Genomic DNA, 72,089 nt, shown 5'->3' on the forward strand with positions numbered 1-72,089 from the left:
GAAGTGCAATCGATACTCCTTTAGATCTGGCCTCTGGGTTAACGCTGTGAAACCATACTGGATAAAATCTATCTCGTAGTATGGGTACATGATCCTTCTTGAAATGCGTCTCCTGTAATAGAAGAATCTGAACCTTTTTTTTGTGCATAGAATACAGGACCTGTGAACGCTTTTGAGGGGTATTAAACCCCCTTATGTTAATAGAGCTAAAGTTGAGGGTGGTCATGTTGGTCCAGGGGCTTTAGAGAGCGTGAAGGGATCCGGGAAAGATAGGTGAAGGGAGACAAAGAGAAGTGGACAAAGATAAAAAAGGGGAAGGAGAGAACGGGGAGAGAGAAGAAGGAGAGGAAAAGAAAAAGAAAAAGAAGAGAGAAAGAAGAGAGAGAAAAAAGAAAAAAAAAAAAGGGGGGAGAAAAAAAAAAAAAAAAAAAAAAAAAAAAAAAAGGGGGGGGTGAGAGAGGGGGAAGGGTTACTTCAGGAATACAAGAGAAAAAGGGAAGATGTAGAAGATTCGAGGAATCACAATACCAAACAAAGGACTAGTTATACAAATAACCTGTCTATGAAATTTTACTCTTAGAGTGAGCAAAGGTTAACCGTGAACAATTGGGGGCCAATGTGTTCTACACCTGCCTGCAGCGTGTAGAGCCCCAAGGGAACGTGAACTTTCAAGGGAGGCATGCTCCCCGCCGGACCGGCCCCCGGCCCAACTCAATTATATATGTGAACTTTAATGTACCCAACCCATCAATCCTAAAACACCATAAACTCTATATAGATATGGAGTCAAAATTATCAATCCCATCATTAGAAATAATGGTGACAACGCCTGCACAGACCAAAGTGCCCTAAATGGCAAAACCATCATTCTCTCCCCACATTTCAGTGGATCCCATTTGAGGCAGTCCAGGGACTCTCAGTCTCCACTTGGTGATGGTGCTCCAGTCTTTACTCCACTCCGCCGCCGCGGGCCCCGATCTCTCTTACGGACCCGCTGCGACCGAGGAGCCTGTGCCTCCACTCCTGGAACTCCGTGGACGTATGGCCATTCTGAAGCATTGATATGCACCACGGGTATCCCAAGGGCCACACAGAAATCCGGGATATCCCTTGGAGACTGTATCGCATGTGAGGAACCGCCATGTCGGACTTGCAATTTAAAGGGGAAACCCCATGAGTAGAGGATGTTTCTCTGTCTCAGGGCATCTAATAAAGGCCTTAGAACCCTGCGCTTTTGTAATGTGTGCCGAGATAGGTCCTGTAGCAAATGAATCGGCGTGTTCTTGAATAAAATGGGATCTTTCTGCCGTGCCTTTCTCAGGATTTCATCTTTTATCTTGTATTTATGGACTTTGCATATTATGTCTCGTGGACTAGAACCTTCAACTGGTTTAGGGCCCAGAGATCTGTGTGCCCTGTCTAATTCCAAACGGGAGTCCCGTGGAAGGCCCAATATAGAATTAAAAAGATGCCGCAGTGACTCATCTATATCTTGGGGGGCGAGGGTTTCTGGGATGCCCCTTACCCTAATGTTATTTCGCCTTCCTCTGTTTTCCAACTCATCAAGCAGATCTGTTAAATGTTCTATCTGTTGGGCTTGTGTAGATAATGCTGTTGCCTGTGCCTTCAGTTGCATTGAGATAGATGTAGTGCAGGATTCAGACGCCGTCACCCGTTCTGACAGTTGTTGCACCTCCCCCCTGATTGAGGCCGATTCTGCTCTGTAAGAGGCTTCTAGTCTGGAGATGTAGTTTTCCATTTCCTCTCTAGTGGGGATGGTCCTTATTCTGGCTTTAAGGTCATCCCACACACAGTCCTCTTGCGTTCCCTCCTGTATATCCCCATCTCCTGAGACAGATGGTGAAGATCTAAATACAGCAGGGGTCAAGCCTTTTTCTGGGGAGGAGGGAGTCTCCACTGTCAGTGCACTGCTTTTTGATGTTGACACTGACATATGTACTGAGGGGGATCTTATCTCTGACTGCCCGAGGAGCTGATTATTCAGGGACAATGAGGAGTTATCAGGAGCAGGCATAAGAGTCACAGTGTCTGCAGCCTCATGTTGACCAGCAGCGTTCAGGTTGTTAGGGAGCGCACACACAGCAGCATATGAGAGTGTGTTATCAGTGGGGCTGAGGTGTTGAAATTCCCGCCTATTTTCTGAGAGGGCTACAGGCGCTGCTGTTACCGATAATCTCTGCTGCGGCTGTGGGGATGTCTGACACTTCTTACCCTCTGCCTGCATTCCTGGTTCAGTAGCTGCCGCGTCTGCGATGTCCTCCGTCTCTCTGCTGCTGTGGGGAGCATGCTTTCCACGAGCGACCGCCGCCATGTCAGGTAAGGAGGGGGCACCCTGATGCAGCAGTCCCCCGTCTGCTCCTTCCTCTGCTCGCTGTGTTCCGTTCGGCTTGTGGGGGCTCCCATCTCTCCAGGAGGATCCCTGGGCACGTTCCATCTGGCAGTGATGGGGCATGGAAGAACCCCCAGACACTTCAGCGGCCGCCATGAAGGGGTCAGTCTGCGTCAGGCCCTGTCCCGCTGAGCTCCTTAGGAACCTTGCAATGCTTTCTGAGGGAGGCACAGGAGAGTCTGTCAGCGTCCCCCCGCCGGTCCCCTTCTTTTTAGCCGGCATTTACGTCTATAATGCTGGGTGGGTATGATTAATAGGGCTCAGGGGCAGTTCAGGCGCGGGAGCAAGGTTTTTTAGCGTCCTCACTCCTCCATTGCCAGGCCACGCCCCCCTTTTTTTTTTTTTTAACTATATTTCTATTCAATATTTTCAATAACATAACACTGGCATAATCGAATTCAGCATTGTAAATTCAACTCAAAAACATTACATTGTCATGTTTGATCATCCCAAATTCCATACCAATTTTTAAAATCAATAACCGTAACATGGCAAGATAAAGCAAGGGAAAGCAGCGACCCGTTAACCCATCATTCTTATCATTCCCCCCATTGAACCCTTGTGAACATGGTAATGACATACAATAAAGAAGTCCCACTCAAATCGGTTATTTCCCCCTCTCCTTTTAGTCACCATTCGGCCTTTCCTCCCCCACCTCCAAGCCATCCAATGTATCCTTCAATTTTTCAGTATGATACCAGACTGTGTCTTTGAAAGGTGACATAATCCTGACTATCTCCTCCCGAGTACAATAGGCCAGTATGAATTTCTTCCATTTGTTAAAGTGCTGTCGTATTCTATCCGCCCTTCTCTCTGCATCCAATCCTTCTATTTCAAGAAGATGCATGAGCTGACCCAAGATCTCTTCAATCGTGGGGACCCTAGACTCCACCCAATTTTTTAGTATCGCTCTCTTGGCTGCCAGAAGTATCACATGTATAAGTCTGGGTGGGTTAGTCATCTTCCCTTTGGTATCTTTCCCCTCCTCCCAATGGTGAAAAATAGCGAACCCAGGCGAGAGCCGAACTTCAAGACCCCACACCTTTTGTATACAACTTTTGATATGTGACCATAATGGACTCAAATGGGGGCAGGACCACAACCCGTGAAGGAGATCAGTTCCACTACTCTTACACTTAGGGCAAAATGTAAGCCTGTCTGGCTTTGTTGCTGATGGACGGAGATTAAAACCCTAAATTGCCTTGTGCATAATTCTAAATTGGGTTTCTCGCCAATTCTCATTTAAAATTGATTTACGAAGAGCATTCCACCCTCCCCTAATTTTTACCCCCATAGACGGGTCCTCAAATTGTTTTTGCCAAGATTTAAATAAACCTTCCGGGTGCTGTCCTATTAATAGATCACGCATGGCTCCATAAAGAAAAGAGATAGATGATGAAGTTATTGAGTTCTTTACCAGACAATCAAAAGAGTTAAATACTACCTCCTGGGTCACATCATGCAACTGAGTCATAATACTATATCTCACTTGGTCATATTGGATTAGTTGGTTAGGCCCCAGGCCATACTGCGCTATAATTTCCTCTCTACTCAACCATCTAGGCTCTGAGGTGTGCAAGAGATGAGCAACAGTCCTTATACCCCTCACCTTCCACTCTTCAAACAGCTTATTTCTTGTCCCCTGCACAAACTCTGGATTTCCCCATATAGGCAAGTATTTGGATATTTTATGGGGAAGTTTGTAGTTTTTCCTCAACGCCTTCCACGCTGCAATCGTGTCTTTAAATAAGGAAGAGTGCTTGATTTTCACTGGGAGATTAGCCTGCTTAGTATGAAGCAATGCCACCAGATCCCAAGGTTGTGCATAGTCTCGCTCAAGCTCCAACGCTGAATAATGCCTAGAGCCTTTAATCCAATCCAATATATATCTAGTCAAACAGGCTATATTGTAACCCCGAATGTTCGGCAAACTCAGACCTCCATGAACCTTAGATGCCATCAACTTCTTAAGCCCTATACGAGGGCGTTTCCCCCTCCAAATGAAGTGTGAAAAAGCTTTATTTAGCTGGACAATATCTTTATGCTTGAGAAGCAGGGGAAGTGTTTGAAGATGATACATTAATTTTGATATCGACATCATCTTAATTAGGTGGACTCTGCCAATTAGGTTCAATGGAAGGTCGTGCCATCTTTTAAGATCTTGCTCTATTTGGCTCAGAAAGGGTGGATAGTTTAGACTATAGAGGGTTGCCGGAACCTTACCTATTTTAACTCCCAAGTATGTGATATATGACTTAGCCACTGTAATTCCTTCAAAAGGGTTCTGCTCCCGTGTTTGAACATTTGTCCCTCCCAGGTATAGGAGCTCGCACTTTGATGCATTAATCTTGAAGCCTGAGTACGCTCCAAACTCTCGCAAAATTTGTAAAATCTCGGGGACCTGCTGAGCTGGATTCGAAAGGAAAAGCAAAATGTCATCCGCAAAAAAAGCTGACTGAATTTGTCTATTATTTACAGAAATACCCTGGAAGGTGCTATGTGTAGATAACAATCGTACCAATGGTTCCAGAGCCAGATTAAAAAGTAATGGGGAAAGGGGGCAACCCTGTCTGGTTCCTTTCAGTAACGGAAAAGGGGCTGACAGATATCCTGGAATGTAAACTTGAGCCTTCGGATTTGTGTAAATTTCTCTAATGTAGGTATAAAATGACCCCGAAAAACGCATTTCATCTAGAACTCTATAAAGCCATGACCACTCAATATTGTCAAAGGCTTTCTCGGCATCTATTGTAAGCAAAGCGGGAGATTCTCCTTTCAGAGGCCGAAGGTTAACCCTATCCAGGACAAGAAGAACTTTTCTAATATTTAGTGTCCCTGATCTTTTCTGAATGAAGCCGGCCTGTGCTGGGGAAATCATTTGGGGAAGAATTATAGCTAGACAATTTGCCATAATCTTTGACATTATCTTCATATCTAGGATGCTAAGTGATATGGGCCTGTACGAACCAGGATCCTTCGGGTCCTTCCCCTGTTTAGGGATCAATTTTATATATGCTCGGTTATTATTTTGGAAAGACGCATTACCGTCTAGTATGCTATTATACAGCTCTAGTAATGTAGGTAAGATCTCTTCCTTTACTGTTTTATAGAATTCTCCCGTAAATCCGTCAGGGCCAGGGGCTTTATAATTATGCATGGAGTTGATTGTCCCCAATACTTCTTCCCCGGAATTTTGGCATTGAGAAAAGTGCGATGCTCTTCTGTGAGTCGAGGTAGTGTCACTTTAGATAAAAGATTATTATCGGGAAATTTGTCTCGCTTTTCCGACGAATAAAGGTTTCTATAATACGTGCCTAAAGTCTCAATTATTGTCTTAGGGCTTTTGTGTATCTCCCCCTTTTGATTTTTTTATTTGCATGGGTCCCTGAGTTATAATCCTATTTTTCGCTAAGTTGGCCAGTATTTTCCCTGCTTTATTTCCAAAGCGATGTAATGTAGCTTCTTGCATTGACCTAGCCATTTGTTCCCGTTTTTCCACCCACCCATTAAAAGCCCTTTGGGCTATTACCCATCTATCTCTATGGTCCCTATCAGGATGCTTTTGAAAAGAAATATATGCTTCCCTCAATTTATGGGGGGTTTCAGTAAATTTAAGATGAGCCTTTTTCTTCAAATAGGAAACATGTGCTATCGTTCTGCCCCGTAATACTGCCTTCGCCGTGTCCCATAATAACATAGGTGTGTCTTTATGTTGATCATTATGTACCATAAATTCCGTCCACCATTCCTTTAATTTCAAGGAAAAATCTTTGTTATCTTTAAGGAAGGAAGGATATCTCCACAGATAGTCCGTTCCTATGGGATAGATGTTTGCTAGCTCTAGCACCACCGGGGCATGGTCAGAAATCACCAAATCCTGGATAGTAGCTGAGTGGAGCGCACGTACCAGGTTCCCTGAAATAAGAAAGTAGTCAATGCGAGACCAGGAGCGATTAGCATGTGAATAGTGCGTAAATTCCCTATCCTGAGGGTGCAATAGTCTCCACGCATCCGATAAGGCCGTGGCATTTAACAGAGGACGCATAACTTTATCATTGCTGCGCGGTACATTTGGGGGGCCTTTAGCATTTTTCCTGTCCTCTAGCACAGATACCACCGAGTTGAAATCCCCCCCAATTATTAGATTAAAATGGGCATGTTCTAAAATTTTGGCCTCAAGTCGTTGAAAGAATGATTTGTTGTTTTCGTTCGGGGCATAAATATTAAAGATTTTATAAATTCCTCCAGGTATCTCCACTGAGACCATCTGAACCCTACCTTCCGTGTCCGCATATGTTTCCAGGACTTGATGTTGTAATCTCCTACTGACTAATGTAATAACCCCTGCTTTCCTTTTAACTGAAGATGACCCGTAGACTCCTCCAACCCACAATTTCCCCATCCTCTGCATGTCTGAACCTTCCAGATGAGTTTCCTTAAGGAGCGCAATGTCCGGTTTGAGGCGATTAAGGTGGCTTAATATCTTAATTCTTTTTTGGGGGGAACGTAACCCCTTAACATTCCAGGTGACTATTCTCATAAAGTACATGTAATAAATGGAAATCCTGCCTTTCGTTTACCATATTTTTGCTGCCCTCCCTTGCCAAAAAAAAATTCAACCAATTAGACAATTGAACATAGTGCTCACTTGCAATAATGAGAGTAGTAGTAATAATAATAACTCTGTGTAAAATCTTTGCTACTTCACTTGAATCCAAAATCCCCAAACATTTCAAACATCTCCCTCCCCTCCCCCCCAACTATACCATAATACTCATACTCAGACTTCACTTTTTTCTGATCATTTTCCAAGCTCAGTCAACCTTATACTTGTATAGCATTTAACCAATATAAAGGAGTGTCCCACCTACAAAGAAAGAGAGAGAAGGAAAAAAAAAAAAAAAAAAAAAAAAAAAAAAAGGTTCTCTTTCCTTTCCTCCTCCCCAGATTTCTTGAACTTTTTCCACTGCGGCTTCTCCAACCTAAATAAAAAACAGGTGTCCCACCTTGAACTTTACACATCCGACATTTGTCTATTTGTCTCAGGTTCCCTTAAGTTCCTTGTTTTGTTGTCTTCGGTCCTTCGGGGAAGCTGTAGCGAGCTTCACAGAGCTCCCTTTGGTCACTCTCTGTTCCGGTGAGTCGTTGCGCCCTTGTCCTGGAGAATTCCTGAGGTCACGAGGACTGCTGATCCGCTCAATAAAGGCCTCTGCCTCCTTTGGGCTTGAGAAAGAATTGTAGGATCCATCCTGATGTCTGATAATCAACGTTGCCGGGTACTTTAACTGGAAGCGTACATTTCTCTTAAATAAGGCTGAGCATATGTATGAGAATGCCCTCCGCTGCCGTGTGACCTCCGCAGAAAAATCCTCGAAGAGCAAGATGCGCGCGCCTTTCACCTCCAAGGGATGTTTCAATTTCTTTTATGCCTGTAATATTTCCTGTTTATCGGAGAAGTCCAAGTATTTCATTATGACTTGTCTTGGGCGTCTGTTATTTTCACTCTCATCACCTCTCCTTGGCGGACCAATGCGGTGCACCCTTTCCACTTTTCTCCTTCCTGCTACTCCCAGGGTTGTAGGAATAGTGGATTCACACAATGTACGTAGCTCACCAACCGGGTATGTTTCTGGCAGGCCGACAATGCGCAAATTGCTTCTTCTGGAGCGGTTCTCCAGATCGTCCACACGGTCCCTCAGGATCAGATTCTCCCTGGCCAGACGCATGACTGTAGCATGGTCAGAGCTGAAGTTCTCCTCTAACGTCGACATTCTGGTTTCCATAGCCGCAACCTGTTCCACCGTCTCATCAAGTTGGTTCTGTATGGCACTGAGAGCTGTTGCTATTGATGCTTTAATTGTAGCGGAAATGTCAGGTAGCAAACGATTGGCGACTTCATCAGCCAGACGCTTATAATCCATACCCTCCATTGTTTTGAATACATCCGGGGTCCCCGGGGAATCCTCCATCTCCATCTGATGAGTATTTTCAGGTGACCGAGGGACACTTAATTCTGTATGGGAAGTCACAATCTTTTTTACACACTGTACGCTGGATGTATGAGGATTTTGTGTTTTGGAGCTGCTGCGCAGCAGGTATCTTTCCATCAAGTAGTGAGTGAAGGGACGTAAGTTTTGACACTGATTTAGTGTGGGTTGTCAGACAAATCTTGATTCTGCTCCCCCTTTTGTTTATTCTCACTTTCACCCCTTTCTCCTCCCTGCCAGAGTTATATGAATTCTCACTGTCCTGTAACTTTGCAGGGATGTATGTTTAAACTTCCCTCCTTCAGCTTCCCTCACTTTTACAGGAGCGTTGCACTGAGTCTGTATGTCTAGAGATTCAGCCCCTGCTTGTTAAGCACAGGTCTGGACAAGATGGGGGAAGGGCCCAGGGATTCCCTGCTTTTTAACTCTGCTCTTTGCAGAACTTGTCAGTAGCGTTGTTTGCTGCTTATATCTTATCAGGACTCCAGGAGATTTATTATTCTGCTGCCGGTTAACTGTTTAGTGTTGGGGAGTGAGTGATCTCTGCAAAGTAAGCCCTCAGCTGTGTCCTGCTCTCTGTGCACAGATCTGATTTTAGTGCAGGGCAGGCTCCGGCGCCATCTTTATCACGCTGCCAGATCTTGAGAGGGAGGGGGAGAGCGAAGTTCACCGCGCTGTTTCAACTGATTATCTCCACGGCTCTCCATGAGCTTCCCTGCAGGCAGCAACTTTACTCACCGGTGGTATGGAGCGGGGGAGGCTGGTGGGTTGTCCGGTATATATGTCAGAGCTGCAGGGAATGACAGAGCTCAGGCGTCCTGTGTCCTACATGATCAGTGCAGGATCCGGAAGTCACCAGCTGTGGTTTTCAGGCTACAGCCTTCTGCTTTACCCTAGCTGGCTATCAGAAATGGGGGGACCCCACGTCATTTTTTTTTAACTATTTTTTTAAATAAATAAAATTAATGGGCTTCCCTGTATTTTGATTACTAGCCAAGGTAACGCCAGGCAGATGGGGGTGGCAACCCGTAGCTGTCTGCTTTAACTGCGCTGAGAATCAAAAATACCGCGGGGTGCTACGTCATTTTTTTTCATGATTTATTTTTACAGCACTGTCATGTCAGGCAATCAAAATACAGGGAAGCCCATTTTTTTTTAGTTATTTAAATAAATAATAAAAGAAAAATATTTGGGCTCCCGCTTCATTTTTTGTATTGCTAGCTAACGGTAATCCAAGCAGCTACTGGCTGCTAACCCCCACTTTTGGTGTTACCTTCACTGTCAATGGAAAATCCAGGGAAGCTTTTTTTATTTTTTTTTCCCAAAAAACTATAAAAAAAAAAATGACGTGAGCTTCACCATATGCTATCCAGGTACAGCAGGCAGGTACAGGCTGCCCCCAACCCCCAGCTGCCTATTTGTACCTCGGCTGTGAACTAAAAATATAAGGAAGCCCTTGTTTTAATTATTTCATGAATTTCATGAAAGGATTAAAAAAAAAAAAAACATGTGGGCTTCGCCCCATTTTTGTGTTCAGCCGGGTACAATAGGCAGCTGGGGATTGGAATCTGAAGCACCGGTTAACCCGAGGTTTCTGGGCCCCTCTGCTGCGAATTGCAGTCAGCAGCCGCCCCAGAAAATTGCGCTCTCATGGAAGCGCCATCTTCAGGCGCTGTATCCCACTCTTCTACCAGTCCTGAAGCCGGGTGGCTTGCTGGGTAATAATGAGTTAATAGAGGCACAAAAAGAAGCAAGTCTTTGATTTTTGCACATTTATAAAACTGACACATGAAGCCAAAATCATGCTGAATAAATATTTATTGTAATAATGCTTCAAATAGACAAGGTTTTTTACAACGGAAGTCAAAAAGGTGGGTAAGGTGCAGAGGGGGAAAGATAAAGACCCCACATGCCCCTGGATGTAAGTTCAATGGCAAAGCCAGAAGGGGTTGAATCAATTCATTCTGGGGATATATATATAGGTGCAGAATTACCCAATATAGTCTGATCACAAGTGGTAACCTCAAAATGAATAAATCACTCACCCATATTCGTAAAATGACAACCAGGGTAGCACGTGGGGACCAGCGCTGTTCCCCACGTGCTACCCTGGTTGTCATTTTACGAATATGGGTGAGCGATTTATTCATTTTGACGAAATTATCGCTATGCTACGCTACATTATCGTAACAATCCCTCCTTCAAGGGGGATTTGCGTTCGGCGTCATAGCGACGTCACTCCGGCATCACTAAGCGGCTGACCAATAGCAGAGGAGTGGAGGAGATGAGTGGCCGGAAGATGCCGCCCACTTTCTTCCTTCCTTATTGCCGGTGGATGCAGGTAAGGAGATGTTCGTCGTTCCTGCGGTGTCACAAATACCGATGTGTGACGCCGCAGGAGTGACGAACAACCAGCGGCATTCACCACCAACGATATTATGAAAAGGAGTGATGTGTCAACGATCAACGTTTTTTGACTTTTTTGTGATTGTTGATCGTTGCTCCTTGGTGTCACATGCTGCAATGTCGCTAACGGCGCCAAATGTGCGTCACTAAAGACATGACCCCGACGATATATCATTAGCGATGTCGCAGCGTGTAAAGCACCCTTAAACGTACAACCAGTGGCTGATATGTGTTGCCCACGGTTTGTGCAGCATGTATAGAGGTAGAGATGAGAAAACTTTTGGAGGTTTGGTTCGCCAAGCACATTCAAACCTTAAAAAAGTTAGTTTTTGACCCTGACTTGACCTGAACCTCAATGGAAGTTAGTAATAGGGTAGTTGGATGTCTCCACCCCCATGCTTCCTGCCATAAGCAGATCTCTTCGGGGAAAAGGGGGGTGGAGTTTTTCAAATTTATTTTTATTTGTTTTGTATGTGCATATTACATCTGATCACGCTGATTTTACCCCCAGTGTGAGACTTTTAAACACTGCAATCGGCTCGCAGAGAGCTGAGCGTCACTCATACCCAAGCACAGCGCTGCTCTCTTGAGTGGTTTGCACTCAAAACTCATTCAAACTTCGAACCCGAACTTTATTTATTTGGAAGTCGATTTGCGCACCTGAAATTTGAATATGGAACCTCAGGTTCACTTATCTCCACTGACAGGTATATCTCACTTTCTACTAAAACTTTAAGCATGAGACTACAGGCTGCTTTACAGGCAGCAACATTGCTAGCGCTCTCGCTCGTAAAAGCACCTGTCCCCGTCGTTTGTGCGTCATGGTCAAATCGCTGCCCGTGGTGCATAATATTGTTAGTACCCGTCAGACATACTTATCTGCCTAGCGACGTCGCTGTGGCCAGCGAACTGCCTCTTTTTTAAGGGGGCGGTTCGTGCAGCATCACAGCGATGTCACACGGCAGGCGTCCAATTGAAGTGGAGAGGCGGAGAGCAGCCGCAGGAAAGTCATGCCCACCCCATTGCCGTAGGATGCAGGTACGGTGTTGTTCGTCATTCCTGGGGTGTCACACGTAGCAATGTGTGCTGCCTCAGGAATGACGAACAACCTGCGTCCAAAAGCAGCAACGATATTTGGGATTTGAATGACGTGTCAACGATCAATGATTAGGTGAGTATTTTTGATCGTTAGCGGTCGCTCGTATGTGTCACACGCAATGACATCGCTAATGAGGCCAGATGTGCATCACGAATTCCGTGACCTCAACGACATCTCGTTAGCGTTGTCGTTGCGTGTAAAGCCCCCTTACCTTCATTTTATAGACAATCATCTTGGCTATCTCACACATAAATTTGACTTTGCAACTATGTAGCATATGAATAGTTATGCAGATTTTGGAAAAATAATAGATGGTAGTAGTAGTCGTGAGAGCAGTATTCAAATGTTAGCAGAGAGGATGGTAAAGTGCAAGTGCAGTAATCTGGATTGATAGTGAAATTAACAGCATCTATTTTTTTTCCATTCAGCTAGTCTAGATTACCTGCATTGAACCATACAAGAACTAAAAGCACATAAGCTTGATTACTTCATTGCATTTCCATTTTCCATCCCTTGCTGCTTTCATGTTGTGCTGCTTTTACTAATATTGCTGCTGTTTATTTTATCTTGTTAGTGCCATTACTGATCCAGCTACTGATCCAGATACTTAGTTTCAACAGACTTCATAGTCACTAACATACCAACACTGTTTCTACATTGATTGTAAAACACATTATTTTTATTTGTGCACACATTTTTTCATTTTGCTTGAAGTACCTTCCATTAGCAGTTGTGCATTTGGTATCGTTTTATCTAGAACCTCTTTATATACTCGTCTACATATGTAAATATCATTTTATACCCTCTTTGCTTGAACTGTCATTCTCATCCCGTATACATGATATCCTTCCCCGTTTTGTCTTTCAAATAAAGTATTTCACATTTACCATTTAGTACAGACTTTTTGTTTTTTCATGTGTTTATTTGCCGATTTGTCCCCCATACCTAATTGTGTCATATGTGGACTATTTTCCCTATGCAGACACACATGTTCTACTTATAGTGCATCATTAAATCACTCTTCTTATTACTTGTTATTGCATGTATAGTTTTTTATATCAGAACAATAAATATATTCTCAAATATTATATTTTCTCCAATATTTAAAGGTCAACAGACAAATAGATGTGACATTGATTGTCTAGACCACTAGACCATACTAATCTAAAAAAAACTCAAATTATCCATGATAACATATATTAGATTAAGGTTCTGTTCACACTGTCAATCAAATCTATTCTTGTTGAAAGAATAATGGACATCACAAAAGAGCCCTAAGAGATCTCAGTATAATAGGGTATTTCAAAGTATTTTGGATTTATTTGATCATGGCATAAAATCAAACATAGCTGTCATGCTCAAACTGGTATGTGCCTGAATTCAAAGCATGACAGCTGCACTAAAACCTACTGGCATTCAGCGCACTACATAACAAACATACAAAGGGACACTTAAACAACGGTAGTGTCATGGTGTATGTAATGACGGTACTGAGGCCCCTAGGCTGGCCCTCACACTCAAGACCCTGTGCTGTCACTTATCTTGGAGATAGGTATGATGGTAGCAAGGTCTGAGCCCCCAGCATGACCCTGACTTCTGTCCAAGCCATGATATTACAAAACCCCACAGAAACGACACGGACAAGAGAGAACAAAAAACTCATACTCACTACACTCAAATACAAAGGAGAGACAATATGTGCACAGGGGAATAAAGAAAAGGCAACGAAGTAACGCACAACAGGGGGACTTCCATACCATGCAAAATTCCAACACAGATCACCATAAAGAGCATGATCACCACTAAGAATGGAATTGCGGAGCTATGCTTAAACGTTTATCACCACATACGAGAAGAAACCCGTACCTTAAATAGGAAGGAGACAGGTGCACGTGGCAATTAGCAACCTGAGCTCCTAGTTTCTGCTCACCAGTCTGCAGGAATTAACTCCTGAAGACAAGTGAACCTGAATAAGCCAAAGCCCAGCTCTGGCTGAACAATTCTGAAGCTTCAGGTGCGTGCAGAGCCAAACATCTCATGAAAGATTGGCCCAGGTGCTAGATAAGGGGGAGATGGCACACCTCTTGCACTTACCTGCAGCTATACCCTGTGCTCCTTAGCAAAATTTATATGGGTTCTGTCACCCTGTCACAAAACATGATAACTAGAACCCTCACTATGCCTGAACTCACCCTTACTAGTCAAATGGACGGCAAGAGCACTGGTCCTACTTTGCACTAATTAAAATGAAAGGAAGGAAGACAGACAGAGGAAAAGGATACAAACAACAAACAGGTTCCGTGGCTGAAGACGGTTGGGAGCCCGTCAAAACCCCAGTAGCTCCTTCCACCCAGGTGGCCTGAACAGAATAGAATGCTGTTCACCAGCAAAGGCTGATGGCAAATGCGACTAGTTGAAGGTGATGGGCATGGTCACAGAATGGCTGTACCTGAAATGGACTACAATAGCTGATGGAATCAAAACTAAAATTAACTCTTAATACACCAAAGGAAAGGAAAATATGTCTAATAGTAAGAGCCTCAGAACACTATAAGACTCCAGACAAGAACCTGCCACGTCTCTAAATGCTGACAGACCACCGTGACAATAGCATTACGCTCGCTTAACAGATGGTATTTAAAAGAAACCTGACACCAAAATATGGGCAGCATGAATAAGATGCTGGGTGCATGATTGCAGTTCAGAGAAAAAAACTTTACAGATTAGGACTGGGAAAGTAGGTTAGTCTGCAGCCAGGGTTGTTTACACTCAGTCTATGGTCTCAGCAATGGTCCTTGAGCTGATTTTTAAAGTTTATTTTAATAGATAGTACCTGGCTGCAATCGGGAAACCAGGCTCTTATCCATGCTTCTCAAGAATTGACAGGTTACCTTTCTCAGTCTGGCAGAGTAATAAAAAGAGTTAAATGCATTTATCTTAAAAGTCCTAGATAATACAGTATGTTGCACTTAGCCCTGAACTACTCTTCTGGATACATTTTGGTGTTTTAAACTCCCTTTAGATTTTTCACCTCAGTGTCTGAAAGTCTTAATGAGCAACACATCAAAGAAGGGATCTTCTTATTCCCGTCTTTCAGTATAATGACCTACTTTCTCCATAACTTATCCTTGGATTGATTCTACATATTTTACACAAAAGAAAATTAAAATTGATTATTTATTTAATGTACAATACTTGTAACTATTTATTCTGCTTAATTTATGTAAAAAATGTATAAATAGGAATCAAATTATATTACAATACTATGTGGAAAAGCATGAACTGGATTTTGGCAATTAAGAAAGCTGCTCAAACTTTAGTTTCAATATTAGGTTAGTAGGGCTTATTTAATAGTTTATAATTTAGTCCTTAAAGAGGTTGTCCAGGGATAAGACTCATGTCTGCAATCACTTTATACAGGAACATAACCACAAGTATGTGATTTACATACATCCGGTCACATGCTGACTGGACATGCAAGGCCTCTCTCAAAATAAAAACATTTTGAGCATGGCCAGACACGTCTAGTTGGAATGTGGCTGGAAGTATGCAAATTGCATACCTGCCTTCAAATAATCGCCTTCTCCTGATGCTGTTATCGTAGAATACTGACAATGCACACAGCACTGCGCGTGCTGTGAGGACTAACAAGTCTGCAGTCATATTGGATGACTGTAGATTTTAACCTCAATCCGAGACAACCACTATAATTATATATCACTTTAAAAGTAGAGTTGATTTATTTAAATAAGAGGTACTTCTCACATAGCAAGATTGCTAGCGAGATCGCTGCTGAGTCACAGGTTTTGTGACGTACCAGTGACCTCATCAGCGATCTCGCTGTGTGTGATAATAACAAGCAGCAACCTTGTCCCTGCTGTGAAATCGTTGATCATTACACACTGTTCTGGTTCATTATTTGCTCGTTGGTCTCCTGCTGTGCAGCACACATTGGCGTGTTTGACGGCAGGAGACCAACGAGCACCGACTCTGTGTAAGCAGCGTACGCTGGTAACCAGGGTAAATGTCGGGTAACTAAGCAAAGCGCTTTGTTTGGTTTCCCGATATTTACCCTGGTTACCAGCATACACCGCTTAGCGCTGGCTCCCTGCACACGTAGCCAGGGTACACATCGGGTTACTAAGCAAAGCGCATTGCTTAGTTACCCGATATTTACCCTGGCTATGTGTGCAGGGAGCCAGCGCTAAGGGGTGTACACTGGTAACCAAGGTAAATATTGGGTAACCAAGCAAAGCATTTTGCTTAGTTACCCAATATTTACCCTGGTTACCAAGCCCAGAGTTGCTGGTGGCTGGTTGCTGGTGAGATCTGCTCGATTGACAGCTCACCAGCGACCATGTAGTGATGCACCAGCGATCCTGACCAGGTCGTATCTTGGTTGGAATCACTCGTATGTCGTTTAGTGAGACGGTACCCTAAGGTTGAAAATGATAAGAGCAGCAAAGCCGAAGTAATCATGGGTGAAGTATTAACTCAAGTGATTACCAACTGTGTAAACTGTGTAATTTCTAACACCTATAAAAAAGATCTGAGAAAAGCATCCTTCCATGCAAACACTAGATCACAATACCAAATCACTCATTTCCAACATCTTTGGCAAACAAAATGGTATGAGTGGTGTTAATGTGGAGGTCTCAACAGCCACATTTTCTCTTTTAGGCCCCTTCACATATCAGTTTTTTGCCATCAGTCACAAAATATCGAATTTTGAAAAAAACAGATGCCGCCGGATCCATTTTTTTCTCATTGACTTGTATTAGCGACGGATAGATTCACATTTCATCAGTTGTTTGACGACATCCACAGTAACGTTTTTTTGTGTACGTCAAAAAAATGGACAACACGGATCTGTCGCTGTCCGTCGTTTGGTAGAAGGGAAGCTTATTATCGCAGGATCCATCGTCATCTGTCAAATGACAGAATCCGGCGACGGGTTCTGTTTTTTTAACTGAGCATGCTCCAATTATTTAGCCCCCAGCTAGTCAGATCCATCGAAAAACGGATCCGTTGCCTCAGTTTAGCCACAATCTGCAACGGAGAAAACGGATTGTGACTGATGGCAAAAAACTGATGTGTGAAGGGGTCCTTAACTATGTCATAAATGTATAACTTCTCCATCATCCAGTTGATCCACATGTTCTACTTCAGCAGCAATGCAAGCTGCTATAACTGCATAATATACAAACAATGGAAAACAGCAGCCTCTGTAAGAGCTTAGATACAGTATATGAAAACATTGTATATATGGTGTTTGGCTGCATTACTGCTATATAGAACATAATTAAAAAAATAATGGTATTTAGCACTTAAATTGTCCATTTTATGAGAGCCTATTGCCATGACCAGATGACCTTTCTTTGATGAGAACCTTTCCTGATATTTATCAAGCATGCCTCTCCCAGGCTAAAAGCCTACAAATTTAAGGGACTGGTAAGATACTTTGTTTATTGTTTAATTATAGCAGCTTTCACCTGTTCACACTTGCTTTTTTCTGTTTGCAGATGCTGGTCAATTTTTTTTTTTTTTTTTTGTAGTATACTGTTGGAGGTTGTGATGTCCTCCTTTTCTGACTAAGCATTCCTCTTATCAGTCCGTGGCTGTTTTTAATTAGTGCTAAATCTTACCTGCCCTTTAAATTTGTATGATTTTAGCCTGGGAGAGGCATGTTTGCTAAATATTAGGTTAAGTTCCCATAACAGAAAAGTAAGCGCTCATGAATTAGCCAAATAATGCACTAAATACCTTTATTTTTATTAGTACATTCCATATAGCAGTAATGCAGTCCAAAACTTTATATATTCTGTGTTTGCATACATCTTAGCACTTACAGAGGCTGCTGTATTATATTGTTAGTACATGATGCAGTCATAACCTCTTGCACCTATTCACACTTGCTTTAATCAGTTTGGAGGTGCTGAAAAGTTGTTTTTTTTGTAGTACGTTTTGGTATGTTCCATGTGACAATGTGAAAGCACATACCGGAGGAAATGAAGACCCACATGGATGACCAAGAAGGAGAGGTGGAGGTGGCAAAAGAAGTACAGTGAAAGCCTAGAACAGGTGAGTATATGTTTTTTTAACCTCTTCCCGCTCCTCTATTAATTATCTTTTTGCATCTGGAGAGACCTCAGAGCATAATTAATGTTTTTTAACATCAATTTATTCACTTTTGATTCAGACCGTTTTTATTGCAACCTAATTGAATCTACCAGCTGATTCAAGTGAATAGGCAGAAATTAGTGATGAGTGAGTGTAAACGTTACTATTCACTACTCACATGGATAGTACGGTATTCGGAATACTGGTTACATTGCGAGTTTTTGTGTTCTCGTCTCGTGATAATCGTATGTCACCACCAGCAGGCTTGGCTCTTCATTTGCAGCCACTAAACATGCTGGGCTTTTTAACCAATCACAGTAATGCCGCAGCCATCTTTGTTGTGCCATTACTGTGATTGGCTGGCCACGCTTCATACTTACCGATTGTGGGAGCGGAAGAAGGAGCGCGAGCTTGGGAGCGGCAGCGAAAGAGAGAGAGACATGCAGGCTTATTCTCCAGGCTCTCCCCATTCATTTTGATCACTTTCCCATCCTCCAGACCACTTTGTTGGGTCCATCAGAAAATTTCTCCCATTTCCCACTGACTTGCATTGTACTCGCTCTTCGGAACGAATACACAAATAATACAAAGTACTCGTTACGAGTATAGCGATTACGAATATTTCGGTACTCGCTCATTTCTAGCAGAAACGCATTTCATTATTTGTGCTCATTTCTGTTGCTGACACATTTTGACTAAACATCCAAAACTGTTCAGTATCTGATGATGAACCTTCACTTGTTTAGAAACTAGTGAAATATTAGGGATAAGATGACTAAAAAAAGAAATAATTTTTTTCCAATTTCTTACAATCAGCTGTTTCTTTTAATAAGAGTTTCAATATGATAAAAAAAACCTTTTCTTTTGAGCAAATTATGTACCTAAGGAATAACTTTTTTTCAAAATTTCATTTAATTTTGGACTTAGATGATCTCATTGGCCCCTGGGAAAGTGGTCAAAAAATACTCACAGCTTGAGTGACCTCCCCTGTCTCAAGTAAGGTGCAAGAGAGAGCAGTTTAAAAACCATTAGCCAGCTGGAGACCTTGTATCTTTATCTGTAATTGGCAAAGACGAATACATTGTGACAGATGGGGAGCAGCAGAGATTCCAAAATATCTTATTCCAATTAAATCACATTCAGATAGGATGTTCTAAAAGAAGAATTGTTTACTTTACTGCAAAGTAGAATCTTATGCACCTGGAAACTCTGTAAGGATTTCTAATTTGTGCTATATATTCTAAACAATCAGTTATTTACATGGTTTTGAAAAAGGGAACTGTAACAAAAATATTAATAATCATACAAATTTTATTTGTCCGCACCTTTCCCTGCATGTCAGGTGATCTGCTCATCCAACATGTGTCTCTAACATTGGAGGGCAGGGCCAGAGATCCACCTACTGCTGGTGACTCGTTAATACCTATTGTCAATCGCTGGATTTATCACACGGCAGCGGGGAGAGCATCATTCCCAACTTCCATTAGTGGCCCCATGACGGGATCATGGGGCACCAATGGATTGTCATGACAGCCGCCAGGGGTTAGCTGATAACCCCTGTGTCTGCCATGATGACCCTCCTGTGAACGTCGTCTGTAAGCTTGAGTTTATAGCAGAAGATTATTTTAGCTGTAAATAAGAAGTGATCGGAATATCACAATGGTAACTTCCTCCACAGTTTCTATCTGTGCCATGGATAAAAGATATCTTCAGAGGGCAGTGATGAAAAAAACTGTAGTAAGTGACTGCACAAAGCCTCCTGATGACAGCTGGATTTAACACACGGCACTGGGGAGCACATCATTCTTCTCTTACATTGGTTCCCCAATGATGTGGTCATGGGGCATCAATGGATTGTCATGACAGCCAGGGGTTAGGTGATAACACCTGTGTCTGTCATGACAAACCTCCTGTGAACGTTGACTGTCAGCTGCAGTTTATAGGAGATTATTTCAGCTGTAAATAAGAAAAAATCAGAATATCACAATAGTCACTTCTTCCACAGTTTCTATCAGTGCCATGTATTAAAGAAATCTTCAGAGGGTGGCGATGAAAGAAACTGTGGTAAATGACTGCAGTGAAGCCTCCTGATGACAGCTGGATTTAACACACAGCATTGGGGCATCATTCCCCATTTCCATTGGCAGCCCCATTATGTGATCATGGGGCACCAATGGATTGCCAGGGGTTAGCTGATAACCCCTGTGTTTTTCATGATGAACCTACTGTGAATGCCGGCTGCAAGCCTGAGCTCATAAGAGAAGCTCATTTCAGCTGTTCAGTAGAAGTGATTGGAATATTGTAATGTCACTTTTTCCACAACTTTTATCAGCACCATGGATTAAAGACATCTTTAGAGGACAGCGATGAAAGAAACTGTAGTAAGTTTGTGGATTTAACACACGGCACTGAGGAGCGCATCATTCCCCTCTTACATCGGTTCCCCCATGATGTGATCATGGGGCACCAATGGGTTGGCATGACAGCCAGGGGTTAGCTGATAACCCCTCTGTTTGTCATGATGAACCTCCTGTGAATGCCGACTGCAAGCTGGAGTTTATAGGAGATCATTTCATCTGTACAGCAGAAGCAATCGGAATGTCACAATGGTCACTTCTTTCACAGTTTCTATCAGCGTCAGGGATTACAGACATCGTCAGAGGGTGGAGATGAAAAAAACTATAGTAAGTGACTGCAGAAAAGCCTTCTGATGACATCCTGTTGCAGATGGGGTGATAGATGCAGCGGGAAAGTGTGTGCAGCCCCAGCCTCCTGATGACCCCTCATTTGACAATCTAGTTAAAAAGCACACTTTGGAATTTTCTGTATAAAGAGAAGTGTAGGCTATTTTACAATACAACAAATTACAAAAGTGCTTTGGATATAAAAATAGATATTTGTGAAAGGGCATTTTTTGGTATCTAAATTTAATGTACTGTTTATTAGAGATGAGTGAACCGGTCGTGGTTCGGCTCGAGTTCGGTTCGCCGATCGGAGGTCTCATCGAGTTCGGTTCGGCGAACCGCTCGAACCGCATAGGAAACAATGGGAGGCAATCACAAACACAGAAAAACACCTAGAAAACACCCTCAAAGGTGTCCAAAAGGTGACAAACAACTCACAACACAACACAAACAAATGGGAAAGTGAAGAGAACATATACTCATGCGAAAACAAAAGAGCTGGACAAGGAAAAAGAGGAGGAGACACAGATATATGAGTATATGCAAGAAAACATCGATGCCATTACTGTGCAACTTGAGCCCTACTCATTTTAGGCTTCCAATCTGGATAAATTGCCTGAGCTCGCCACGTAAGCCTTGGGGATCTTGTCGTGTCCTGCAGTCAGCGTTCTCTCGGAACCTGTCTTCAGTGCTGCTGGGGGTCTGCTGGCAGATAAGCACACGCGTCTGTCCACTGACAATGTAGACATGGCTCTCAGAGGACTTTTCTTCCCCTGGGTCATCCAGGGGAAGCGAAAGGCATGCGTATTTTTCAGAGAGCTTCATGCAAAGCATCTTTTTCATTTTGAAAAGGGGGATCAACTGATGCCAGTCAAGTGGGGTTTGTGTGGCCCAATTAGTGGAAACGAGGGAGACTGTGGTTGGAGTCCCCTCGCTGTGTTTCTAAAAGAACCAAGATGAACAAGTCATGGCTCTCAGAGGACTTTTCTTCCCCTGGGTCAGCCAGGGGAGGTGAAAGGCACGCGTATTTTTGAGAGTGCTTCATGCAAAGCATCTTTTTCATTTTGAAAAGGGGGATCAACTGATGACAGTCAAGTGGGGTGTGTGTGGCCCAATTAGTGGCAACGAGGGAGACTGTGGTGGGAGTCCCCTCGCTGTTTTTTACATGATTTTCGAAGTGCATGACATGCCTAAGAGGTTTAGTTTCAGCATCTCAAACTTGTTGGCTACAGAAAGGCTGCCTTTACACCCTTTTGTCACCGAGGATTTTCGAGATCTTATGCCAATTGCAGTACCTCAAGAGCCGATGGCTATTTGCTACTACTTCTCCAAGAAAGGGGTGCCCGCGCTAACACAGCAGGTCGCACACAACATCACCGCTTCCTTGAGAAACTCTGTGTGAGACAGGGTGCATTTCACCACAGATACTTGGAACAGTAAGCATGGACAGGGGCGATACATGTCGCTGACTGGGCACTGGGTAACTATGGTGATAGAGGGAGGAGTGTCTGCTGTACAAGTCTTTCCATCCCCACGAGTTGTGTGTTGCAATCCTTCCTCTGTATGTACAAGTTCCTCCACTGCTTCTGCCTCATCAACCTCGTGTTGTTCCTGCACCTCAGCCCAAACCCTGTGTGGTCAGGCCACCCTTCCTTGTAACTGCGCCCAAGGAATCCCACACACCTCCTTACTATGCTGGCAGCAGAGCTCAAGGCTATCAGGCGGTCAAATGTTTACTTTGAAATGTAGGGGAAATGTAAGACACCGCTGAGGAGTTGTGGACGGTTAGCTCTGTAGAGTGAGACCGAGTTTCATCAATGGTTGTCTCCACTCAACCAGCAGCCAGGGAATTCCGGGTGCTACAATGATGCCAAACAGTCTGCGGCCCTTCTTCAGGGTAATGTGACACACGTGCCTTGTATGGCTCACTTGTTGAATCCGAATTTCCAGCAATTTTTAAAACACTATCCCAGCCTACATGTCCTTCTGTCGAGGGCACGGTGTAACGCCTGCCTGCATCGACACACTCAGACGGGCTGTAAAGGATAGGCTAGAGGGAAACCACTCACCAAGCTGGACCCCCAGAACCCTGAAACCCTTTAACCCCTATACAGTGATGTTGATTGACACAGGGCCCAAGTTGATCAATACTTGTGGAAGGTTGCAGTTCCAGAGAATAGTAGTCATGCAGGGTCAAAACATTAATTGAGGAAGAGGAACAGAATGGGAGGGACAGAACTTAATCATAAAACAAGCAGAGGTGAAATGCAAATCGGCCAACGAGGTACCTAAACAGCAAGCAGGAAAAGTAGTCAAGTAACAAGCACACAAACTCATAAAACTAAACTGGGGGTAACAGTAACCAGAGGTTCATAGCTATGTCTGGCAGTGGTCTTCAGACAGGAGGGGCCTAAAAAAGGGTGTTGTGTCTTCCCATTGGTTGTAGCTGAATGATGGTACTTCATATGTGAGATACCCACCACCTGCATTCAGCAATTGGTTCTGCATATGTCAAGGTAACGCATCCCAGTGGTATGCATAACCTGCATTCACCTGCGCCGCTGGCATCGACTCCTCTCCCATTATCAGCACTATGCACGAAAGGAACACGTTGTCACCTTGCGACAGGAGTACAAATTGACGTGGCGGACTTCGGTGGTGACTTAACAGTCATGTGCGTCAATGATGCAAACATGTCTGTGGGCCTTCATCAGGGCCATGTGACACACGTGACTTGTATGGCTCACGTGTTTAATCTGATTCTCCAGCAATTTTTAAAACAACATCCCGGCCTACATGGCCTTGTACAGCGGGCACGCTCGCTATGTGCTCACTTCCATCGTTCGCACCCAGCAGCTCAACAACTTTCATCGCTCCTGAAGTCTTAAGGTCTGGTGGTTAAACGCCTAAAATGCGATGTTCCAACACGCAGGAATTGGAATCTGCACATGTTGTAGCGTCTGTGGCAGCACCGCAGAGCCCTGCTGAAATACGTTATAATGTATACCCTGGGCTAACTTGATCCAGAGGTGGTGCAGATCAAGGACCTATGCACCCTTCTACGCAGTTTACAAATGTCGAGGAAGATGTTTAACACTGGCGATGCCATTCTCAGCGTGACAATTTTGGTCATCTACATGATGGAGCACACTGTAAGCATTATTCGGAGTCAGGTGTTGGTCCAAGAGGAAGGGAGGAAGTACTGGAGGAGTCATATGCGGAAGGGATAACAAGATCTACAAGGTCCAGACGGTCAGTGGCACCTTGGCGGCAGTCATGGTACGGTGGGGGAGAGGGATTATCAAGGGCGCATAGTATCAGCAAAACAGTTGAGGAAGGTGCAGGAGCCCAGGAAGAAATGGAGGACGAACTGGCGATGGGCATGGAAGACTCAGCAGATTAGTGAGAGCTTGCTCACATTTCGGTTGCGCGAGGTTGTGGGGAGAGGGCAGAGGAAGGAGGCACGATTGTCACCTCTCCGCCACCAACGCACCAAGGACTTGGTCCTCCTGGATGCTCAAGACACATGAGCGCCTTCTTGCTGCACTACCTACAACATGACCCTCGGATTGTACGAATTCCAAGTCATGCTGACTACTGGGTTGTCACACTGTTAGATCCCCGGTACAACACAAAATTTTGCGAAATAACTCCTGATATAGAAAGGGACGCACGTATGCAGGAGTATCAGCAGAAGGTGTTATGCAATCTTACATCTGCTTTTCCACTAAACACCAGTGGTGCACAGAGGGAATCTCAACGCTTTTTCATCGATAGGAGTAAATGGTCTTACTTGTCCACATCTGAGGGACCGAAGGCTGGATGCTGTGCTGAGACGGCGTTGAGTATGGTGTCTCTGCAGAGTTGCATTTTTGGTCATATACAAACTGAGTTGAAAAAAGACAGATGCTGGTGGAAAGGGGAACAGGTGTGTAGGAAAGGGTAAAAAAGTTTGTGTCAGATGGTTTGGTGGTTAAGCAACAGTAACATTTGCTGAAGAAACAACATCTGTTATGGTGGGACTGGCAGATTTGGATAAGGTGGTATATACTATGTTACCGCTATATAAAAAATATTAAGAAGAAAAGAAAGAGAAAGGTAGATATCCCACTCCCCATTCGGTGTCCACCGTGCTCACAGAAAGAAAAGGTGAGGTTGGCAACTGGAAGGTTAGGTGGAGGATAGAGAGCAGGTTGACTCTCAAACAAATAGTAGCCTGAACCGAGTTAGGCGCCACTCGGATCTGGAGACTTGGAGCCCTGTTAGCGTAACAGGGTCCAAACGACCACCCAGCCCCAGAACTCCCTGTTAACAACACAGGGGCCATTAATTATGCTGTCCGTGTGCGTAGGGGACACACCTGTGGACAGCAGGCGCATCAGCAGCAGCAGGCCTGTTTATGTCACTGGGCTGCACTAGCAGGACTGGTAGGACAGGAGCTGTTCTTAAACGTTCTGCGTTACCAACTGTGGTGGCGGCCTGCATCGATGACCTATCCCTGCCTACCTCTGGCCTAAAGCCGCAATGGGTTCAACACATGGAGGTGTGCTCTTTCGGAGCATAATAGAAGACTTGGCACATTCTTGTTGGCTCCAGCCCCTTTAATAACCTGCGTCCGCCCCAAACCAGGGTGGACCACAATGCACCTCCTGGAGACAAAAGCAGAGTGACACGTCATGAGTAGAGTTGAGCGTGGTTCGCGGTTCGAGATTCTCCAGTTCTAGGCTCGAGTGATTTTGGGGCCTGTTCTAGATCGAACTAGAACTCGAGCTTTTTGCAAAAGCTCGATAGTTCTGGAAACGTTCGAGAACGGTTCTAGCAGTAAAAAAACAGCTAATTCCCAGCTGGCTTTCCGCTGTAATAGTGTAAGTCACTCTATGACTCACACTATTATGACATTTCAGTGTATAGTGTGCGTGAACAGCGCCTTCAGATCACTGCTGTTTGTATAATGGCGATCGCCATTTTTTTTTTTTTCCTTGTCTTCCTTCCCTAAGCGCGCGCGTCTTGTGGGGCGGGCCAGCATGTCAGCCAATCCCAGACACACACACAGCTAAGTGGACTTTTAGCCAGAGAAGCAACGGCATGTGTGATAGGATGTCCATGTCACATGTCCCTGCATTATAAAACTGGACATTTTCCTCCAGGACGCCATTATCTCTTCTGCGTCCTTGGTGTCAGACATCACTGGCGCAGCTCCGTCCTTTGTCCTATCACCCATACTGCTGTATGCGCTCCATACACAGCGCTGGACAGCTTAGGGATAGCACTTTCCATCAGTCCTTTTAAGGGCTCGTACCGGCAGGGTCAGAGCCATAGGTGACAGGTCCTGAAAACAGCGACAGTGTCAGTGTAGCAAAGGTCAGGGATTTCCTCCCTGCATTTCCCCATTAGGAGGAATAGAAAGGCAGGCTTCCTTTCCTCTACCCAGAGCCCCACAATCCTGGCACTGTACCCTCCTGTCCTCTGCACACTCCAACTCATTATAACTAAGCCATTATACTAGCAAACACTCAGTGTACCTAGTGGCATCCTAAACGTGGCTATTGGACTTTGCTATAGTCCCACTAGTGCAAAGACATTTGCAGCACCTCTGCCTGCATTACACACTCCAACTCATTATAACTAAGCCATTATACTAGCAAACACTCAGTGTACCTAGTGGCATCCTAAATGTGGCTATTGGACTGTTGTCTAGTCACACTAGTGCAAAGACATTTGCAGCACCTCTACCTGCATTGCACACTCCAACTCATTATAACTAAGCCATTATACTAGCAAACACTCAGTGTACCTAGTGGCATCCTAAACGTGGCTATTGGACTGTTGTCTAGTCACACTAGTGCAAAGACATTTGCAACACCTTTGCCTGCATTGCACACTCCAACTCATTATAACTAAGCCATTATACTAGCAAACACTCAGTGTATCTAGTGGCATCCTAAACGTGGCTATTGGACTGTTGTCTAGTCACACTAGTGCAAAGAAATTTGCAGCACCTCTGCCTGCATTGCAAACTCCAACTCATTATGACTAAGCCATTATACTAGCAAACACTCAGTGTACCTAGTGGCATCCTAAACGTGGCTATTGGACTGTTGTCTAGTCATACTAGTGCAAAGACATTTGCAGCACCTCTGCCTGCATTGCACACTCCAACTCATTATAACTAAGCCATTATACTAGCAAACACTCAGTGTACCTAGTGGCATCCTAAACAAAGGCTATTGGACTGTTGTCTAGTCACACTAGTGCAAAGACATATACAGCACCTCTGCCTGCATTGCACACTCCAACTCATTATAACTAAGCCATTATAGTAGCAAACACTCAGTGTACCTAGTGGCATCCTAAACGTGGCTATTGGACTGTTGTCTAGTCACAGTAGTGCAAAGACATTTGCAGCACCTCTACCTGCATTGCACACCCCAACTCATTATAACTAAGCCATTATACTAGCAAACACTCAGTGTACCTAGTGGCATCCTAAACGTGGCTATTGGACTTTGCTATAGTCCCACTAGTGCAAAGACATTTGCAGCACCTCTGTCTGCATTGCACACTCCAACTCATTATAACTAATCCATTATACTAGCAAACACTCAGTGTACCTAGTGGCATCCTAAACGTGGCTTTTGGACTGTTGTCTAGTCACACTAGTGCAAAGACATTTGCAGCACCTCTACCTGCATTGCACACTCCAACTCATTATAATTAAGCCATTATACCAGCAAACACTCAGTGTACCTAGTGGCATCCTAAACGTGGCTATTGGACTTTGCTATAGTCCCACTAGTGCAAAGACATTTGCAGCACCTCTGCCTGCATTGCACACTCCAACTCATTATAACTAAGCCATTATACTAGCAAACACTCAGTGTACCTAGTGGCATCCTAAACGTGGCTATTGGACTGTTGTCTAGTCACACTAGTGCAAAGACATTTGCAGCACCTCTACCTGCATTGCACACTCCAACTCATTATAACTAAGCCATTATACTAGCAAACACTCATTGTACCTAGTGGCATCCTAAACGTGGCTATTGGACTGTTGTCTAGTCACACTAGTGCAAAGACATTTGCAGCACCTTTGCCTGCATTGCACACTCCAACTCATTATAACTAAGCCATTATACTAGCAAACAATCAGTGTACCTAGTGGCATCCTAAACGTGGCTATTGTACTGTTGTCTAGTCACACTAGTGCAAAGACATTTGCAGCACCTCTACCTGCATTGCACACTCCAACTCATTATAACTAAGCAATTATACTAGCAAACACTCAGTGTACCTAGTGGCATCCTAAACGTGGCTATTGGACTGTTGTCTAGTCACACTAGTGCAAAGACATTTGCAGCACCTCTGCCTGCATTGCACACTCCAACTCATTATAACTAAGCCATTATACTAGCAAACACTCAGGGTACCTAGTGGCATCCTAAACGTGGCTATTGGACTTTGCTAGAGTCCCACTAGTGCAAGGACATTTGCAGCACCTCTGCCTGCATTGCACACTCCAACTCATTATAACTAAGCCATTATACTAGCAAACACTCAGTGTACCTAGTGGCATCCTAAATGTGGCTATTGGACTGTTGTCTAGTCACACTAGTGCAAAGACATTTGCAGCACCTCTACCTGCATTGCACACTCCAACTCATTATAACTAAGCCATTATACTAGCAAACACTCAGTGTACCTAGTGGCATCCTAAACGTGGCTATTGGACTGTTGTCTAGTCACAGTAGTGCAAAGACATTTGCAGCACCTCTACCTGCATTGCACACTCCAACTCATTATAACTAAGCCATTATACTAGCAAACACTCAGTGTACCTAGTGGCATCCTAAACGTGGCTATTGGACTTTGCTATAGTCCCACTAGTGCAAAGACATTTGCAGCACCTCTGCCTGCATTGCACACTCCAACTCATTATAACTAAGCCATTATACTAGCAATTTTTGCTGCAAGTTTAAGGGCCGTAGTTGCATTGTCAGGGATATTTATTCTTTATTATTCTGCTGTTAATAAAGCTAGACCACCACTGCAATCTACACCACCTCTCAATTTTTACTACCACATTTTCAGTGCACAATCTTGTCACAATCAATATGAGTGGCAAAATGACAGATGCTGGTGGAAAGGGGAAGAGGCGTGGTGGAAAAGGCAAAAAAGGTTTTGTCCGTGGGGAAGGTGGCAAAGCTCCATTATCATCTGCTGAAGATAGACCATCTACCAGCAAAAGTAAGATGTCTACTACTTACCATGGACAATCCGATGTGCTCCCTTTTTTACGGACACGAACAACAGGAACAAAGGTAGATGATGGCCAAAAAAGGAAAATGCTTGAATGGATCTCAAGTGGTCCAACAAGTGCCCTCTCAGCCTCTTCAAGTACCGCATCCAAAAAACACCAGTCCTCTGAGTTGTCACCCCAATCAAACTTGTTTCTCCCAGCTCTGAAGTCTCCATCAGCCCTGCACAGTATGGTGGAACTGAGATGGCTGAGTCTGTAGAGCTGTTCAGTCACACCATAGCCTGGGAATCTGAGATCTGCTCCCAAGTTACAGTGAGTACAGAACATGAAATGGTCTGCAGTGATGCCCAGAACCTTTGTGACTCTGATTCAGGCTGTGAGGACCAAGTTTCTGAGCATAAAGTTGTCACAAACTGTAACACCTGTGGTTATAGACAATGAGGAACATACTGATGAAGATGAGACGCAGATACCCGATTGGGATGACAACTTAAATATTCGGTCAGGGCAAAAAGAGGCTTGGTCTGAGGGGGAGAGGAGTGCAAACACAACAATTGATGATGAAGTTCTAGATCCCACCTACTGTCAACCCACAGTCAGGCACTCGAGGAGGTCAACAGAGGTGGTGGAGGAGGATGCAACTGATGACGAAGTTACCTTGCACCTTCCTGGACAGAGTCGGAGTACTGGTAGCACGTCTACAACTGCATCCTCAGCCACCACTCTGCCTATGAGCATTATTCGGGGTGGATCAACAGGTCGCATGGCCTCTAAGCCTTGCCTAGCCTGGTCCTTTTTTGACATAGAAAAAGATCGCCCAAATTATGTGATCTGTAAAATTTGTCATGGTTCTCTTAGTAGAGGTCAAAACCTCAGCAGTTTGACAACTTCTTCCATGAATCGTCACATGAATAAATATCATATGGCCCGGTGGGAAGCTCACCGTGCTGCAATGCGGCCTAGCGGAGCGAACCATCCACCGCCTGCCCCTTCCAGTGCATCCGCGCGCTCGTCACCTTCTAGGACTGTGAGGACAGCTGTCACACCTGTTTTTCCACCCACAACTTCCACCACTGTAACCGCAACAGGCAGTTTGCTTGGTAGGTCGTCAGTTGGTTTGGAAGGGGAAACAAGTGAGTGTGTACAGCTCTCTCAGACATCGATAGCACCAACGTTGGATGAAGGCAACATCATGTCTCCGCCAGCACTTTCCTCACAAACCTGCATTTTTCCAGGGGCACCCTACTCAACACCGTCTACACACAGCAGCCAGATCTCTGTCCCTCAGATGTGGTCAAATAAAAGGCCACTTCCTGCGACCCATGACAAAGCGAAGAGGTTGACTCTATCCCTCTGTAAGCTGTTGGCTACCGAAATGCTGCCTTTCCGCCTAGTGGACACACAGGATTTTAGAGACCTTATGTCTGTTGCTGTGCCCCAGTACCAGATGCCTAGTCGCCACTACTTCTCTAAGAAAAGTGTGCCCGCGCTACACCAGCATGTCGCACACAACATCACTGCTTCCTTGAGAAACTCTGTGTGTGAACGGGTGCATTTCACCACCGATACTTGGACCAGTAAGCATGGACAGGGACGTTACATGTCGCTGACTGGGCACTGGGTAACTATGGTGATAGATGGTGAAGGGTCTGCTGCACAAGTATTGCCGTCCCCACGACTTGTGTGTCAATCCTCTGTCTGTCCAAATTCCGACAGTGCTTCTGCATCCTCCACCTCATCTGGGTCCTCCACCTCCGCCCCAAGCCTGCCTGGTCAGGCCACCAGCGTTCTCACAGCGCAAAAGGAATCACGCACCCCTCATTACTATGCTGGCAGCAGAGTGCAACGGCATCAGGCGGTCTTTAGCTTGACATGTCTTGGGAATAAGAGTCACACAGCTGAGGAGTTGTGGTCAGCTCTGCGGTCCGAGTTTAATAAATGGTTGTTTCCACTCAACCTGCAGCCTGGTAAGGCCGTGTGCGACAATGCTGCAAACCTGGGTGCGGCCCTTCGCCTGGGCAAGGTGACACACGTACCTTGTATGGCTCACGTGTTGAATCTTGTCGTCCAGCAATTTTTAACACACTATCCCGGCCTAGGTGGCCTTCTAAACAGGGCACGAAAACTGTCTGCTCACTTCCGCCGTTCAAGCGCCGCAGCTGAGCGACTTGCATCGCTCCAGAAGTCTTTCGGCCTGCCGGTTCATCGCCTGAAATGCGATGTGGCGACACGCTGGAATTCAACTCTCCACATGTTACAGCGACTGTGGCAGCACCGCCGAGCCCTGGTGCAATACATCATGACGTATAGCCTGGGCCAACGAGATGCAGAGGTGGGTCAGATCACCCTGATGGAGTGGTCTCAGATCAAGGACCTATGCACCCTTCTGCAGAGTTTCGACATGGCGACGAATATGTTTAGCGCTGACAATGCCATTATCAGCATGACGATTCCAGTCATTTACATGCTGGAGCACACGCTAAACACTATTCGGAGTCAGGGGGTGGGACAACAAAAAGGGGATGAACTACAGGAGGATTCATATGCGTAAGACACAACAACATCACCAAGGTCCAGATGTTCATCATCACCAAGGCGGCAGGCATGGGACCATGGGGGACAGGGATCAACAAGGGCGCATGGTAGCAGGCGAGATGTTGAGGAAGGTGCAGGAGAACATGAAGAAATGGAGGACGAACTGTCCATGGACATGGAAGACTCAGCGGATGAGGGAGACCTTGGTCAAATTTCAGTTGAAAGATGTTGGGGGGAGATGTCAGAGGAAGAAAGAACGGTTAGCACCTCTATGCCACAAACACAGCGTGTTCTTGGTCCGCATGGCTGCGCAAGACACATGAGTGCCTTCTTGTTGCACTACCTCCAACATGACCCTCGTATTGTCAAAATTAGAAGTGATGATGACTACTGGCTTGCCACACTATTAGATCCGCGGTACAAGTCCAAATTTTGTGACATAATTCCAGCCATAGAAAGGGACGCACGTATGCAGGAGTATCAGCAGAAGCTGTTTTTCGATCCTAGCTCGGCTTTTCCACCAAACAACCGTGCAGGTGCAGGGAGTGATTCTCCCAGTTGTAACTTGCCAAACATGGGACGGTCTCGTCATCTTCAACAGTCTACCCGTACCAGTAGCACCGTATCTGGTGCTGGTAACAGTAATTTTATGGAATCTTTTCATAATTTTTTTAGACCCTCTTTTGCAAGGCCACCAGAGACAACAAGTCTGACACATAGTCAACGGCTGGAGAGGATGATACAGGAGTATCTCCAAATGAACATCGATGCCATGACTGTGCAACTGGAGCCTTGCTCCTTTTGGGCTTCAAATCTAGAAAAATGGCCAGAGCTATCCAGTTACGCCTTGGAGATTTTGTCGTGTCCAGCTGCCAGCGTTGTCTCTGAACGTGTCTTCAGTGCTGCTGGGTGTGTACTGACAGATAAGCGCACGCGTCTGTCCAGTGACAATGTGGACAGACTGACGTTCATCAAAATGAACAAGTCATGGATCCAGAAGGAATTTACTACCCCTGTGTCATCCTGGGGAGAGTAAATGCTTGTGGATTTAGAATGTGCTTGATGCAAATCAAAACATCCTGTTTGCAACTAGGGCACAACTGCTGCCACTGAAGGGGTGGGTGTGTGTGGGGCCCAATTTTTGGAAAAAAGGGAGACTCCGCTTGGAGTAACCCTTGCTTGCTGTGTTTTTAAAAGAAGCCAAGATGAACAGAGCTGGGATCAGGAAAGACTTTGCTACCTACCCCGGTCATCCTGGGGACGGATAAGAATGGCGTATTTTTGAATGTGCTTGATGCAAATCTAGCTGTGAAGTGTACAACTGGGGCACAACTGCTGCCACTGAAGGGGTGGGTGTGTGTGGGGCCCAATTTTTGGAAAAAAAGGGAGACTACGCTTGGAGTCACCTTGCGGTGTTTTACATGATTTTAGAAGGGCGTGCCATGCCTATATCTGTGTGTCCTCCTCTTTTTCCTTGTCCAGCTGTTTTGTTTTCGCATGAGAATATGTCCTTGTCACTTTCCCATGTGTTTGTGTTGTGTTGTGAGTTGTTTGTCACCTTTTGGACACCTTTGAGGGTGTTTTCTAGGTGTTTTTATGTGTTTGTGATTGCCTTCCATTGTTTCCTATGCAGTTCGAGTTCGGTTCGTCGAACGTTCGACGAGCCGAACTCGAACGGGACCTCCGTTCGGCGAACCGACCTCGAGCCGAACCGGGGCCGGTTCGCTCATCTCTAGTCATGAGTGGCATAACTAGCGTCCTATTTTGAACTGCCACTTGAATGATGACCTCATGGCTGCCACAACCAAAATACCCCAACAGTCATCCTCTGACCAACAACAATGAGGTGACAAGTCATAGGGGCGCCCTCTGCAAGCCTGTTGGGAGTGGCCTAGCCAAATTGTCAGGACACCTGATGTCCTGTGGTCTATATGGGCCCCCCACATCAGGGGCAGGGCCAAAGAGTTCATTACCCGACCTAGCCTCTGATGCAGTAAGTGCCTGAGCATGCTCAGTAGCATGAAATACAGTTTCTGAAAAAAAAGACTATCCGCTTCAGCATGCTGTCTAGGCACAACACAGGACTTCGACCCGGCACGGAGTGCAATACCTGTGCAAAGAGGCTTTTCTCAGTCAGTGTGAAGCCCCACGGGTGTTGTGTTGGTGCATTACCTTCAGGGACTCCACGTGGAGGAAGAGTCTGGTCACACTTCGGTTGCTTCTTTATATGTATTTTCGTGATGCCACTCTCAGTATTGCGATCAGTGGGGACCGCCACTGCAGTGTAAAGGGACACCTGGGGCTGATGTTGGGTGCAGTTAGTTTTAGTGGCCTCCCGAGAGTGAGTCAAGCACCATGGCCCTGTGTAAGTGAGCCGCAGGTCGCAGATTGACTCAGGCACAGTCCAAACGAGCATGCGCTGTAGGCCAAAATTAAGACTTTGCCTCAGGAATGACACAGTCAGGCAGAGAATGCTCAGTTGGCGAAACACTGGAGTTAGGCTGCGGCTGGGGTAAATCGGCACACAGGAAGGAGCAACTGCGGAAACACTTTGTTCAATTGTGAAGGGAGTCATTTTGGAGTTTGGTGAGGAGTACCATAACGCCAGTGAGCAGCATCCTGTGCCACAGACCAACATTCTTACAGTGCTGTCTATACTGTTAACCATGATAGGAGCGTAAAGTCTGTATTTATGGCAACTGGACATCACATTACCCGGGTACGGTAGGCTGTGCCCAGACAGTAATGCATGCACGCAACACTTTGTTTTATTATGAAAACACATATCTGTTCTGGGTAGGACGACTATATAGACAATCACACTTGCTGCCTCTGCACTGTCAAATTGTCACGTATAGTTTAAATCATAGAGGGACAGCGACACATGTTTGCATTGAATGTTGCTTTTCAAGATTTACATGACTGTGTTGCAGAGCTGTGTGGTTTGCATTCACACTGTTATCATCTGCCTTATCTGTGAGGCTTCAGCTAACAAGGGTATTCAGGGTGGGTGATGTGTTTTGTCTATGTTTATGTAGATAACTGGGAAGCTCTTGTGATGCGCTACCAGTAAGTTGTCTTCGCACACACACACACAAACACACACACACACAAACACACACAAACACATAATTACTGCTGCTACGCAGAGGGCTTGTCAAGCAGTAGGCAACTGAATAGATTGTTCTATTATTTTAATTTAATGCATGGTTCTTATTGTTTGTTTTGGGAAAGTGAAAGAATCATTTATGAACCCAACTGCAAACAGTGCTTTTCATGTTGCGTGGTTTTGCTGCATACTGTGGATCCCATCAAATACAAGACTTAAAATGAAACATAAGTCGCAAAGGGAATTTCACTGTGATACAATGCGGCCTAGCGGGGCTGTGCAACCACCGCCTGCTCCATCACGTGCATCTGCGTACTCTTCATCCTCTGTGACTGTGGGGACAGCAGTCACACATGCTTTTTCACACTGAACTTCCACCCCGTTACCCGTAAGCGGGAGTGTGATTGAGAGGTCGTCACTTGTTTTTTAAGTGCAAACAGATGGTATTGTTGAGCTGTCAGACATCGAGAAAACCACCATTGGATGAAGGAAACTTTATATCCACGCCTGCACTTTCGTGAAAGATTGGCTGGATTACCTGCAGTTAATTATTGCATTCCACAAATGGAAAGGAGTGTAGAATGTACATGTGTTGTACCTTGCTTGGCAGCAAAGGAACAATAACTTAGTATTCCAGACAATTTTAGGATGGCAGTAAAAGTGTCAGCTCTTTGGGAAAATTAAATAGCGTGGCAAAAGTGGGCAGGTGGGTACAGTGGCCGTGTTCTGTGTGTACCAGGACAGTAAAGAAAGCCTCACTTTCTATTCCTCACAATGATGAAATGCAGCAAGGAATTCCCTGAGTTTGCTATAAAAATAGCGTTGCAAAATGTGCATGAGGGTGTCATGCAGAGGTGCTGGAAATAGCTTGGCACCATTGGGGCACAAATGGAGTACAACAGCCACTTTTTGTATGCCACTAACTGGCAGCATTTTTTGCTATTCTTATAGCTTATTAAAAACAGAGCAGGAGGGTGTCATGCAGAGGTGCTGGAAATAGCTTGGCACCATTGGGGCACAAATGAGGTACAACAGCCACTTTTTGTATGCCACTAACTGGCAGAATTTTTTGCTATTATTATAGCTTATTAAAAACAGAGCAGGAGGGTGTCATGCAGAGGTGCTGGAAATAGCTTGGCACCAGTGGGGCACAAATGGAATACAACAGCCACTTTTTGTATGCCACTTAGTTTACTCAGTGTTTGCTAGTATAATAGCTTAGTAACAATGAGTTTGAGTGTGCAATGCAGAGGTGCTGCAAATGGATTTGCACTATTGGGACACTAATGGAAGTCCAACAGCCACTTTTAGGATGCCACTAAGTTTACTCAGTGTTTGCTAGTATAATGGCTTAGTAACAATGAGCTTTAGTGTGCAAAGGGCAGGAGGTTACAGTGGCAGGGTTGTGGGTCAGTGTACAGGAAAGGAAGCCTCACTTTCTATCCCTCCTAATGGGGAAATGCAGCAAGGAAGTCCCTGAGCTTAGCTACACAGACGTTGTTATCTTCTGTAGCTGTTAAAATCTGTTTCCACGGACCTGACTGTCACATCTGGATCTGAGCCTGCTGTTATTAGCCCTTACAAGGGCTAATAGAAACTTCTATCCCTATTATGTATAGCGCTGTGTGTAGAGCGTACACAGTAGTATCGGAGACAGGAGCTACGCCAGCGGTAACTGACACCCAGACGTAGAAGAGATAATGGCGTCCAGACGGGCAGATACCAGTTTTTATAATGCAGGGACATGTGACATGGACATCCTATCACACATGCCGTTGCTTCTCTGGCTAAAAGTCCACTTAGCTGTGTGTGTCTGGGATTGGCTGACATGCTGGCCCGCCCCACTACACATGCGTGCTTAGGGAAGGAAGACAAGGAAAAAAAAAAAATGGCGATCGCTATTATCACAGCAGCAGTGATCTGAGTGTGCTGTTCACGCACACTACACGCTGAAATTTCATAATAGTGTGAGTCACAGAGTGACTTATACTATTACAGCGGAAAGCCAGCTAGTAATTAGCTTGGCTTTTTGCTGCTAGAACCGTTCTCGAACGTAACTAGAACTATCGAGCTTTAGCAGAAAGCTCGAGTTCTAGTTCGATCTAGAACAGCCCCCAAAATCACTCGAACTGCGAACTGGAGAACCACGAACCGCGCTCAACTCTACTGTTTATATATTTTTATTATTATAAAAATGTGTTTAATTTTATTTTTTAGAAATATAATAAAAAATATAAACTATTTGTTTTATGCTGTATTGTTAAACAGTGGAAACATTAGCCAAAGTTAAAACTGCACACTTAACCCCTTCACGACCTTGGACGGATCTATCCGTCAAGGATCATGTCCCGTTAAGCCCCACCCCCTGCCGCGGGCAGGCGGCGGCGGTCAGCACACATATCAGCTGTTTTCAACAGCTGACGTGTGCCTGCATGTTGCGAGTGGAATCACTTCCACTCGCAACATTTAACCCCTTAAATATCGCTGCCAAAGTCTAACAGCGAGATCTATATGCGCGCGGCCATGTTTTTTACTTACCGCCGCCCTCACCGGAAGTCACGTGAGTAATCACATGACGTTCGGTGGTTGCCATCGTAGCACAGGGTCATGTTATGACGCCTGCAGCTATGAAGTTTCACTTTCGTTTTTCCTCGGCACGGAGCAGATGGAAACCGGAAGTGACTGAATCTGCTGTTTACAGCTGTGATCAGCAGATAGATAAGAGTGATCGGATTTATGATCGCTATAGCCCCCCAGGGGGACTAGTAAATTAAAAAAAAAAAGTAAAAAAAAAGTTTTAAAAAAAACCAAAAAACCTAAAAGTTCAAATCACCCCCCTTTCACCCCATTAAAAATTAAAGGGTTAAAAAATAAATAAATATACACATATTTGTTATCGCCGCGTTCATAAATGCCCGATCTATCAATATATAAAATCAATTAATCTGATTGGTAAACGGCGTAGTGGAAAAAAAATTCCAAACGCCAACATTACGTTCTTTGGTCACCGCATGTTTTACGCAAAATGCAATAACAGGCAATCAAAACGTAGCATCTGCGCAAAAATAGTACTATTAAAAATGTTAGCTTGAGACGCAAAAAATAAGCCATCACTGAGCCATGGATCCCAAAAAATGAGAACGCCAAGTGTTTCGGAAAATGCCGCAAAACGTACGCCACTTTTATTGGACAAGCTTGTGAATATTTTAAACCCCTTAGATACAAGTAAACCTATACATGTTTGGTTTCTACAAACTCGCACCGACCTGAGGCATCACATAGAGACATCAGTTTTACCATATAGTGAACACGGTGAATAAAACATCCCAAAAACTATTGTGCAATCACACTTTTTTTTGCTGTTTTTCCACACTTGGAATTTTTTTGCTATCTTCCAGTACAATATATGGTAAAACCTATGGTTTTATTTAAAAGTACAACTCGTCCCGCAAAAAGCAAGACCTCATATGACAAGATTGATGGAGTAATAAAAAAGTTACGGCTCTCGGAAGAAAAGGAGTGAAAAACCAAAAACGCAAAAACGGAAAGTGCCCGGGGGCTGAAGGGGTTAAAAGAAAAAAAAGACATGGATCTCACATCCCAGATAATACAATGATCTAAAGCCGTTAGGCAAAAATTTCAATAATGGAACATGAGGTTCTTTGATACCATTCTGATCAGATGGTATTATATATTTTTATTATTAAAAACAAGTGTTTAATTTTATTTTTTACAAATATAATAAAAAATATAAACTATTTGTTATATGCTGTATTTTTAAACAATGGTAAGATTAGCCAAAAGTTGAAACTGCAAATGGGCAAAATTGAAATCATTGTGCGGAAGTACTTTTTTTTACTCCAAGGACTATCCACAGTCACATTTTTTTCTAAATATATGTATAGTATGCATAGGAAAATCCCAAGGTTAGACAGGCTAAGCCAGAAATAGTGCTTGCTTCATTTTATATTACATTTACTGCAGCTGAAAGTAGTTCAAACCAAACTTAAAGTCACAGAAGGCAAAGAACAAAGAATATCTATATTCACTGAAATGCATTATTCAGTATAGTGTTATTGTAGCATAATCCTGTTGCCTGAGGAAGAAGACTGTGGATTTTCAATATTTATTTTAACACTTCATGTATGTCGATTAAAAAATAGGAAGTGAACCGTATAGGTGCTGACTGCTGAGATTACATAAGTAATAGCCGCAGTTTATTAAAGGAATAGTTCAATTTAATTCTGTAATATTTAAATAAGAATTTTCATAATGTGAACATTCTTCTACAGCCTCTATAATTACAATGATCAGTTTGCTGAAAATGGGGACACACCTAATAATTTTTTATTGAATCTTAAAAGTAAATATGCTACGGATATTATAAGATGATTATCAGGTATTTGATGTTGCTAAGCAATAGATTACTGTTATTACATTATTTAACACAATTATAATGTAAAGAGGCAAAAAAATTAATGGGAGTAATTTAAAAATGAGTTGTTGAACCTGTGAAGAGCTATAAATCTCAAGGTGTAAGATCGATAAGCAATTTCACTGTAACCAAAGTTCAAGCATCAAGCCTTCCTGTTGGATAAGGATAAAACTAAGAAAGAAAAGTTGATGACTCAGAATGACAGAATTAAGAAAATTAATTATTTTGATGATTAAAAGACTGTTGCGGATATATTTTGAAAATTATTAAAGAACATAATACAGACATAAGTTGACCCTTGTATATTGACAGGATTAAAGGGAATCTGTCAGCAGATTTTTGCTACCTCATCTCAAAGCAGCATAAGGTAGGGGAAGAGACTCTGATTCCAGCGATATGTAACTTACTAGGCTGCTTGCTGTCACTTTGATAAAATTAGTGTTCTATTTGCTGAAGATCTACCAGATCTATGAATGCTAAGTAGTGTATAACCCTCAGGCAAAAGTGATTTACACCTTTCTTTGAACACTGTTCATAGGCAGAAAGCTGCCAATCACTGTTGAGGGTGTGTTTAGGCAGAACTCATGAATAGAGATAAACGGCCTGAGGTTCTAGGTTTGAGGTTTGGGTTCGGAAACCGACCTCCAAAAAAAACAAGTTTGGGTTCAAAATTCGAGTGAATTACGATTACAAATCACTTAACCCTCTGGTGGGAACAATATCTTTAATAACAAGTTTGGGACTAAAGTCTGCTTTACACGTTGCAATTTCGCATACGATTTCGTATGTGCCGTACGTTCAATTTGTTGAACGTGCCGCACATACGAGTAACCACCGTCACACGTACTTACCCTTCCATACGACCTCGATGTGGGCGGTGAACGTCCACTTTCTGGAGTGGGAGGGACGTTCGGCATCATAGCGACGTCACATGGCAGCCATACAATAGAAGCGGAGGGGCGAAGCTAAGCGGGACGTAAACATCCTGCCCACCTCCTTCCTTCCGCATTGTGGGCCGGGAGCAACAGAACGCAGGTAAGATCTGTTCATCGTTCTCGGGGTGTCACACACTGCAACGTGTGCTACCCCGGGTACGATGAACAATCTGACGTGCAATTCTAGAGACAGGTACGATGTGTATGCGATGAACGTTTTACCGTTCAATCGCACGTACCTGTCACACACTGCAATGTACTTACAATGCCGGATGTGCGTCACTTACGACGTGACCCCGCTGACAGATTGTAAGATACATTGCAGCGTGTAAAGTGGGCTTAAAGCTAGAAAATACCTATATTATCTAATTTTTGCAATTTCAGTGAACTAAAAGTGATCAGAGACCTTCATAGGGATGCAATAAAAGATACTACACATTATCAGGTGCAAAACAAACCCATTTACTCAACATAAAAGTAATAACTCTGAAATACACACATTTTAAAACTCCCACCAAATAGCTCCCAGTTATAACACATAATGGTTATTAAAAAGAGAAACATTTGGCAAAAAAACATAATTTCAAGGCACCTAAAATAATATTACACACATAATTATTGAGAATTAAATCCTGTAGTTTCCCCAGAAAAAACACATTTGCAGAGCAAAGAGCAAGAGCAACCTTATAAAGTGTGATGTGTTTGGGAACAATGAGCCTGAGAAGCGAGCACAGGTACAGTCATATGAAAAAGTTTGGGCACCCCCATTAATGTTAACCTTTTTTCTTTATAATAATTTGGGTTTTTCTAACAGCTATTTCAGTTTCATGTATCTAATAAGTGATGGACTCAGTAATGTTTCTGGATTGAAATGAGGTTTATTGTATTAACAGAAAATGTGCAATCCGCATTTAAACAAAATTTTACCGGTGCAAAAGTATGGGCACCCTTATCAATTTCTTGATTTGAACACTCCTAACTACTTTTTACAGACTTACTAAAGCACTAAATTGGTTTTGTAACCTCATTGAGCTTTGAACTTCATAGGCAGGTGTATCCAATCTTGAGAAAAGGTATTTAAGGTGGCCACTTGCAAGGAGTTCTCCTATTTGAATCTCCTATGAAGAGTGGCATCATGGGCTCCTCAAAACAACTCTCAAATGATCTGAAAACAAAGATTATTCAACATAGTTGTTCAGGGGAAGGATACAAAAAGTTGTCTCAGAGATTTAAACTGTCAGTTTCCTGTCACGCTGTACTCTAAGATGTACAATAGCAGTACAGCGCAGTAATGTGGGACTGAGAGGATTCCTGAAACTATCTGAGAAGTTTGTTAGCTGGTAAACCACTAGGGGGTGTAAAAGTGGAGGAAACATATGAGCAGGGAATTCCCTAGCAGAGGTAATACTAGTCAAGCCTACCAGATGGCAGTAGAATCGTCAGAAAGCCGTGTCACAACATGAGGTCTTGTAAGTACACAAGGGCAAAGTCTAAACATGGTCAGAGGGAAGCAAATAGTCAGTAGCCGGGAAATCAGAGCCTAGAAGCGAGGGGGAGTGGGAAGACAAGACAGAATAAAGGTAAACAGATAAGGAACGAACAGGGAGACAGCGGGAGAGACACTGATGGAAACAGACAACAGAGGAGGTTACCAGGTCAGGTGAACACGGAGGTCAAGAGGGGGCAGGGCAGACAACAGGTCACTCAAGAGCAGAACACAGCAGAGCCAGAAATATCACTGGTGAAGTCCAAGAGAAACAGTGCCCTAATAAAGCAGCCTGACCTCCAGAATGAGGCAGAAAGGATTAACCCCTAACGTGACTTGCATCAGAAGTGAAACTAAAAAAAAGGCTCAGCTCCAGCTGAGCCAGGAGTCAATCATGACATTTCCACTGTGAATAACATAGTAAAGAAATGGAAGAACACAGGTACAGTTCTTGTTAAGCCCAGAAGTGGCAGGCCAAGAAAAATATCAGAAAGGCAGAGAAGAAGAATGGTGAGAACAGTCAAGGACAATCCACAGACCACCTCCAAAGACCTGCAGCATCATCTTGCTGCAGATCGTGTCAATGTACATTGGTCAACAATACAGCGCACGTTGCACAAGGCGAAGCTGTATGGAAGAGTGATGCAAAAGAAGCCGGTTCTGCAAGCACGCCACAAACAGAGTCACCTGAGCTATGCAAAAGAACATTTGGACAAGCCAGTTACATTTTGGAAGAAGGTCCTGTGGACTGATGAAACAAAGATTGAGTTGTTTGGACATACAAAAAGGCATTATGCATGGAGGCAAAGAAACACGGCATTCCAAGAAAAGCACTTCCTACCCACAGTAAAATTTGGTGGAGGTTCCATCATGCTTTGGGGCTGTGGGGCCAATTCCAGCACCAGGAATCTTGTTAAAGTTTAGGGTCGCATGGATTCAACTCAGTATCAGCAGATTCTTGACAATAATGTGCAAGAATCAGTGACGAAGTTGAAGTTACGCAGGGGATGGATATTTCAGCAAGACAATGATCCAAAACACCGCTCCAAATCTACTCAGGCATTCATGCAGAGGAACAATTACAATGTTCTGGAATGGCCATCCCAGTCCCCAGACCTGAATATCATTGAAAATCTGTGGGATTTGAAGCGTGCTGTCCATGCTCGGCGACCATCAAACTTAACTGAACTGGAATTGTTTTGTAAACAGGAATGGTCAAATATACCTTCATCCAGGATCTAGGAACTCATTAAAAGCTACAGGAAGTGACTAAAGGCTGTAATTTTTGCAAAAGGAGGATCTACAAAATATTAATGTCACTTTTATGTTGAGGTGCCCATAATTTTGCTCCGGTCAAATTTTGTTTAAATGCGGATTGCACATTTTCTGTTAGCACAATAAACCTCATTTCAATCCAGAAATATTACTGAGTCCATCAGTTATTAGATATATAAAACTGAAATAGCTGTTGCAAAAACCCAAATTGTTATAAAGAAACAAGGTTAACATTAATAGGGGTGCCCAAATGTTTTCATATGACTGTATATCTTCCCTCCTGAAACTCTGCAAACCAACTGTGTTATCAGGTTTCACACAACAGCTAGAGCCAGGAGACTACCTAGAGAGAGAGAGTATTTCCTGAAATTCTGGTGAGGAGGGAGAAATTAAAGTAAAAGAGAAGCACCTGTCAGGTACATTAATCCCATCCGAGGGTTAAGCGAGCAGCGTTGTACTTGGGTATGAGTGACACTCAGCCCTTTGCAAGCCGTGTGTAGTGTTTGAATGGCGCATACTTGGGGTAAAATCAGAGTGATCTGATGTACTTTGCACACACAAAAAAAAGAAAAACCCCACCCATTCTTCCCCGAAAGTGATCTGCTTATGGCTAGCTGCGCGTGGGCTGAGTCACAAACTGCCCAATTACTGACTTCAGTTGGTGTTTGGTTCAAGTCAGGGTCACAAGCCAAACCTTATCTAAGGTTCAAATGTACCCAGCAAACCAAAACTCCAAAGGTTCACTCATCTCTACTCATGAATATCGAGGACAACATAACTGCAGGTTTAATAGCCCTCCAGTTATAATCTCCTGAACAACACGCTACTCAGTAAGTGACATATTATTAGGATCAGTGACTCTGTCCCTACTTTTTGTTAATCTCAGATTTGGAGACAAAAACCTGTTGACAGAATCTCTTTATACTGTATAGGCAAGTTCTCTTAAAACCATAATTTAGACTCGTGTAAGAATAATTGAGAAATTGAAAAAAAAAATTTCAATAGGTCAACACTCTCAAAACATAGCAGAAATAAATATAGATGGAACTCACCATAGCATGTTTAAAATCTCTTGTTTATTTTGTCCACATAAAAACACAGCCGGCAGGGGAATGGGTGTGGGGTGCAAACAGATGACAGCTGTTCACGCTAAATGTGCTTCCATGGTTCCTGTGTAAACATTGGTAACCTGAATGACGGATTGCTGGACTGCTGGGCTGCCATGTCCAGCAATTGGCAGCAGGTTCCCAGTGGTCACACTTGGTACCATGGGAACCTGGCTGTGAACTCCAGTGATCTATCTGATGTCCCACCTTCTCATAGTTGAAGGATTTTTGTATGTTTGTGTTATTTTGGTTGTTTTTTACTTACAGGGTTGATAATTTGGAGGCTTTCAGAGACATCTCTTCATTACCAACCCTGGGCTTGATGATAGCTGTGACTTTTGAGAAATCACAGCTGACATCAACCCCATATATTACCCCAATTGCCACTGCACCAGGGCAATTGGAATGAATCGAGTAAAGTGCCACAATTAGTGTATCTAATGGATGCACCAATTGTGGGGCAGCTACAGGTTGCTATTTTTAGGCTGGGGAGGGCTCAATAACCATGGACCTTCTTAGCCTGAGAATACCAGTCCCCAGCTGTCTGCTTGATCTGTCCTCATTAGCAAAAATAGATTGGGTGCCCTCATAATTTTTTTCATTATTTATTTAAATGATTTAAAAAAAATACTTTGGAGGAGCATCTATTTTTGATAATCAGCCAACAGAATGCTGAAGTTACCAGCTGCTTACTTTATCTGCTCAGGTTATTACAAATTTTCACGTCAAAGTGGCATAAAACTCTGACATCATTGTTTCCAGAAGTGACCTGTATTTTAGAGATACATCCAGGCATCTTCCTCATGCTGTTGCCATTCAATTATAGCACTTTCCATCCATTTCAGCATTTTTACAGCCTCGCCAGACATCCTATGAAGGTCCAAAGGAAAATTATTTGAGCTTCCCTTTGACTTGCATTAGTTTTTCTATTTGTGACGAATACACAAATAGTATGAAATATTTCAGATGAATGATCTGAACCTGAATATTTCACTTTTCACCCATCACTAAATATTACATATCTTGCCATGTTTCCATGTGTCTTTTAAGCCATGTAATTTATTATATACTTATCCCTGATGATGACAAATCTCTATTTCTACTAAGTAAAGGCTGATTTACATGCAGCGACATCGCTAGAGATCGCACCCGCCCCCATCGTGCGTGCGTCATGGGCAAATCGCTGCCCGTGTCGAACAATATCGCTAGTATGCGTCACACACACATAACTTCCTAAAAACGTCGGTGTGGCGAACAAACTCTTGTTTAAGGCGGAGGTTTGTGCGGCATCACAGTGACATTACACAGCGGGCCACCAATAGAAGCCTAGGGGCGGAGAGAAGCCGCATTAACGTCACTCCCACCTCGTTGCCGGAGGACGCAGGAACGCTGTTGTTCGTCATACCCGGGGTGTCACACGTAGCGATGTATGCTGCCTCAGGAATGACGAACAACCTGCGTCTAAAATGAGCAACGATATTTGGGAAAGGAACGACGTGTCAACAATCAACGATTTGTGGCACTTTTCGGATGGTTAGCGGTCGCTCGTAGGTGTCACACGCAACGGCGTCGCTAACGACGCCAGATGTGCATCACGAATTCCGTGACCCTAGCGATATCTCATTAGCGATGTCGTTGCGGGACCTTTAGTTTCTATCCACAATAATGTCATGTTTTTCTATATACTACTATAGATGATGATAGAATATATTTTAAAATAATGCATATAATAAGGGCACAGAATGCCATATCAGAAAGCCCAACCAGTATAAATGCAGCAGAATTAAGTTTCTACAAAAAAAAGAGCTAATAGTGTTACAAATGGCTGTCCTGTGCTGAAACCGTGGTTATAAAGCTGCAATAAAAGCCAGAGAATAGTGCTTGGTACACAATTATATTACAAGCAATCTTGCACATTTATCTTCAGTGTCAGTCGAATGGTTCATTGTTGCTTCATCTTCAGGAACCTGAAGGAAGAAAAAAAGACACAGATTTAATACTGGCAGCAGTGAGTTCCTGCAAATGCTGAATTAATTGTTAGTAACAAATGTGCTAAACAAAAGAAGTCATTTTATACTGATTGTCTAAGGCCAAACTATTAAAGCATCTTAGAGAGTGACTCTGTAATACTTCATGTTCTGAAGTAATCTCTGAGTTTGAAATTTTGAATTTAAAGTAAATTGTTACTTTAAGATTCCAAAGTATGTGCAAATATTTTGAAATCTTCAGTTACTTTGACAAAATATAGATTATTTGGTTGATCGCGTACGGAATATCTGTACCGGTAAAGATTAGGACTAGACGGGTGACAGCTTATTTTATTCAGTCAATGGAGAAAACCTCCAAATGTGCTATCACTTGGTTTTCTTATCACAGGATAACCTTTTAACCCTCTGAGGACTTGTTTCCGACAGTGATGAACATTAACAGATTTATCAAAGATTTGACAATTAAAAGACATTTTTATTTACAGGAGAAGATAACCTGTCATCTTATTACTAAATCCAGAGGTTTTGGATTTTGTGGAGCAGTCTTCAATGTTAGAAATGATCTTGTTAAAATCAGTTACCAGATACTAATATACAGTTAGGTCCAGTTATATTTGGACACTGAGACAATTTTTTTTTACCTGTTTACTGAAACTTATTCAAATTATAGTTATATAAAAGCTATAGACTCAGTATGGCATACACTCAGTCAGGATAGAGGTGATGGTAGAGGGGATGAGAATCCCACATGGTCAATGATTCTAATTGACACGCCCACCCCAGGGCCTTAGGGATACTCGGAACCGGGTCGGACTAGTCCAGGGATGTCAGCGGTGGTGGGGGTCTGGCTCCGTGACCCTGGTGGTGTCTTTTAATAATAAAGAGGAGATGATGGATTTTGTAGTTAATATTTAGTAAAATTCATGACGCCACCTGTGGTATTTTACAGCTATGAGGCCGCGGCTGTGCTGCAGGTTCCCCGGGGCAGTTGGTGATGGCGCAGCTGAGGTGATCTACTGGAGGGCATAGGCTGAAAGTAGTCTGCATCTTGCTGGAGTTACTGTTGGAACAGAGGACTGATTGGCGCTCCTTTGCTCCTGTCTCAGGTGGTGCAAGGGATAGCCAGAGTCAGAAAAGATCATTGGCCTAAGCCCCAAGACATATTTTTCTCCCCACATAAACATGAACACTACTGATAACACAGCGATAAATCTATGAGCATAATTAATGTAGTAGATGTTATGTTACCTAAAGTCCTAATTAATACCACAGAAAATTCAGTAATACCCTGAGTACAGATAATGTAGTGGATGCTACCATCAGTTCAATCCTATGTAACACCAGAGATAACACTGTGATAACTCTGAATAGAGATAATGTAGTAGATGTCACTGGAACATCTAGGTAATACCACAGATAACACCATGATAACTTTGAGTACAGATCCTGTAGTAGATGTCACCTGTAGTTCAGTCCTAGGTAATACTACCCTGTTTCCCCGAAAATAAGACACTGTCATATATTTTTTTTGCCCTGAAAAAAAGCGTTAGGGCTTATTTTTGGGGTAGGGCTTATTCTCAGGGAAACATAGTTGGGGTAAAATTTACCCCCCTAAAAATTGCAGATCCCCCTTCCCAGGATCATCATACTTACCAGACCCTGGGCATCTGTGTGGCTCCCAGGTCCTCCTGCGATCCTATATGCAGCTTGCCATCCTCCCCTCATTCTGTCCAACCGTCACACATCAGATCACACACACACTCACACACACACACACTCATACACACACACTCATACACACACTCACTCATACATTCATACACACATACACACACTCATACACACTCATACACACCCTCATGAGATTGCACATAAAATCATAAGCGTACACACTGACCTCATCTGGTGATACCACTTGCTTACAGCCAGCAGATGATTTTCTGCTCTCTTGTCTCTATGAGGCATTCCACCGCTGGGTCCACCATATATTCCACTCACAGGTCCTGGCGCCCCACTACTTGGGGTTATTTTCGGGGTAAAGGCCCCTTTACACACTGAAACTTTCTAGCGATCCCACCAGCGATCCCAACCTGGCCGGGATCGCTACAAAGTCTCTGGTGAGCTCTCAAACAGGCAAACCTGGCCAACGACGCAACAGCGATCCGGACCTGCAGAACGACCTAGCTAGTCATTGGGGACGTTGTAAAGCAGCTTTTTGAAAGGGAAGTCGCTAACAAAGTCGCTGTAAAGTCCCCTTTACACACTAAGACTTTGCTGCACAGCAGGAAACAAAGGACCAAAGAATGGTCCTGAACGATTTGTAGCGATCACAACTTCACAGCAGGGGCCAGGTCGCTGATGTGTTTCACACACTGCAATGTCGCTGGGGAGGTCGCTATAACGTCACAAAACCGGTGACGTTACAGCGATGTCGTTTGCAATGTTGCAGTGTGTAAAGCCACCTTAAGGATTATTTTCAGGTAAAAAAGGTAGAGATAACACCCTGTCAACTTTCAGAGTACAGATAATGTAATAGATGTCCCTTGCATTTACATGTAACACAACATATACAGTATCACAGTAATAACTGTTTGATATCTGAGTACACATAATGTAGTAGATGACACCTGCAGTACTATAGTAATAACAGTGTGGTAGCTCTCTTAAAGTGCAAGTGAAATTTACATTATCTATAAGACTTCAAAGGCCCTGTTACATGCAACGACGTATCTAACGATATATCGCTGGGGTCACGGATTCTTTGACGCACATCCGGCATCGTTAGCAACATTGTTGCATGTGACACCAACTAGAGGCTGTTAACGATGGAAAATACTCATCAAATCGTCCATCGTTGACACGTCATTTATTTTCAAAAAATCGTTGATTGTTGAGGATGCAGGTTGTTTGTCGTTCCTGAGGCAGCACACATCGCTACGTGTGACACCCCGGGATTGACGAACTACAGCTTACCTGCGTCCTCCGGCAATGAGGTGGGAGTGACGGAGATGCGGCTGCTCTCAGCCCCTCCACTTCTATTGACCACCTGCTGTGTGACGTCGCTGTAACGCCACACGAACTGCCCCGTTAGAAAGGAGACGGTTCGCCGGCCAGAGCGACGTTGCTAGGGAGGTAAGTCCGTGTGACCAGTCCTAACGATATTGTGCACCACGGGCAGCGTTTTGCCCGTGACGCACAAACGACGGGGGAGGGTATGCTCACTAGCAATATCGCTGCGTGTAAAGCCCCCTTAATACAATTGGGTGCAGGGAGGCAGTAACGGCCAGAGAGCCGGCGGTGAGCGGTGTTATGACTCACTGACACTGCTCACTTTTCCTACACCCCAGCAGTCAGTGTGCCGAACGTCTGAAGCTAGAGGCCGTAGGCTTTCAGCAATGCAGTTTTTTTCCAAACTGCTCCCACCTTAGGTAAGTGGTAGTGACCTAGATGGATGCCTACCCTGCCTGCCCCTTGTCCCGGCCCTGGTTCACTGCATATTTAATTCCACAGGACTATATAACGCCGCTCATAGTCCCTGATAGTAGGAAAGAGGAATTTTAAAAAAAAGGAAATACTGTCAATTCATATCATTTGTACTAAATAACATATTCATTCCAAAGAAAAGCTTTAAAAGGACATACAGTATTTGCAATATTTTATAACATGTGAAATTAAAAAAGAACACTTGTCCTACAAGGTCCCTTTTTGTATCCAAAATACATATGCTTTTCACGAACAACATATTTTTATTTTGCTTTCCATCATTTTAATACAATTACACATTTGCTTCTGATCACTTTATGAATAGATTCCTTGATTGCTATGCAGACTCCATTCACTGACTGCTTATTTTCATTGCAGGAAAGTCTTTTACACTTGTTTCTGTAAATAATTCTAGGCAACCATCCATGACTTGATTATAATTCCTGATTTGAAATTATACCTACGAACAAGGCGATATGTAACGTAAGTGAAGTTTTATGCTATTTGTGCTATAGTGAAACCAGACAAAGTGATTTGATTTTATTATGTGATTGATGATTGACACATTTTAATTTGAAATGTTTTCTTTTGTAGATAGAAAATTGTCCATTTTAGAGTGGGCAATGGAATATATTCTAAAAACTTAACTTAAAATTAAGTATAGCTAGCTCCCGTGATACAAAAAAAGGAAAAAACAAAAAAGAATATTGGTTGTGAATATCTTTGGTTTAACCATTTCACGATATGTGACGTACAGTCGTAAGGGAATGTATAGAGTGGGCTCAAGGGGTCAGCTTGCCCCATATTTAACAGGTAATGGCTCTATATTGCATCCAGTACCTGCTTTTAATGGCTGGAGGAACAGATGGTACAGGACTCCTAAGCTCACCCTGCGACTAGGGATCCTGCTCTGTCCCTTATGCCTATGGTAGACTTAAGGCCACGTCTCACTAAGCGACATCGCTAGTGACATCGCTGCTGTGTCACGTTTTTTGTGACGCAACAGCGATCTTGCTAGCGATGTCGCTGTGTGTGACAACCAGCAATGACCTGGCCCCTGTTGTGAGGTCGCCGGTCATTGCTGAATGTCCTGGATTATTTTTTGGTCGTTGCTCTCCCCCTGTGAAGCATATATCGCTGTGTTTGACAGCGAAAGAGCAATGATCTGAATGTACAGGAAGCCGGCTTCTGCGGACGCTGGTAACCAAGGTACACATCGGGTAACCAAGCAAAGCGCTCTGCTTGGTTACCCGATATTTACCTTGGTTACTAGTGTCCGCAGCTTCTAAAAGCTGGCTCCCTGCTCCCTGCACACGTAGCCAAGGTACACATTGGGTAACTATAAGCAAAGCGCTTTGCTTAGTAACCCGATGTGTACTATGGTTACCATCACAGCGTCGTTACCCGGGTCGGTGGTGGCTGGTCGCTGATCTCTGATCGCTGTGGAGATCTGCCTGATTGACAGCTCACCACCGACCATGTAGCGACGCTCCAGCGATCCCTGCCAGGTCAAATCGCTGGTGGGATCGCTGGAGCGTCGCTAAGTGTGATGGCACCTTTAGAGGTAGTCAGGGTCGAGGCTCCAACGTGGCCTTGTCTCCTGTCCCGGTCCTAATAACTAAGTCCCCACCACCCAGGGGATTGACCTGGATGGAGCTTAACAACCCACCAAAACAGAACAACAGACGGGGTAACCCAAACTCATACACCCCTAAAACCTGCACAAGGGGATAACCAAATGTATATGGGTAAGGGTGTGAGGAAAAGAAGGTAATGAAAAGAACTTACAGCACCAGCAAATACAGCAGATAGCAGCTGTTATGGGGGGACTGGCAGATTAGGACCAGGGGTATATATCCCAATCGCCAGTCGGGGCCCACCGTGCTCCAGATGGTAATGGAGCTGCTGGCACCCTGTGGGTTAGGCGGAGACTATAGAGCTGGATGGCTCTGAGATAACTCAAGGAACCGGTCACATGTGTAGGGACACGACAGACCGGACGACAACCCAGTTAGCGTTTCGGTGGAGCGGACGCTACTCCGACCACGTGTGTAACAACACGTCAGGCCAGATGGTAACCAGTTAGCATTGACCGAGAAGACCGCTGCGACAGTGCCGTCGGGCACGTATGTAAGACCCGTCAGGCCGAGCGGTCCTCCGATTAGCGTTTCGGGCCAACACTCGACTGGCCATGTGTGTAAAGGACACGTCAGACCAGGTAGTCACACCAGTAGCATTTGACTAGGAAGCCAAGGAAGATAATAGGATTCACACACCCAATCCAGGAATACCCTGTTAACTTCACAGGGGTTCTGGGGTGCGCTGTCCGTGCGCGTAGTAGGCACAACCGGACAGGTTGCGCAGCAGGTACACTGTCCGTGTACATAGAGTGCACTCTCGGACAGGTGACGCAACAGGTATTCTGTCCGTGTGCGTAGGAGGCACAACTGAACAGGTGACGCAGCAGACGCAGCCCAGTTAACACCACTGGACTGCTCTAGCACAACAGGAACGGTAGCAAGGAAGCATGGCGCCTGACCCTCATGTGCTGAGCGACGAATCTTGGCGTGACAGGCACCATTCGCCTAGCCCTACCTACCGCTTTCAACAAGGCTTATGCCACCAAGAACTCTAAATGAAGACTGCGCACCTCCATGTTGTCTCCAGCCCCTTTTATAACCTGGGTCCGCCCCAAACCCAGGGTGGAACCACCAAGGTCCAATAGCAGAGTGCCATGTCATCAGTGATATCACATGTGACCTATCCGGAACCGCCACGTCATTGATGACCTCATGGCAGACACGCCCCAAACACTTCACCAGTTATCGTCTGACGAACAATGGTGAGGTGCCAGATCATAGGGGCGGGCCTCTGCGAGCCAGTCCGGAGTTGCCACGTCATCAGGACACCTGACACCCTTTGCCCTATCAGGGCCTGCCACCTCACGGACATGCTCAGTGAGGTCCTTACCGGACCTAGCCTCTGATGCACTAAGTGCCTGAGCATGCTCAGTAGCCTGAGCAACAGGTTTAGAAAGCAGACTATAAGTTTGAGCATGCTCAGTAGGCACATCCCAGAACTTAGACACAGCACGAAGTCCAAGTACCTGTGCAAAGAGGCTGTTAGGGTTAATTGTGGGAGCATGCTCAGTAGCCTGAACTGAGGACTAAGGCGGGCTTTGCACACTGCGACATCGCAGGTGCGATGTCGGTGGGGTCAAATTGAAAATGACGCACTTCCGGCATCGCATGCGACATCGCAGTGTGTAAAGCCTAGATGATACGATTAACGAGCGCAAAAGCGTCGTTATCGTATCATCGGTGCAGCGTCGGCGTAATCCATGATTACGCTGACGCGACGGTCCGATGTTGTTCCTCGCTCCTGCGGCAGCACACATCGCTGTGTGTGAAGCCGCAGGAGCGAGGAACATCTCCTACCGGCCTCACTGCGGCTTCCGTAGGATATGCGGAAGGAAAGAGATGGGCAGGATGTTTACATCCTGCTCATCTCCGCCCCTCCGCTCCGATTGGCCGCCTGCCGTGTGACGTCACAGTGACGCCGCTCGACCCGCCCCCTTAACAAGGAGGCGGGTCGCCGGCCACAGGGACGTCGCACGGCAGGTGAGTGTGTGTGTGAAGCTGGCGTAGCGATAATTTTCGCTACGCCAGCTATCACCACATATCGCTGCTGCGACGGGGGCGGGCACTATCGCACTCGGCATCGCAGCATCGGGCTGCGATGTCGCAGTGTGCAAAGCCCGCCTTAGTCTCAGACATAACACAATCAGGATGAGCATGCTCACTAGGCAAAACACCAGGCTTAGATTCTGGCTGGGGTAAATCGGCGCACGCATGCGCACTAGCCGCCTCTCCACACTTAGACGTGGTGGAAGGAGCAGCCAACTGGACGACCCAAGGCACGGCCAAGAACGGCAGCCGGCGCCTGGGCGCAACAGGAACCACAGCAGGCTGCTTGCGGCTATGGCGGCGCCGGTTCGTAACAGCAGCAGCAGAAATGACAAGTCCTCTCTGCTCCCTTCGCTTGCTTTTCTATTTGGTCTCTTACCGTTTGTTCGTGTGAATTTGCAGTGCGTCTGAGTGTTTGTTTGCCACTCTGTGACTTAATCTGTGTTTTCATCATGCTCCTGCCCCTTTCTTCCTTGAGGGGTAGTGGTAACAAATTATATCTGAAAATAGTAAGGCGCGGGACTCTAGCATCTCCACCATCAGGGGTAATCTGAAGATCAAGGATAGAGTAGGGTCCCTTAGCATGAGGGACAGTATAGGAGCCCCCTGTCCCTCTTTATCCTGCAGTCACATCATGACAGTGCATTATTTGTTGTATCTATATACCTAATACAGTGTAGGACAGCAATAAAAAATATATTCAAGATATGTGCAATATAGACTATTTAATATATGCATGTATATATAACGCATGTGGAACTTTATTATTTTATATAATGCTAGATTAGAAAATGTTAAACATAATATCATTTTTCTATTACAATAAAGCAAACATTTAAATTACTTATTAATAGAGACGAGCGAACCGGTCGCGGTTCGGCTCGAGCTCCGTTCGCCGAACCGGTTCGGCAAACCACTCGAACCCCATAAGAAACAATGGGAGGCAATCACAAACACATAAAAACACATTATAAATGTACACATACAGTTAATAAACAAAAAATAATATTGGTTGTGAATATCTTTGGTTTAACCATTTCACGATATGTGACGTACATGCATGCCACAAGTCGTAAGGGAATGTATAGAGTGGGCTCAAGGGGTCAGCTTGCCCCATATTCAACAGGTAATGGCTCTATATTGCATCCAGGACCTGCCTGTAATGGCTTGAGGAACAGATGATACAGGACTCCTAAGCTCACCCTGCGACTAGGGACCCTGCATTGTCCTTTATCCCTATGGTAGACTGAGAGGTAGTCAGGATAAAGGCTCCAACGTAGCCTTGTCTCTTGTCCAGGCCCTAACAACTAAGTCCCCACCAACCACGGGATTGACCTGGACGGAGCCCAACAACCCACCAACACAGAACAACAGATGGGTTAACCAAAACTCATACACACCTAAAATCTGCACCAGGGGATAACCAAATGTATACGGGTAAGGGTATAAAGAAAAGGAGGTAGTGGAAAGAACTTACAGCACCAGCAAATACAGCAGATAGCAGCAGCAGAAATGACACGTCCTCTCTGCTCCCTTCTCTTGCTTTTCTGTTTAGTCTCTTACCATTTGTTCCTGTGAATTTGCAGTGTGTCTGACTGTTTTACACTCTGTTTCTTAATCTGTGTTTTCATCACACTCCTGTCCCTTCCTTCCTTGGGGGGTAGGGGTAACAAATTATATCTGTCAAGAAAATACTAAGGCACGTGACTCTAGCATCTCTACCATCAGGGGTAATCTGAAGATCAGGGATGGAGGATAGAGGGTCCCTTAGCATGAGGGACAGTATAGGAGCCCCTTGTCCCTCTTTATCCTGCAGTCACATCATGCCAGTGCATTATTTGTTGTATCTATATACCTAATACAGTGTAGGGCAGCAATAAAATATATATACAAGATATGTGCAATATAGACTATTTAATATATGCATGTATATATAATGCATGTGGAACTTTATTATTTTATATAATGCTAGATTAGAAAATGTTAAACATAATATTTTTCTATCACAATAAAGCAAATATTGAAATTACATATTAACCATATTAGATGACATCTTGCCATCACTGAAGGATTAGTGAAAACATCTTGACCACTGATATAATGAACTTTTTAACTAACAAGTGACTTCTACAGCCACTAATTAAGAGCATTGGTCATAAGTTGCCATGTCATGTTCACAGGACTGAAAGACTAAAGCACTTCGGATGTTAAAAAAATTGTAAACATTGTTTTTTTACATAAGCAGCAAAAAATTTAAAAAATTACACCTGGAAACTGTCTTCAAAAATGAAAATGTTCAATATTTAAGAAATTAAGAATTTTAATTTTTGTGGTAGGAAAATGTCATGTAAAATAGTAAAAGTGGCTTAATTGGGTGATAACTTACACTTAGGGGTATTTGCACACTACGACATCGCAAGTCGATGGTAGCGATGCCGAGCGCGATAGTCCCGGCCCCCATCGCAGCTGCGATCTCTTGTGAAATAGCGAAAATTATCACTACGGCAGCTTCACATGCATTTACCTGCCCTGCGACGTCACTCTGGGGGCGTCGCTTCCTAAGGGGGCAGATCGTGCAGCGTCACAGCGACGTCACACGGCAGGCAGCCAATAGAAGCAGGGGGGCAGAGATGAGCGGGACGTAAACATCTAAACATCTCGCCCACCTCCTTCCTTCCTCATTGCAGCCGGGACACAGGTAAGGCGATGTTCCTCGCTCCTGCGGCTTCACACACAGCGATGTGTGCTGCGCAGGAACGAGAAACAACATCGTAACATCGGTCCTTCCGAAATTATTGAAATGACCGATGCTGCACCAATCATACGATTTCGACGCGTTTGCGCTCGTTAATCATAGTAAAAAGGATTCACATACAGCGACAACGGATGTGCGTCACTTTCGATTTGACCCCACCGACATCGCACCTGCAATGTTGTAGTGTGCAAAGTACCCCTTAGAACACAGGAGGAGAAATAATTGTGTTCAATTGAACTTTGATATTAAAAATACCCTTGGAGATGAAAAGTGACCTACTAAAGATCAAAGTAAACTAAAGAAATGCATGCATTCCACCTTTTTGGTGCATCAGTTGTGGCAGTAAGGTGGAAGTGACCCAATTTCAAAATGTGATTATTATTATTATGAGTCTCTCTTTGGAGTATATTTAAACTATGGTTATAAACTACTATCCAACAACAGATCAGTGTATATATGGACCTCACTTATACGACCTGTGACATACTACATATGTATTTAAGCTATCCTGTGAAATAAAATGTAACAATGCATTACATTTAATTTCATGCTCTCATCTTGTATTTTTTTTGAGAGTAACCAATAGCTACAACTTTTTCTCTACCCACAAGAGAATCCATTAATCCATTACATATTTATGATTAACACATACATTGCTAGCTCCAAGACTTTGATGCTGGCTCAGGAATTGAGGCTGCAATTTTTGATAGAGGATGACGGTATTATTGAGTCATTATTTGCCTCTAACAGACAGCGGCAAGTGGAGCGGAGTTCAAAACTTATTGAATGGACTTAATGTGAAACTGAGAGTGTCATTATTATTATTATTATTATTTATCTATAGAACACCATCGATTAGATACAAAATATATATACAAGTTACAATAAACAGACTGGTACAGAGGGAAGAGGACCCTGCCCTTACGGGTTTCCATTTTATAGGATATTGGGGAGGAGGCAGTAGGTGGGGTGGTGGAGAGGCAGCAGCTCTGGTGGTGGTGACGACTCGGCATCTGAGGCGGTGGGGTCATTGGAGACTATAAGCATTTCTGAACAGATGAGTTTTCAAGTTCTGTTTGAAGCTTGAAAATGTAGCAGATAATCTGACATGTTGAGGCAGCAAATTGCAGAAGATGGGATACTCGGGAGAAGCCTTAGAGGTGGTTGGATGAGGAGTGAATGAGTGTGGAGAAGAGGAGGAGATCTTGGGAGGACCACAGATTATGTGTTGGAGTGTATTGGGAGATTAGTTCAGAGATATATGGAGGAGACAGATTATGGACACCTTGTAGGTCAGTGTTAGTAGTTTGAATTGAACACAGTGGAGAATTTGGAGTCAAAGGAGGGATTTGCATAGGGGAGAAGTGGGGTTGTAGTTATTAGTAAGGTGGATCAGTCAGGCAGCAGAGTTAAGGATAGACTGGAGAAGTGCGAGAGTGTTAGCAGGGAGGCCACAGAGGAGGATGTTGCAGTAATCAAGGTACGAGATTATGAGGGCATGCACTAGCATTTTTGAGGAATCAGAATAGATAAAAAGGTGGATTCTCGAAATATTTTTGAGTTGAAGATGGCAGGAGGTGGTGAGGCATTGGATGTATGGTATGAACAACAAGGCAGATTCGAGTGTTTCTCCAAGGAAGCAGACTTTGGGCACTGGGGATAGCATGATGTTATTTATTGTAATAGATAGATCAGGTAGGATACATAAGTGAGATGGGGAAGGATGATTAGTTTAGTTTTGGCCACATTGAGCTTTAGGAAGCGAGAGGAGAAGAAGGAAGATATGACCGATAGACACTCCGGGATTCTGGACAGCAGAGAGGTGATATGTGGGCCAGAGAGGTAGATCTGAGTGTCATAGGTGGTACAGGAAGCCATGGGAATTTATGAGTTGTCCCAGGCCAAATGCATAGATGGAGAAGAGTAAGGGTCCCAGGACAAAGCCTTGAGGGACTCCAACAAAGAGAGGGCAGAATGAAGAGGTTGTGTGGGAGTGGGAGACACAAAGTGCAGTTGGAAAGGTACGAAGTGATCTAGGAGAGGGCAAGGTCTTTGGCACCAAAGGTAAAGAGGATCTGTAATAGGAGGGAGTGGTCGACAGTGTCAAAGGCTAAGGACAGGTCTGGAAGTAGGAGTATAGAGAAGTGATTGTTAGCTTTGGCAGTAAGTAATTTGTGATTTTAGTCAGGGGAGTTTCAGTACAATAATGTGGACATAGCAGGATTGTAGTTTGTCAAAGAGAGAGTTTGATGAGAGGTGGGAGGAAAGTTCAGCATGGACGTGCTGTTCGAGGAGTTTTGAAGAAAACGGCAGCAGCGATATGGGTTGATAGCTGGCAGTAGAGGTCGGATCGAGAGAAGGTTTCTTTAGAATGGGTGTCATTGTTGCACATTTGAAAGCAGAAGGGAAGTACCATAGGTTAAAGATAGGTTGAGAAGATGAGTTAAGGCTGGGATAAGCTTAGTGCTGAGGTTGGGGAGGAGTTAGGATGCAATGGTGTCAAGTACGCAGATGGGGAGGTGTAATTTCGAGAGATATGCAAGCTCTCCTTCAGTGATGATGGGGAGCAAGTTTATGGGGAGAAGCAGTGGTCTGTTATATAAACGGGTTGCCGTGATTAAGCAGAAAAAAAAATTCTTGTTTGGTGGATCTTATCTTTGAAATAGTTGGCAAAGTCTGCAGAGATGAAGGAGGTTGGAGGGGCAGCTGTGGGAGGAGGAGGCAGTTAAAAGTATTGAATAACTGTTTGGGGTTGTGGGATAAAAAAAGATATAAGAGTTCTTAAGTAATCCTGTTTAGCAGATGTGAGGGCTGAACGAAATGTGTGAATTGCTTTTTTGAATATGATGAAATCTTCCTGGATTGCATTTTCTTCCACCATCACTCAGCAACCCTAGACACTTGCCAAAGCTTTTTAGTCAAGCTGTTGTGCCACGGTTGTCTATTGATTCGTCTCACTCTGCCATGCACGAGAGGAGTTCCTGAGTAAATAGCTGATGGGAGACTGGCGATGTAAAAAATGGTGGCACTGTCTGTGTCATGGAGTGAAGATATGGAGGACAGTGGTAGGATAGAGTAAGAGAGGGTGTTAATGTTGAGATGTAAGAGATTGTCCTGCACATATTTTTCATACAATGAAAGGCAAATTCAAGTTTCAATTTCCAAAGATCCCTTCAATGTTAGATTTTTGTGTAAAGTGGAACCTCGCTTAATGAGTAACCCAGTTAGCGAGTATTTCACCTAACGAGCAAGGCTTTTGGTAAATTTGTAACTCGGTTTACGAGAAAGCTTTGCTGTATGAGCAAAATACTCACCACACACACTTCTGGTTCCATACATTCACAGCGCTCTAACACGCTCTTGCAATCCACACAAACACACACAAACAAACACGCATGCACACACACATATTATGCTCACCTTACCTTCCATTCCCTCGCCGGCCTCATGGAACTTGCATGTATCGGGTAACCATCGCAACCTAACGGACCTTCCGCTCCCAGCGGGGTGACGTCAAAGGCAGGAGCCGCTTGCCTCTGATTGACCAGCGTGCTGCCTTTCAGTAGCAGCTGACAGGGAAAGGTCCTCCCTCCACAGGATGTCTATCCGGTAACCATCGCGACAAGGGAGGACCTTCCCCTGTCACGTGGTACTCAAAGGCAGCGCTCTGGCCAATCAGGGGCAAGCAGCTCCTGCCTTTGACGTCAGCACGCTGGGTGCGGAAGGTCCGGCATCGGTTGCCTTGGTTACCCGATACACATCTTGTACGGGCAAACTGTAAGTTCCAGGAGACCGTCGAGGGAACAGAAGGTAAGGTGAGCATAATCTGTGTTTGTGCGTGTGTGTTTGTGTGTGTTTGTGCGTGCTTGTGTGTGTTTGTGCGTGTTTGTACGTGTGTGGAATGGCACAATAGGGCACCAGGATGGGACATTTAACAAGTTGAGGAACGAATTGTCTGCATTACAATGATTTCCTAGGGGAAATCTTGCTTTGCTGAACAAGTAACTTGGTTAACAAGCACACTCCCAGAATGGATTGTTCTCGCTAACCAAGGTTCCACTGTATATGAATTCTATAAAAAAATCAATTCACTATTGAAATGTTATACGGTGTCTGTTTTTTAATTCATTTTTTTCTGGCTTTGATGTGCATAAGCTTCTTTAAAGGTTTTGAAAAACACATTACATGATATTATAAATTGTAAAAATGATGCTAAAATACTTATTGAAATGTAAACCAAATGTTTGAGAATTCATGGTGTTTTTTTACAAGCAAGAAAATAAATATGTTAAAAAAATCGTATGTGTAAAAGAGGTTATAAAAAGATCAAATGCAGATCTAAAATGTTACGTCCATGCAGCCAGTAAGAAATTGTATTTTCTTTGCTCATCCTTAGTAAAAGCGAACAGCTGTTCATTTGTGTGGAACTTAATGACTCACAAATAATACATTAATGCCTTACCATATTGCATAGCAGTCTACTTTCAGGCAAGACATTAGGTTACTGACTTGGCTTGAATAATTGATGTGAAATTAATCTACCATGAGATTCTAAATTGTTTCATAAACATCATAAGTTAAACTTTTTTTTTTCTATTTCTTCTTAATATGCAAAGGTATATAATTATCATAATACAGGTAGCCTATAATGTTTGTATTAAAATTTAAATATGTCAGGGTCTTATGCTCTTCAAGTGATAAGAATTAAGGTCTAATAACACATGCAGACAGGGGATTCAGATCATCAGTGTTATGTATCCGTAAATACATTAAGCAAAGATAACGCATCTGATACCGCTAATTGCTACAATTATCATCAGTCTCGCCTCTAATTATGCAAATAGGCAGATTATACATTCATCTGTGTCTTTAACCTTATCATGTATGATGTCATTGCGCATGCAAATGAGCATTTATTATAAAATTGCAATGTATACGTATTCGTGGAAATTTGAAATTAAATATACAGTATCAAGGATGATGAATATGTATAAAACAGTATAAAGTTACTAGATTAGTGTAGATAGGACCAATTCGTGTTGTCTATGAGGCATGCAAGAAGTGTTTCCCAAAAGTTGTCAGTTAGCTCACAATTTCAAAGCTATATCCTATTGTTTTTCTGCCACACCCAACCATATTCACAACAGTCCTATTGTGATTTTTTTAGGGGATTAGAACATATAGCTTTTACTAAACAATAGTTTTTCTGATAGCAATCCAGAAAACTACCACTCAGAACAATCTGGTATTAGAAATAAGTGGATCGATCCGTGGAGGATTGAGTTTGAGTCAAATTTCTTGAAATTTGTGGTTTCCTTCTTATTTGAACACTTTGAGATTCAATTTGCGATTCAAACCAAAAAAAACTTACCCAAGAACTATTTCCGACACAGATGAAGTATCAGAGAGTGAGACATTGTCTTTTTGAGTTGCTTCGTGGGCTTCCATATAACAGCATGACATATTACAGATTGTCATACCTTGTACAATGGGGGTCCGTAACTAGACCATCACAAATCACATTGGAGCACAGTTTATGCAGCAGATTATTTTTCCATCTCCAGAGACATTGAATACGTCTCTCTATCCTGTTGAGCAGGGATCCCCAACCTGGGGCTCAAGAGCTGCATGTGGCTCGAGGGCCTGTGATATGTTGCTCTCGGTTGTGTGCCAGATTGTTGCATTAGCACCAGATCTAGCAAACAGATATGAAGACCAGGTGTCCAGATAGTGAATTATGTGACTAGCCCAATACAGAAGAGCAGATCTGGATGCTCACATACTGGGCTGAGGGTTTATAGATAGTTTAAGTGCAGTAGATTAGGCTTGAGACAGGATGATACTACCTGTCAGAGGAAATGTTTGAAGCTGGATGTGACAGTGCATTGAGAGTGCTTGATGTGAGAGTACTGGACTGAGGTATTGGGGGAACCCCTGAATTTTAGTATATGCCTTAGTTTGTGGAAACACTTTGCTGTCATTATACCTGTAAAGTGAAATAGAAGAATTGCTGGCCCTTCCTAATCTTATAGTCTGAACTGGTACCAACTGAACAGAGTATACATTATCAAAATATCAGTTGCTCTCAAGTAGAGGGAAGGAGAAAAACAAAGATGTATATGGTGAACATTGGAATGTGAATATGCATTACTGCAAAGAAAACATGAAAAATATTTTTTGCAAAAAAAATGAGTTAATTTGCAATTAAAATTGGCCAAATTTACTTGAGCCCAGTTACCACGCCAAGGTATAACTCTCAACTGGGTCCTAATCTAAATTTATTCCTCTTTTCTTGTCTTTCCTGGCCTCTTTATAAGGGCTAGAGAAGAATCTGCAAAAGAAAAATTAAAACACATGACGTCACTGGGAGGAGTGCACAGACAAAGGACATGACTCCATAATACAAAATAGAAGAATTGCAGACACTTCCTGATCTTATTGTCTGAACTGGTGCAAACTGAACACAGAATACATCGAAAATAGCAGTTGCATTCAAGTAGAAAGAAGGGGAAAAAACAAAGATTTATATGGTGAACATCGGGAATGCGAATATGCATTACTGCAAAGAAAACAATTTTAAGGGAAAAACTAAGTTCTTTTGCAAATAAAATTGGCCAAATTTACTTGAGCCCAGTTACCACGCCAAGGTGTAACTTTCATCCGGGTACTAATCTAAATTTCTGCCTCTTTTTGTGTAATTCCTGACCTCTTTATAAGGGCTAGAGAAGAACCTACAAAAGAAAAATTAAAACACCTCTGATGGTCAGCAGAGTCTTCTCTCTCTTCTCCCCAAATATATTTTTTAAGCAATTACAGACTATGCAGTAATGAGATTTGCAGACCTTACTGTATTTACCACAAATCACATTTTTGGGGAGAATTAAAATGTTTTCAACAATTTTGTGTGTGTTGAGCAATGTTCCCAACAGACAGCATTATAAAACAATTTATTATATTCAAGAACATCTGTATTATTTTTTGAGTTTTAGTGCTGATAAAGAGTAAATAAACATTTGCAAAAAAATATATATTTTTATATATATATATATATATATATATATATATATATATATATATATATATATATATATATATACATATATATATATACATATATAATGTATATTATATTGTCATTTCTATTGCCTCCAGATTGGTTGTTCTATGGATTTTCAGAGCTCACCACATGCTCAAAAGACCCCTGAGAAGTAAGCAGATCCAGAAACAAGAGCTCACATCTCGGCCTTAAGGGGGCTTTACACGGTAGCGATATCGCTAACAATTTGAAGCAATAGCGAGCGTGTAAGTACCCGCCCCCGTCGCGTATGCGATTGTTTGTGATCGCTGCCATAGCGAACATTATCGCTACGCAGCGTCACACATACTTACCTGATCAGCGGCGTCGCTGTGACTGCCGAACAATCCCTCCTTCAAGGGGGAGGGACGTTCGGCATCACAGCGACGTCACCGCAACGTCACTAAGCGGCCGGCCAATGAAAGCGGAGGGGCGGAGCTGAGCGTGATGTAAACATCCCGCCCACCTCTTCCTTCTGCATTGCGGCCGGCAGCAGGTAAGGAGACGTTCCTCGCTCATGCGGTGTCACACATAGCGATGTGTGCTACCGCATGAGCGATGAACTACAACGCTAAACAACCCTTACCGATTTTTGACTTTGGGACGACCTCTCCATGGTGAACGATTTTCACCATTTTTGAGGTCGCCTAAGGTCGCTGGTAAGTATTACACGCTGCGATATTGTTAATAACGCCGGATGTGCGTCACTAACAATGTGACCCCGACGATAAAACATTAACGATATCGTAGCGTGTAAAGCCCCCTTTAGAGCGTACATAGAGCAGAGTATGAGTTCAATACAAGTTTTATATTTTCTATTCAATATTTTCTCTGCACTGTGCAAGCACTCACATAAGTACTGAGCTTTTTGCTCTCAATCTTAAATAAAAAAATAAGCACTATAATCATAAGTAGTGAAATTAGGTATTTTTATATAGTTTTTATATATTGACATGTGCAAAATTAATAAAACAAAAACATTTACTTTTTGTGAATGTATGAAATATTAGGAAACTTCCACTTATGGTAAACATTAGAGATGTGCTTATCAGGCAAAATTCCAATTTGCTTGTATGTATGGATTTTGTCAATAAATTTGATTTATAAATGTAATGTGCCTTATTATGCTCTGGAGCATGTCTTGGCCCCAGACCATAATAAGCAAATATCAGAAACATAAAGAAATAGAAAATCCTTATACTCACCTTCCCATTCATCTCACTGGCCACTCTATCTGCTTCCTGCTCGCTGTCCACCTGTCACACTGGGAATGGAGACGTACCCAGGGAATGGATGGGATGAGCTCTTTGTCAGCCCATTAAGAGCTGAAAGACAGAGAGGGATAACAAACAAGGGAAAGTAACAAATAACTTATCTCCAAGAAGATTCAGGGAGAGGGACTGCAACATGCAAGAAAGTTAATCCAGATGAATGCAAGCCGACTGGTATCAGAATCTGAAGTTAAGCTGGGGTCACACTAAACGACAGCGACAATGACGTTGCTGTTATGTCACCATTTTCTGTGACGTAGCAGTGACCTTGTAAGTCGCTGTTATGATCGCTGCTTAGCTGTCAAACACAACTGCCGAAGCAGCGATCATAACGACACGCGTCGCTGTGCTGCAACATGTGCAGAGAGCAAGGAGCCGCGCACACTGAGCGCTGGCTCCTTGCTCTCCTAGCTACAGTACACATCCGGTTAATTACACGATGTGTACTGCAGCTACATGTGCAGAGAGCAGGGAGCCGCGCACACTGCTTAGCGCTGGCTCCTTGCTCTCCTAGCTACAGTACACATCAGGTTAATTACACGATGTGTACTGCAGCTACATGTGCAGAGAGCAGGAGCCGGCGCTGGCAGCGTGAGAGCGGCGGAGGCTGGTAACGAAGGTAAATATCGGGTAACCACCTTGGTTACCCGATGTTTACCTAGGTTACAGCTTACCGCAGCTGCCAGATGCCGGCTCCTGCTCCCTGCTCGCTTCATTTCGTCGCTCTCTCACTGTCACACACAGCGATCTGTGCGTCACAGCGGGAGAGCGACGACCAAAAAATGAAGCTGGACATTCAGCAACGAGCGGCGACCTCACAGCAGGGGCCAGTTCGTTGCTGGATGTCACACACAACGACGGGACGTTGCTGCAACGTCACAGAAAATGGTGACATAGCAGCGACGTCATTGTCGTTGTCGCTGTGTGTGACACCACCTTAAGTCAGAGCTATCACCATTAAATACAAGAAGGAAATGATAGTATTTAAGGAAACAAAGAGAAGTGCTGATAAAAGAGCTGAAAGTGTGAGGAACTCTGCATGATCCTAAAGGGAAAGGGATGAAAACCAAGCAGAGGAGATACATAAGACACTATATACACAAAGCAGGAATAGTAGGTCAAGGAGCACTTTGCGCAGCCAAACACTGCGACCTTCTATAGCCAGACAACACATGACTGTCTGCCACCCATGAAACACCTGTGACATAACTCAATCACAATTCATACAGCAATCTTCAGAGCCCCAGTTATCACGATCTATCTTTAGAGTGAGCAGAGCAGTCAAAATTTGAAATTGCGTATTCACATATTTTTTAAAGAAATCCGATTGGTAGAGAAATTATTTTTTAAAAACAATTAGATGGCCTTTCATAGTTTAGAAAAATAGTGGACAGTGACCTCTATTTCACTGATTCTATGTAAAAGCAAATTACAAAACATCTGCATTTTGCAATTGCACAGTTTTGTAATATCCGTTTTTTAGATCGAAAGCCTCGTTCATCAGGAGAAAGGAAAAATCAACAATACATTTTTGATTTTTTTTTGTTTTTCTTTTGTTCTGATGAAGGAGGTTTTTGACCTCAGACACATACACCTGTAAGATAAAGAAGGATTGATTAAATCAACAGTGTATTACTTCAATGCTGGAGAGGAGAGACAGGGTTAATTCCGTACTGCTGCCGATGTTACCATTGCAGCAGAGCTGCACCCTGCTGGATACCCTGAAGTCACTGCACTCCTAGTCCTCTAGTGAAGCTCAGATATAGCTTGAGCTCGCTAAGACAACCCTAATTTCCCTATATACTGCAATACTGTGGCATTGCAATATATAACATATGCAACTGAACGATTTCAAGCTCAAAGTAAAAAGAAAAAATATTTTAAAAAACACAAAAAAGTAAAAATAAATATTTGATAGCCTACATTTTTCTTTTTAAAATTAAAAAATAAATAAAAATACAAATAGATTGTTTAGATTTTTTTATCATTGTGTCCCAAAAAGTTCAATCTTTTAATGTATAAAATTATTGAAAACTTATAACATTGAAAAGAAAAAGTCATTTGAAAGGATAAAATTGTGTTTTCTTGGTTCCTTTACTTCCAGAAAAGGTAATAAACACACCTTATGCACTCAATGAACCATCAGCACAGCATAAAACTCAATTCCTTTTACAGCAGTATAGACAATAAAATGAAAAAGCTAAGTCTGTGTGACCATGATGAGTATTAGGTCAGTTTTTGATGCTGTATATTCTTGAGGCATCAAAAATGCAGCATCTTACTGTTCCAACAAAGTGGATGGATTTATAGAAATCTTCTGCCCATGGTGATACTTTTTTATTCAGTACAAACTGACCTGCGTTGTGAGTTTCAAATTTGCAAGATGTCATTTCTCTTCTCTTTGCTCTGAGTTTTCCGTGTAGATTTTTACCATAGACTTGCAGTAGATGTGTAAAATCTGCAGGGGAACAAAACACACATGTTTGCGTTTCCAAAATGAAGGAAAAAACATCAAAAACTGCATGCAATTGGCACCTAAGTAAATCAATAAAATTTTGATAAAATCAAATACCAATAAGTATAAAAAGAAGGTGTATTTAAAGCATTAAAACAACAAAAAGAGACAAAAAACATTGTCAAAAACGCAATAAAAACACATGTAAAAGATGCAAGAAACCTAAATTACATAGTAAGTTTACAAATGGTGCTGAAATACTGAAACATCAAAAACTCACCAAAAGTTCATTGTTTGAATATAACCTAAGTGTATTAGAAAATGGTGACAGAAACTGATACATTTTTTAAACTTCACAATTTATTTTCATCCCAATATTAACCAAAAAGCAAAACATGTTTGGTATCGTCATAAAACATACTGCCCTAAAAAATCATGGTGTCAGATCTTTTTTATTGCAGAATGATCATCAGAAGAACAAAATCTAAAAAACCCTTGCAGAATTCCAATTTTTCACAATTTTCTCACTCTTGAATTTTTTTCCTGCTTTTTAACCTTTTTACGACATTGGATGTACTGGGTATGTCATGGCTCATGTTGATTTAATCACTGCCAGCTGCTGAAGTGAGATGGGGGTTAATCCCGCACATGTCAGCTGATTTGAATAGCTGAAATGTGCGGTTATCAGGCTCGGGTGCATCCGTGATCCACTTGCGCCTGTTAACCCCTTAGATTGCGAGGTCAAAATGTGACTGTGCAATGTAAATGGCAGCGGCGGGGAAATCTTCTTTCCCTGCCGCCATCAGGGGCCCTGTGACTCACTTCCTCTTACAGCTGGCAGAGCGCTGGCTGTAAGAGAATAGCAGAATTTCTCCTGGTCTGAGCTGTGCAGCTATGATCAGGAGAAATGAACAAGCGATCAGACTGCTAATACTTATAGCCTATTGGGGAACTAGTAAAATGAAAAGTTTTAAAAAATGTAAAATAAATAAAAAAAATTAAAGTTCAAATCAGCCCCGATTTGCCCCATTGAAAATTAAAAGGTTAAAAAAAAGAAAACAATACACATATTTCATATCGTCGCATTCAGAAATGCCCAATCTATCAAAATATAAAATCAATTAATCTGATTAGTAAACGGCATAGAGTAAAAAAAATTTAGAAAAGAGGCAGTTCGCCGGCCACAGCGACGTCGTTAGGCAGGTAAGTATGTGTGATGGGGACTAGCCATATTGTGCGACATGGACAGCGATTTGTCTGTGATGCACAACTGACGGGGGCAGGTGCGAACGCTAGCGACATTGCTAGCGATGTTGCAGCATGTAAAGCGCCCTTTAGGGAAGCCCAAATAGTTTTGAATAGTTGTTATTCTGGTTCCCCATAGACTTATATTGCGCATCGAATATTCGCAAACAGTTCAATAGTGGCAGGTATTCAGAAAATATTCGCAAAGCCAAATAATCTAAGTATTCGATCATCCCTAGTAAATAAGTAATTGTTTTGACCATTTATTTACTAATATGTGGCCAAGATTTTATGGTGCTTGGAAATATCTTTAAAAATGTAACCAGTTCTCATATCACATTATAAATAATAATAATATATTTGAAACAAAAATTAATGCTCTCATAAACTGAGTGTGATATATATAGAACAGTATTTGCAAGCATTAGCAAAAAAATGTTTTATATTTTTCATTTTGGACAAATTTGAGAGTATTCCCACCGTGATTATATTGAAACATTCTTAGCTTGTCATCATCACATTGAGACAAAGCTGAATTACCTAATTAGGGAAAGTTACTACTTTAATTTCCTTCCTATCCACAGAAATTGTTCTTTTTTTAGGTTCCAATTATTCCCACAAGTGCTTTCTCCACGTGTTGTAATTACAACTGTTTGTCTTTATTCATTAAAGCAATAGTCCTTTCCTACTTGTGTATACAAAACCTAAAGCTTGCTGACATATTGTTTCAATAAAACGTGTCCGGCTGAAGGATTGTTTGGCAATGATACCCTAGGTAAAAATATCTATGATTATTCACAAACTAATATATATATATATATATATATATATATATATATATATATATATATATATATATATATATATATATATTTTATATATATATATATATATATATATATATTTAAATATATATATATATATATATATATATATGTATACATACACGGTATATATATTATATATATATATATATATATATATATATATATATATATATATATATATATATATATATATATATATATATATATATATTTAAAAAAAAATATATATATATATATATATATATATATATATATATATATATATATATATATAAATAAAGCAAAACAGCTTGCTTTTCCAATAACCTAAAATATAGATTTTAGCCAACTCAGCAAAATATCTGAAGGCCAGACACTGAATAACAATAATTCAAGCCACCATCAGCAAGCAAAAAACTGAGTCCTAATGGCCTTACTTGCAGTCTCTGCGCTACACAGTAATTTAGATTTTATTTTGATGTATATAATAAAGTATAAATGAACATTTTAGTTTGTAGGTCTCATTTTTTCTTACCCCGGACCTATATTAAATGTAAATAACTTCTGATCTCAGCATTAATTTTCACAAAATGTGCTTGAAAATATATTTTAGTTTTTGAGAAATAAATGTACTAATAGGAAGCTTAGAAAACTGCAAGAAGAATATGCATGCAAGGCAAACCGCCAGGGTCCACTTTGTTAATTTTTTTCAGTGAAACAAGTATTATTCACTAGGATTTATTTTCCCTGTCACAAAAAGCAGAAAACATTTTAAGAGAAGATTAGACGTTTCTCCAATACTAAGTATAATGAAATGTGTCAGTATTTAGTTTCTTAAATGATAACTTTTGTGCACCCTATTGCCATTTTTACATTTCCCTTCATTTTAATCTCAAAGCCAACATTTTACAGCCTCGGTTTGCCAATTAATCAAGTTCTCTTAGGCTTCGCTCAATGTTTCTTTTTACCAGATTCACTTAAACCTCAGCTCAAATAAACATATTGGCCTTGAAAATTTATTTTTTGCTTATGTTTAAGCCATCATTCACATAACATTTTGGGACTACAGTTAAAAGCAATCATGTTATATGTATGCATGTATGTTTTACTCTGAATAGCTGCAGTGTTTCCGAGAATAAATACTTTGAAAAGCTGGTTGCGAATCCATGGGCCTTATTTATCATGCTGTTTTTGCAGGAATTCTCACATTAAAACACCTCGAAATGTTGACATTTTTTGGCAGTTTTACACCATTACAGACTAGCTTTGCCAAAGTTGCCGAAGCTGGTGCAGGATAGGGCACGGAGAACACAGTCTGACAAATTTATAGAAATTTACTGCAATTTATTGTGCCTCCTATAAAGTTTTTGGGTTATAGGATCTTACTCCAGTAGCCCTTTCAATGATACTGATGTGGCCAATGCCAATCCTAATGGAGCCGATCGTTTATGTCAGGTTCTTTGTGAATCAGGCCATATGACTAATCCAAGGCAGATGTTCATGTTCGGCAGCTTTTCTCTTCCCCACTTCCGAAGACTGACAATTCTCTCACTATATGTTTATATAGGGTGAAACCTTTTTAGTTTAGGGAAGCAGGCTGTGGAGAAGCTACCAGTACCTGGCTTCAGGCTAGTTACAGGTGCATCTCAATAAATTAGAATATCATCAAAAATGTCATTTATTTCAGTAATTCAATGCAAAAAGGGAAACACATATATTATACAGAGTCATTACACACAGAGAGATCTATTTCAAGTGTTTATTTCTGTTAATGTTGATGATTATGGCATACAGCCAATGAAAACCCAAAAGTGATTAGCTCAAAAATTAGAATATTATATAAGACCAACTGAAAAAAAAACTTAAATTCAGAAATGTTGGTGCCTACTGTCACGCTCCCCGGGTCCTCTGCTCCGCTCCCCGGCTCACCTGCCACGCTCCCCGCTCTCCAGCCTCCATTGGCCGCGCTTCCCAGGCCTCCTGGTCCCCGCTCCCGGCGCCCGTCGGCTTCCCAGCCCCTGGCCGGCTCTGCTGCTTCCTCCTCTCAGCTTCCTGCCCTGGCTTCTGGCACCCGGGCCGCGCGCATGCGCATTAGGGCGCGCGCGCGGTCACTGACCCTTTCTTAAAGGGCCAGTGTCCACTGACAGGAAATGATGCACACAGGTACAGGGTATAAAGGGGATTAATGTCCAAGGGGGCGGGGCCTGTTCTTCGTGTTTCCCAAGCTAGGAGTCAGGTCTCCTTGTGTTCCTGTGAGATACTTACCTCTCTCTCTTTTAGAGCCGATCCTGCATTGCCATCCGATCCTGCTGTATCTCAAACCCCGAACGCTGCCTATCTACCATCCTGACAGTCCGTACCATCCCGGTTCCCTGCGGTGACCCGCCATCTCGCTCCAACGGTTCCGGACCCCGCCTGACATCATCCCGGCTTCCGAACCTGAGCTCCGTCACCCGGACCACCATCAGTGACCCCGTGGTCCCAGGGACTTCTCCATTGTGTTCTAAGTGCACGGACTGTTCTGCTACCTAAAGTGCTCCGGCTACCGGACTCCGTTCCCTCTTCGGGGAGTTCGGCCCAGAGGATCCACCTCCCGGGTCTGCCCATCCATCTGGCCCTAACAGTAAGAACAGGCCATGGATCCCGCCGAAGCACTAGCGGCCTTGCAAGAGGAACTCCAACGCCAGCGTGCAGTCCAGACCCGCATGCTGAACTTTATGACTTCCGTGGACGCCTGCCTGAACACGCTACAAGCCTCGGTCACATCTTCAGCGCCCCGGGTCTCCACTAGTCAATCCATGGCTCCTGCTCCCGTGGCAGCCTCTTCGGATGCTTCCAGACTTCGTTTGGCTTCACCACCCCGGTACGCCGGAGATCCCAAGACCTGCAGGGGGTTTATAAACCAATGCTCCCTTCATTTCACGCAGCTGCCGCATTTGTTTGCCTCCGACCAAGCCAAGGTCGCCTTCATAATGTCTCACCTAGAGGGCGAGGCACTGGCGTGGATGAACCCCTTGTGGGAGAAGGAGGACCCTATGACCAAGAACCTCCAAGAGTTCCTGCAGGCCTTTCGCGGCACCTTTGACGAGCCAGGACGCGCCTCCGCGTCTGCTTCATCTCTTCTCCGGTTACGTCAAGGAACTCTGACGGTGGGTCAATACGCCATCCGTTTCCGCACCTTGGCCTCGGAACTCGGGTGGAATAACGAGGCCCTAACCGCCGCCTTCTGGGAAGGACTCTCGGGTCGAATCAAAGATGAGCTGGCTGGACGTGACGTACCGTCCACCCTGGAAGCCCTGATTACCCTAGCGACTCGAGTGGACATTCGCTTTCAGGAGCGGTCCAAAGAGGTGTCCCGTGAGAGACGTCCGGTACGGCATGCCTCTTCTCCACAGAAGCCCGCCGTACTCCAGTCAACGACCTCTGGTGCCTCTGTCCATGAGCCCATGCAGATCGACCGTGTGCGACAGTCTGAACAACG

This window comes from Anomaloglossus baeobatrachus, chromosome 9 (assembly GCF_048569485.1).
Source record: "Anomaloglossus baeobatrachus isolate aAnoBae1 chromosome 9, aAnoBae1.hap1, whole genome shotgun sequence".
Taxonomy (NCBI): domain Eukaryota; kingdom Metazoa; phylum Chordata; class Amphibia; order Anura; family Aromobatidae; genus Anomaloglossus; species Anomaloglossus baeobatrachus.